Source organism: Schistocerca nitens, chromosome 2 (genome assembly GCF_023898315.1).
Source record: "Schistocerca nitens isolate TAMUIC-IGC-003100 chromosome 2, iqSchNite1.1, whole genome shotgun sequence".
Classification (NCBI taxonomy): Eukaryota; Metazoa; Arthropoda; class Insecta; order Orthoptera; family Acrididae; genus Schistocerca; species Schistocerca nitens.
This window is the reverse complement of record NC_064615.1, coordinates 942,426,594-942,498,682: the sequence shown is the minus strand read 5'-3', so window position 1 is coordinate 942,498,682 and position 72,089 is coordinate 942,426,594. Positions and strand designations below refer to the sequence as shown.

General features: G+C 41.9%; 1 protein-coding gene across 1 annotated transcript; it reads right to left on the bottom strand.

The window, feature by feature from the left end:
* Positions 1 to 26,625: 26,625 nt before the first annotated feature.
* On the bottom strand, positions 26,626 to 69,110 carry LOC126234722 (dehydrogenase/reductase SDR family member 11-like). Its single transcript, XM_049943469.1, has 6 exons — positions 68,868 to 69,110; positions 65,598 to 65,760; positions 51,318 to 51,447; positions 41,001 to 41,130; positions 39,432 to 39,575; positions 26,626 to 27,047 (listed from the first exon to the last, which is right to left on the bottom strand). The coding sequence occupies exons 1-6, from the start codon at positions 69,003 to 69,005 to the stop codon at positions 27,006 to 27,008; spliced, it is 747 nt and encodes a 248-aa protein (XP_049799426.1). The 5' UTR covers positions 69,006 to 69,110; the 3' UTR covers positions 26,626 to 27,005.
* Between the last annotated feature and the right edge of the window lie 2,979 nt (positions 69,111 to 72,089).

The window sequence follows — 72,089 nt, the reverse complement described above, 5'->3', positions numbered from 1 at the left end:
AATCACTGCGCCACCTCGCTCGATATGGTTCAAGGCGATTCTGTGGAAGATGGAGGGGAGAAGCTAGAGGATGATGTCACTGAGTCTCAGGTTATCAGTTTGATTTTAGGGGATTTTTTGGTGCTGTTTAAAGGAGTTAATAAGTATCAGGAGAAGTTGAGACATTGAAACAGATAAGTAACAGGCTAGCGTAGGGTGAAGAGTTAGGCTGTACAAGTTAACAGATGGTGTAAGGAATGGTCACGGCCCTAAGCTACTTGCTCTCACGAAGCTGGCCCCGTGCTTTTAGTGTATTATCAACTATGGGTGACACCCGGGGGTATACAAGGCTCATGTTAAGATTTGTGAGGACTTCATTTCGAGGGGAATGGACTCTGACATTAGGACTGTGGTATGAACACGTAAGAATTGCCCAATATTACCCCTGATTGCAATTACATAAGTTTCTGTGGGCTATGTGCATGGAGACAAGCTTCAACAATGTTTTTATAAAATTCTGTCAATAGTTGCAGTATTTATGTTAGGCGACTAGTTTCGAACCTTACAGGTTCATTTTCAGGCCTGGCCTACTGGGCCTGTACTGACAGTGCCTGATCGTAAATATTAAACATCAAAGGGATAACACTAGTTTTATAAATGTTTCCTGAATGAATATCACAATCCACATGTGCCTCTTATCAAGTCAAAATCAAACTGGAGGTCAACATAGCCCACAGCTCAAGGAACATTTCAATGGTGCTAGCGTCGCGCCTCACATACAAGCGCGCGTCCGCAGCCAGCATAAGTAATCTTAGAGGCCTTTTTTTTCTGCTGAAACTTTATAATACTTTTAGTCAACCAAGACAATTGTTTCAATAGAAAATGTTGTAAAATAGAGACTAAGACGTAGTTTTCATTGTTTTTAGATTGCTTTAGACTATATTACATTACACAGCTTACATTGAGTAAAATGCCTCGTTCGACCTGCAGACGTATAGGGCGCAGGTACTTGTGATCATGGAAAACCAAAATATGGAATACATCTTTTTTTATGAACTGATCAATTTTGATCTAATATTAATTCCACTGTCGTGAAGTGTGCCGGTCATAGTAGATGTGTTATTGGACAGTATTTCAGAAACTGCTTCATAACTGGATGCAGTTAACTGAAACAAACACTATGAATATAATCAGTACTTCTTCATTTCGTTTCTATATGGTGGTGAAAGATATGTGTAATTTTTCTGTGAGCTGATTCTGCTGGTTGACTGTGAGAATATTAAGGCGAAAGGCGTGGAATGGCGAAACTGTTCCTTCGCTAAAAGGCGGAGACAGTGGAAGGTATGCACCGGGTGACGGCCCCTCTTTGGGACAGGCGCGGATCCCTGATGTCGGCCACAGTAGGAGGGAGTAGGCCGAACTCGACAAGCTGTAATGGCATTGCGAAACGCGTTGAAAAGAAGGCTGTCTAAAAAGAAAGAAGTCTACAAGGGGATGGGAAAACATGAGAGGCACATGATTAAAACATCTAGTGGAATCAAAGGAGCTAAGTTTCGTGAGGGAGTCCAGGATTGGCTCATCAAAATTATTTTTGTAGTGGGGATGAAACATTACGAGTGCCTACTTGCAGCCCCTGTCATTGGCGGAAAAGTGAAACCAAATTCGTAGTGGGAGAAAATTTCTTATTTTGCTCCCACTCTAAGAGTGAAATGTGCATTAGTGCTTAATCACAGTAGACTCTCTGAGAAGAAGGAGACTGATAGGGTTTTTATGAATATTTCATTGGATGGAACTCGGAAGGTCCACAGCGACTATCTAACTAGTATCTGGTGCTGGTAATACCAGCAGAATTTTTAGAAGGAGAAGATTTAAATACTTGTTTTTAGAGCTCCGGGAATGAAGATTTCAACTTAGAGTTCCAGAGAGGGAACATTCGGTTTGTGTTGGCACTTCAGCAGACAACATTTTGGCTGATAGTTGTTTTGATACTCTGTCATAGATGCTGAGGTCAGACTTGGAACTTTCAGCTACCTCCGCAGTCATTTACTGCATCTCAGAGTTAGAACAATGGTAAGCATTGGCAGCATTTGCGCATCACATGTCGAGGGGGATACGATATTACTTGCTTCGAGTTAGGGTCTTGCTTTTCTGAATGAAGTCATGTACTCGTCTAGTTGAATTCAACATGGCCTTAGGCAAGGGTGCTGTGCTCATACGTCCTTCTCTTGCTCTTTCCTTTAATCTGTTAATTAATTCAGGAATCATTAGTGGTTTACGTTTCCGATTCCACCCTCCTCCTAGGCCAAGGTATTATCATGTATGTTCGGTAATCAATTTTACCGACTGCGTACTTAATAATTACTTGTATTATTCAGTCAATGTTTGAAATAAAGTCCTGGCGTTTTACAATAAACAGGACTTAATGGTGACCTATAGTTTCATTCGCTAGCTTTATGAAAACCTTTCTCATTATTTCTGGGCCGGAGTAGCCGTGCGGTTCTAGGCGCTACAGTCTGGAGCCGAGCGACCGCTCCTGTCGCAGGTTCGAATCCTGCCTCGGGCATGGATGTGTGTGATGTCCTTAGGTTAGTTAGGTTTAATTAGTTAAGTCGCATAGTGCTCAGAGCCATTTGAGCCATTATTTCTGTTCGAGTTATGGTACCCATTTGTCATGTTTAATTGGAACAGATGTTCAATAATATCCGTTGCGCGTTCTAGTCTTAATATTCCACAAGATCTTATGTAGAGCGGTCTGTTCACGGTAAAGGTCACTGGGTTCAGACCTTGATAGCATCACAGGGGCATCCTTAAAGCTCAGCCATAGTTTCACGTGAGAATTTGGAGACTCCTGGCAAGGTTTTTTGACCACTGGCAATCTTCAGATGTGTAGTCGTCTTACAGGTTGCCAAATTAAGAATTTGTTAACACATTTTTCAGGATTTTTCGTTGACTTCGACTTTATGATGTACAGTTTTCGACTGTTTAAAGATTGAACCCTTTTATTTTTACAGTTTAAGGCCAGAAAATAACATGAGAGAATCCTAATAATAATAAATTTCATGCAACTACGATAGTATTAAGTTACTGAGGCTGTGCTAATTTTACTTTCTTTCCGCAGGAACAAGGTGGTTAGTGTTGTGTCGATTCCCTAAGGTCTCGACACAATGAGTGGCTAGGTGCACGCGAAACTAACGCAGACGGGCGTAAATTCTGAAACAGGAGACTGGATGAAAAATATAAAGAAAAGAAGAGAGATTGTCATCTACTTAACTTTTAATGTAGTCTTGTTCTTGTTGAAATACATCTCTTGCATAGTAGTAAGCAATTAGCAATGATACACATGGCGCCTTGCTAGGTAGTAGCGATGGACTAGCTGAAGGCTATTTAATCTGTCTCTCGGCAAATGAGAGGAAGACGTGATACGTCTTGTCGCAAGCTATGTCGTCCGTACAACTGGGGCTAGGTCAAGTCCGTGTCTTGTGACCTGCCCTGTGGTGGCGCTACGTTTGCGAATACACAGTGGCGACACGCGGGTCCGACATGTACTACAGGACCGCGGCCGATTTAAGTTACCACCTAGCAAGTGTGGTGTCTAGCGGTGACACCACATTCCTCCCCCGCAAATCGGCGAACGGTCGTGAGATAAGGCTTCCGCCCGCCGTGGGGAGGACCCCATGTTGACGTATGCGATGAGGTGGGGAGCCTAACAACAGGCGAGGCTGTGCCACCCGCACCCGGCCATTCGGTCCGAGGGGAGCTAGGAAACGCCTGCAAACCTAGTCCAGGGTGCACGTCAACATGAGGTGTATGCGCACGTAATGAGACAGAAGGGTCGACCTCCATGTGGTCGGAGCACCCGACGGGCGAAGACGACATCTGGTCCGGAGCGGGCAAGAGGTCCATGGCGGAGGACGGCTGGTCACGGGAAGCAAGCGGCGGCGCGTGACCCAGGGAGGCGCGAGGCGGCTGCAGCGAAGCGTCCGCTGCTGGCGGCGCCGGCGGCGGCTGCGGCGGCGCGACGCCATGAGGCAAAATGGAAGGCATCGTCGGTAACACCTGGGGATGAGGCGAGCCAGTAGATGGGTCCCCAGGGCGCTGACCTGACGGCTCCGTCGCTGAAAGCAGACGGGGAGCGGCAGAACCCAGGCGACGACAGAGGCGCAGCTGATTGAGATGCCGACGCACCTCACCAGAGGCCCCCAAAACCAAATACATCGCGCGGCCGAGGCAGCGAAGAATGCGCCCTGCGAGCCAACGCTGTGAACCGCGATAGTTGCGATAATAGACAACGTCGCCAGGAGCAAAAGCAGGAGACTGCCGCTGCACAGGAACCTGATGTGGCGGATGCAGCAAAGACATCAAAGTTCTATGAGGACGACCATGGAGCAATTCAGCCGGCGAGCGACCATCGCGGGGCTGAGAGCGATATGAGGACAAAAAGAGCAACAAAGCGTCCTCCCGAGAATGCGACTCTTTCAACTTCAACATCTGCGACTTGAAAGTCCGGACCAATCGTTCAGCGGCACCGTTTGACTGAGGCGAAAACGGCGCGGACGTCAGATGTTGAATACCATTGGCCTGGCAGAATGACTGAAATTCTGCGGACATGAATTGTGGGCCATTGTCGGAAACAATAGTCTGCGGAAGACCTTCAATGCAAAAGATAGCGGATAAGGCTTGGATTGTGGCAGAAGACGTCGTGGAAGACATCCGGACAACAAAAGGAAATTTACTGAAAGCATCGACCACAACCAACCATCGAGCATTCCAGAATGGACCAGCAAAATCGATGTGCAAGCGTTGCCAAGGGGAAGTGGCTTTCGGCCATGCAAAGAATTTCCGCGGCGGTGCGGATTGTTGTTCGGCACACGCCACGCAAGAGGAGCACATATTCGTAATCGCAGCATCGATGCCGAACCAAGTACAGTGCTGTCGAGCAAGTTGTTTCGTTCGCACTATACCCCAATGTCCTTGGTGAAGAAGCTTTAAGACAGAGGACTGTAACGAACGTGGGACCACGACTCGGGATTGATCATTATCGGAACGCAACAACAAAACACCACGTCGGACAAAAAGTCTCTCCTTGTGAGCAAAAAAACGGCGAACCAAAGGATCCTCGATCCGTGACGTTGACAAGGGCCATTGCGTAGCAACAAAACGCAAAACGGAAGCAAGGACAGGGTCAGCAGCTGTGGCAGTAGCTACACGACGAAAATCAATCGGAAACGATGCGACCACGGCATCGGTTTCCGAATCAATGAACATGCAAGCAAGTTCGGAAGAATCGAATGCTTTATCCTCAGCAACAGGCAAACGGGACAACGCATCAGCGTTTCCGTGCTTAGCAGTGGACCGATACAAGATATCGTAGCGGTACTGCGAGAGAAAAAGTGACCAGCGAATGAATTTCGGCGCTGTACGTGGAGGTACAGGCTTGTTCGGATGAAAAAGCGATGTCAAAGGTTTGTGGTCCGTGATGATTGTAAAGTGACGACCATACAAGAAATCGTGAAACTTTGTTACACCAAACACAAGAGCCAAAGCTTCCTTCTCTATTTGGGAATAATTTCTTTGCGCAGATGAGAGCAATTTTGACGCAAAGGCAATAGGGCGATCATGCGAGCCATCCGTGTGCGCAAGCACAGCACCGATCCCGAAATCCGATGCATCGACCATCAACAAAAGGGGTTTTCGGGGATCGAATGGCGTAAGGCAAGTATTTGATAGTAACGCCGATTTCAACTGGCGAAAGGCGCGTTCGCATTCCGTCGTCCAGACGAACGGAACACCTTTACGGCGTAAGCGATGAAGCGGAGCTGAAATGGAAGAAGCATTGCGCACAAATCGATGATAATAATTTACCTTACCCAGCACACTCTGTAGCTGTTGTAAGTTCTGCGGTGACGGCAAGTCCTGAATGGCACGAAGGTGCTCTGGACTCGGATGTATACCTTGGGCATTTATGACATGCCCCAGGTACGGTAAGTCACGAGCAAAAAACACACATTTGTCCTTCCTCAAGCGAAGACCATTCTGACGCAATACCTGAAATAATGTCCGGAGATTCTGCAAATGTTCGGCTTCTGTCTTCCCTGAGATCACAATATCGTCCAGATAGTTCGCAGCAGTAGGGACCGACGCACAAATAGTTTGTAAATATTGCTGAAACAAAGCAGGGGCGGATGCACACCCGAATGGCAGTCTTTTGAAGCGATACAAGCCAAGATGCGTGTTAACCACTAAGACGCGCTGGGATTCTTCGTCCACAGGTATTTGCAAGTACGCATCTGCTAGGTCCAATTTTGAAAAATATTTTCCCGGGCACAGTTTGTCAAAAAAATCTTCCGGGCGGGGCAAAGGAAAAGTAGCAGTCACTAGTTGTGGATTCACAGTTGCCTTGAAGTCCACGCAAAGTCTCAGTTTTCCGGAAGGTTTTGGCAAAATGACTAAGGGTGAGGCCCAGAGAGAAGCCTGCACTCGTTCAATGACACCTTGAGATTCTAATTCGGCTAATGTTTTTGCGACCTCATCACGCAATGCGTGGGGAACATTGCGCGCTCTGAAAAATTTTGGTTGCGCGTTGTCTTTCAGTTCCAAATGCGCTTCATAGTTCTTAGCGCAACCAAGGCCCGGTGCAACAATGTCTGCAAATTCTTCACAAAGACTAGAAACACTGGCGGAAGGCACAGTCTGATTCACTGATAGGACCTGATTCACTATAGACAAATTAAACAATTGAAACAAATCTAAACCAAACAAGTTCACTGCACTAGAGGAACGAAGAACATAAAATGACACAAGTTTTGTCTGTCCCTTGTATGTGGCAAGAAGGCTGCACTGTCCTAACACAGGTATATGCTGTCCTGAGTAACTAGTTAACGTAACATTTGCGGCACGCAATGGCGGGGCGCCCAGTTGTTTGTACGTGTCGTGATTGAGCAATGAAACAGCAGCTCCGGTATCGAGCTGGAATGGTATCACTTTTCCTGCACAGTCTAAGTCCACAAAAAGTTTAGTGTCTTGTTGACGACAAGAGGGACTGTCTCGTGCAATGTGAACTGAGACAGGTACAGAAGCACTTGCGACTTTACGGGATTTCCGGCGACGTCGACGCACACTTTGGGTGGGACGAACACAGTCACTGTTAGCTAAAGTGTCACTGGACGGGTGGGCATGAACTACATGAATGTCCATGGGCGAAGGTCCACGAGCCTGATTGTCCTGGGTTCGATTCCGGCGCGAAGCAAAAGGCCTGGAATTATTGCGAGTGTCTGATCTAAGCTTTTTCAGGCAAACACTTTGTACATGTCCTTTCTTGTGACAGTAAAAGCAAATAGCTTGGCGTGACGGGCAATTTTCACGCGAATGTCTAGTTGCACACCGCGGGCAAGATTTCACTGCATTTGCTTGCTTACGCGGCGCACGTGGTTGCAAGCGAGGCGGCCGCTGCGAAGTCGGGCGCGAGGGCCGCTTAGCGTCCCGTGCAGCGGGCCCGGCGGGCCGATTAATGTGACACACTGCTGGCGAAGTTTCAAATGATTCCTGAGCAAAGTCAAGTGTGTCTTGCCTGTCCAATATGTCTATCACTTGTTGCAGGGAGGGATTAACGAGTTTCAAAATCTGTTCCCTTATGCGAACATCAGAAACGTTCTGTGCAATTGCATCACGCACCATAGTATCTGAATATGGGAGGCCACATTCACAGGCAAACGCGCAGTCTCTAGTAAGTCCTTGCAAAGTTGCTACCCACTCCCTATTAGTCTGACCGGCGGTACGTTTTGTACGAAAAAACGTATACCGTTTTGCAACAACATTAACTGTTTCTTTGAAATAGGCATCTAAAGCCGACAAAATTTCCTCGTAGGTCAGAGTTGCTACGTCGCGTCGGGGAAACAATTTCACTATCACCCGGTAGGTAGACACACCGACACAAGAAAGCAAAAACGGCTGCCGCTCTTTACCTTGAATTCCATAAGCAGTGAGGTGGAAGTTGAACTGATCGGCCCACTCAGTCCAGCTCTCGGTTGTGGCCTCAAAGGACCTAAATGGCGGTGCGACAGCGTTGTGTGGCTGCGGTAGCGAAGAAGCGGCTGCCGCCGCATCGGTTTGCAGCGCACGTTGACCCTGGACGAGCTGTCCAAGGGCTTCCAATAACGCCTGCGTCTGCTGATTCTGCAAGCGAAAAAATTCGGACAGTACATCTGGAGAATGCGGCGAAGCCATGACACAAGCAAATTAGAGCAAGTATAACACAAAGACTGCAACGTGGGCGCGGCATCCCATCCTCGTCGCCAAAATATTGTTGTGTCGATTCCCTAAGGTCTCGACACAATGAGTGGCTAGGTGCACGCGAAACTAACGCAGACGGGCGTAAATTCTGAAACAGGAGACTGGATGAAAAATATAAAGAAAAGAAGAGAGATTGTCATCTACTTAACTTTTAATGTAGTCTTGTTCTTGTTGAAATACATCTCTTGCATAGTAGTAAGCAATTAGCAATGATACACATGGCGCCTTGCTAGGTAGTAGCGATGGACTAGCTGAAGGCTATTTAATCTGTCTCTCGGCAAATGAGAGGAAGACGTGATACGTCTTGTCGCAAGCTATGTCGTCCGTACAACTGGGGCTAGGTCAAGTCCGTGTCTTGTGACCTGCCCTGTGGTGGCGCTACGTTTGCGAATACACAGTGGCGACACGCGGGTCCGACATGTACTACAGGACCGCGGCCGATTTAAGTTACCACCTAGCAAGTGTGGTGTCTAGCGGTGACACCACAGTTAGGATAGTCAGTTGTCCTGTGTCTCAGCATTGAACCTTCGGGGGTTTTATTTAACACGTTCGCACCGGCGCTGATTTTTGTGTTTCTCTGTGTGGGGCTGCGCGCGTATTCATGCTTTCTTTTATCTGGTGGTACTGCTTTTTCTGTTTCTCACCTCGGGTCGGTTGTCGTATTGAAACAACATAGGCTCCTATTTTAATATAGTGATCTTTTATTTTAAAGCAGGCAAAAGCCCATTCTTTTAAAACAATGAGTGATCACATAAAAGAATTATACGAACACTGAATAATTTTTCATCTGACAAGATTGCTAAAATCATTTATTGATATAGATGACCTGTTTCGACAATTCTGTTGTCACCTACGGATTTATTGTTACATCATTTTACGATCTTCTCTTCCAGCGCAATATGTGGTACTACACAACGTGTGCCCGTGCTGGTATGGTGAGCTATACTAGTAGTCGGTAGGTCAATTTTAAATTAACAGCTATATACACTCATGTTATTGAGCCGATTTCCAGTGCTCACGTTCATCACCACTTAGTAAAGTTGGTGATGAATGTAAGCACTTGTAATCGGCGTAATAACATGTGTGTTCATAGCCGTTATTTTTAAGTTACATGTCATGGTACCAACATGTGCATACATAGTATAGTACCATTTGTTGTGATGAAGAAGATCGTGTAATGATGTAAACAAAAAAACCATAGATGGCAACAGAGAATTGCCAAAACCGGTAATCTATATGAATAAGTGATTTTAGCGATCTTGGCGGCTGAAAAAATGTTCAGTGTTCGTAATACTACAGATCGCCCCCATGATGACGATGTCAGAAGTACAGAAAAGAATTATACACTAAATTAATCACAAATGATATCGTACCTCATTTGCTCAGAAGGGTCGCTCATTGAACGGTGACGCAAAATTGTACGAGGGTTATTCGGAAAGTAGGGAACGATCGGTCGTGAAATGGAAACCACAGCGAAAATCCGATGAAGTTCTACACAGTTGTGTTGGACAGTGTCTCTAGTATGCCCGTCGATCGCATTACGTCATTCTTCATAGTTCTGAGCACACAGGGAGCACAAAAGATACCTAGAACAATAGTATCTCCCGTCAAGTACGAGGGCCTGGTGAGAAATTTCGCATGAAGCTATGCAGCCAACATTACATAACTGTCTTGCGTTTTCTTCTTCAAGACAATTCTCAGCTGCATTCTGCAGGGGCAATGAAAATACTCCTGCATCGTTTTCAATTGGAAATGTTTGATTACCCACAATACAGCCCGTAATTGTATCCCTCTGATTTTCATCTCTGCTCACATGAACCGCTGGCTGTGAAGACAACATTTTGGCACAGACAACGAGTTCTAGGGCAGCGTAGAGAATTGGTGGAAAGCACTGGCGGCTGCCTTCTATAACGAGGGTATTGGAAAGTTGGTACAACGCCACGACAAACGTCTAAGTCGGATCGGCGACTATGGAGATAAGTAGCTGGAAGTTGTAGCTAACTGTTGCAAATAAAAGTTTTGATTTTCACTGTGGTTTCCATTTCGCGACCTGTCGTTCCTTACTTTCCGTTAGCCCTCGTATTCACAGCAATTCGTTGTGCCTGGCTGATAGGTAATACTTCATACGTTAGTGTATTGCAGGTAGCATAACTGATAGGTTCGACTATGAACTACCTGTGGTTCGCGCTGCCCGGGAAGAGGATCTAGCGTGAGCTATCAGTGGCGTAAGCAAGCGTGAATATGTTAAGTGTGTTCGTGCGACTGGAAAAATTTCACTGTATTTTCTTGTGTACGTGGGGCTTAGAGAATTTCGTAATAGGCAAGAAGTGTTTTAAATTCTTCTTCTGTGTGGCCACATTGTCCATATCTGCTTTACAATTATAATTCTGCAAATTAGAGTGGGATTAGGCCAGAATCAACAGTGGTAAACAAAGAAATAATCGAAAACGGCGCAGGCAGATGGCGTTTCGCGATGTAAGCCAAAATCCAGCCATGGTGATATTTTATTTCAATAAAATGCAACATGTTTGGTGACAACGTGCATTTTCTTGTAGTTACAAACACATAATTTAAACATCCTTGACAAGTGTTTTGGCTGTGTCTGCATCAGGGCGTATTGAAGTTAACCTGTACTTACGCATGCAGTTCATCTAGAACGTACGAAGCCCACAATTGTAGTATTACTGGATTTCAGATACATTACGTATGGGATATTTGTCACAAAAGAAAGGAACAGCCATCGGACTGTAGTTCGTAAAGATATTAAGCATCACAGCGCATGTGTAAAGAGACGAAATACTTTATAATGAGTGCCTACACCAAGAAGCGCGTCCAGCGTTAAAATATTTCAAATAAACACTATGACACACTGGCCGCAGATATTTAAATCATTGCCACAGCACTCGATAGCAGTAAGCTGCTAAACATTTGAAAGAACAATCCATCATTTGTTAAGAAATGTTCTAGAGACTTCATTATCTTTTTACGTTTGGTCGCCGACTTGTTAAGACGTATTGTGTAGCACCGCTACAATTTATATTTTATTTAGTGTCAAAAACCATGTAAATCACCAAGAAAAATGCTTCGGTAAAACCGTGTGACGCTAAAAAGTACTTATGCGCACACCAGAACATTTAATTTTTTAGAAATCTCGGACAGACAAAAGCAGCGATTGTTGAAGTGCTCCATGTATGAGAGAAACATAAAAATGTAAGTTTTGTATTCATTGTATATTTGTTAATGTCTATTAGTTTAATGCCTTTGTTCTTTAAGAATATATTGATGCTTTACTTTACAGAAATTCTCTGCTTATTCTTTTTTTAAAACTCGCCGTGATTTTTCAATGTACATAAGCTTTGTTACAGGTTCACTCTTCATCGCGGTATCTCGATTGTATTCGGGACGACATTAATGTGTTCAATTTCCAATCTGATAACTTTTTACAAAATTTCAGTGTTTTGCATTCATTTACATTTTTTCATTATTCAAACAGGTCTTTTAGGTATTTTCATCGAAGATTCTGATTGCGTGAAGGCAATTCGGGTCAAAGGTCAGTCACGAAACCATCTTCACGTAATCAAACCTTACGTCTCCTGAACACAATCGAGAACCGACGCATCGGCGATCATCCATCCATTAATTTTTCTCTCTTTCCAAGTCGTACCAAAAACGGCAAAGCAGAACTACCGTGAGTACGCTATCTAGTGTTATAGGTTGCATTCTTTATCTTGTCGTCAAACATTGCCAGACATTATCATCATTACTGTTGTATTTGATTAAATGTGTGTGAATGGCAATGTCTATAACACTAGAAAATGAACAATTTGATTATTCAGAAACTAGAGATAATGGCTTAACCATGGATTTCCAGCATGACAGTGTGCAACAGAGCAAGGGTAGTGAAATTCGGAATAATAATTTACAGGAAACAGTTGACTTAGGAATCGATCTGAGTATCATACGGAATAGTGGGGGTCAGTGAGAGAATGAATCTTTGAGTGAGAAAAATGTGAGTGTATCATAGACCGATGGTAATCTCAGAAACCTCTGGCTACAAGGAAGTAACACAGAGTGTCATGAAATCAACACCAACTACTCCAGTCCCGGCGCTATCAGATCTTCAATCTGGCAGCGGAAAATAAACAGCAATGCAAGAGGACAGAAGAAAATTTCGGAAAAAAAACGAAAGCCAGAAGAAAATTTGCGAAAGTAAGAAGACAGCAGAACATGTTAATGGGAGTGATGATATGAATATTAAGGAGGAGCTCAAACAGTCCAGGGTAACTTGAATAATCAATAAAAAGGCGTATAGTTGTGACAGTAAGAGACGTGCATTGTTACAAAAAATGAAAGACACAATGGATGAACTGCATAAAGATGTTAGCATGATCAAAGAATGGAAAGACGAAGTCACAGAATATGAAACTGAAGTCAAGGATGAAGTCAAACTGCTGTCATAGCCAAGTGACTCGAGATCAGACAGGACCATGCCGTGTAATTTAAAAGGTCAGTAATAAATTAAAATAGTATTCCAGTTTTAAGAGTTTCAGGTAGCGATAAACCGCGGAAGCTATGAAGCGTTGGTCGGGTTATTCATAGGAAACAAAAAAAAAAAAAAAAACAAAAAACAAAAAAAAAACGTAGCGTCAGCTCAGGAAGTAATTGAACGGGTAGCGATCAAACCATGGGTGAAGCAGAAAGAGAAAAGAAGAGTAGAGCTGCATTGGTTGACTGACAGATTCTGCTGAATATGTGACTAGCCAAATCACTCGGTTCCACCTATACAACCAGCAATACCAGTAGGCATTGGGTAGCAGGAAATGGATCAATACTAGAATCAGAAATGCTTTGTCTCTGTGCAAAAATACGCATTATTCCCCGACCATTTGAACAGTGTTCATCTGCAAATTTGGATGCAACGATTTCAAGACAGACTGCAGAGGTCATGGCCTGTGGCATGTAAAATAAATTTTATTTGTGAACACCTATGAGAAGAAGCAGCACTAAATATGCGAGTAATTGCAGCCGGATGCAAAGTACATGAGGAATTTAAGTGCGCATTTTTAAATGAGTACTGGGTGAGAAATAAGCAAAGACACCAAAAATTGAGGATCTTAATGGTGGAACCGTACACTGAATCACAATACCAAGATCCGATACAGTGTTTCAAAGACATGATGAGATTTAAACTGCTTCTGGACGCACCTTATGGGCAGAAGAAACTGGTTAAAATCTGTGGCCCACAGTGTGATTGATGTTAATGCAGTCCACTGCTTGTTGCAAGAACTTGGATTTTATCTCAAAGGCAGAGTAAGGCAGCCTGTATACTTCGTACAAACTCACTATGAGCTAGAACGCTACCGTCTGAATAACCTGAAATGAGGAGTGAGACACCAATTCCCTGAGAATGGGAATGGGTGAAACAGGAATAATAAGCATGGACCTAGGGGGCCGCAGTACTCGTTAGATGACAGACGACTTAATGGAGGCCGATATGATTTGCGCAGAGAAGACGGGGAAATTATTGTACGTCGAAGTCCTGACGCATTAAGAAAACAGTGTGGGAGGTTCCTACCCCATTCTGTGGCATCTAGTAGTCAGGCCTTCTAGATGAGTGGCCTGCCAAGCGAGTCCAATTATTATTCGTACATCACAAACATTTTCATGCTTTATCATACCCACTGCAACTATGCTTGAAATATGAGCCATAGTGCCTATCAGTTAAGTTATAACTTATTCTCGTCCTTACTTCTTAACGCAACGGAATGGATAATGCATCTGAATAATAGCTTGTGCACATTTCTGATGGACTCACTCCACCCTGGTATATATTTTAACCAAACCTCGGACATCCCAGCAAGAAAAATGGAGGTTGTGGTGAAATACCTCAGCAAAATGGCTACTCACAACTCAATAGTCAAGACCACTATTTGTTTCATATATCTCCTCTTTTATTACAATCAATTCTTTTACGTTAATGTTGCAAAATTTCTTACATTACACTTAAACAGGATAGTTAAACAGGGGATTCTCCACCCAGTGGGCATGACATAACATAAACATTTTATTATTCTATGGTCTCGTAATGTTTCTGTTTTTTGCTACTGTGCACTTTCTGGATTGGTAACGAATCTTTCGCTACTTCATCCTCTCCCACACTCTCGTAACCTCATTCATTATCAACATAACGAATTTACTGACTTTCGTGCTGTACTAGGAAAAAATCATGCTTGACCCACCGTATTTGAAACTAATTCGCTACTCTCCCATGCAAATCACACGGATTAAATACACAAAATAAATCACACTGGCACTATAAAACACATCTCAAAAACAAAATGTTTGGTTATCTACACGTTCTGCTTTCCCATTTCAAACAATAGTCATCCCAGATTCACACGTCACTGACCCACGCAATAGTTTTCCTACCACAAACTCTGTGAAATGCAACCCACATGGTGTTGCCAGGTACATGGCTGACTCAGTTTAATTCACTCTCAGAGTATCTGAATATCAAGCTGGCGTCACACGAATGTATCTCATAATGAAAGTTTTGGTATCTTATTTATCTCACACACGGATCCTCAACTGAATGCAAGGACAAGAACCTCTAATTTTTTTTATTGTCTCATAGTCAGGTTGAGACTCGCACTGTACTCACCACGTGGAAGTGCTTGTCTCTAATTCAAGTTCTGCACACGGGAATCTTAATTATTTTCAACTTAGATTTACACACACAAGTATTTCATCTTAATACTACCACACGCTAGCATTCGTCCTATAATTACAACACGTGGTTTCTTTGCCACTTCCGAAGAATCCTATGTTCCCCATGATTTTTTTTTACCTGCCTATCTTTTCTGAACAATTTACATGAGCCTCCCACCAAAAATTTCTGAAAAGAGAAATTATTAGTTTATCTACTCTTAAATATTCCACATGCATACCATTTTCATTTAAACTTGTTTTCCTGGAGACACATAAAGCAAGTCTTCACAACTCAGGAACCAGCGACAGAGTGCTGAAACATGACCATTCATCCTGTCATCCCGCGCTTCCGCAGAAGTGGGGGAGGACCCTGCCACCGTATTGGTCAGCCACATTCCAGGCTTTCTAGTGCTCTGGTATACTTCGTCTCTTTGGTTCGGCCAAAGGTGACTAGAGAACCGTCTCAAAGATGATTATTGAATCTACCTTTACTGTCTGTGGTCAGCAGATGACCAGCCATTCATTTAATTCATTATTACACAAAAAACGCTGTTCTGACAAGAACAACGAAGTATGTTGAACATCTTTTCTATGTCAGGCAGTACTGTACCGTTTCAAGTGAAACAATGACTGAGATAGGAATAATCAACGCGGCTGGGGTTCCTGCGTGACTGTTGGATGATATACTATTACCCGGAACCCTACTCTTCTATTGTGATGAGTTAAACAAAAAGCTATTGGAAAGTGCCACGGTGTTCGACAACGAGATGGGTATTGCCTATCCCTTTATCGACGTGAAGGTAAGTGGAGTGATATTACCATGCATTTTAAACTCATGCAATCAAGTTTCAATCCTAGATAAAGATGTTTACAGGATGAGTGACAAGAATAAGCAATGGCCAGTATTCAAAATGGACACGATCAAAGTACGCAGTATATTACTTCGAAAGAGTGCTGGAGTGAAAGAACAGATCAGGGACGATTTCGAATGCCACTTACACATACTCAGTGCAAACGTTTTGGTCATACAGAACCTTAAAATAAAGGTTATTCTATGTCTCACCTTCTTGACGTTCTACTGAGTAGTACTGCACTGGAACAAAGATTTTTATCGCTGTGCTTGAACGGAATGGAAATTCAGTTAATCCTTGACCGGTGTAGTCGGAAATGTCAACGAGTTCCGGAGTCCTGGGGACTCATTAAATAAAAATTGTTTTGTGTCCCTTTATGATTTTTGTTGTTGTTTTGGGACATATACGTAATCAAAGGCGTATAGGGAAACAAACTTTTTTATTTACAACCAATTTAGAAACAAACCGAAGCGAAAAAATCTGAAACTAAAGATATTACAAAAGTAAACATACTCTTTCTATTATATGTATTTTCCGAGTAAAAAGTGACAAATAAAAACGTTTTTTTATCGAATACACACCTGGTAAGATCTAAATTATAAGAAAAGCGAATACATTTACATCCACAGGAAATCTGTAAAAGCCGGTCGGTGTGGCCGAGCGGTTCTAGGCGCTTCAGTGTGGAACCGCGTGACCGCTACGGTCCCAGGTTCGAATCCTGCCTCGGGCATGGATGTGTGTGATGTCCTTAGGTTAGTTAGGTTTAATTAGTTCTAAGTTCTGGGCGACTGATGGCCTCAGATGTTAAGTCGCATAGTGCTCAGAGCCCTTTGATCCATCCAAATCTGTAAAATATTTATAACGATCCAAACAAGCGTATGAAAAGAAACAATATTTTGGAGTCTTGGAGATTTACAATCGACTGAACACACAGTTTCACAGAACAATGTAAACAAATAGGTTTCTGCATTGAACATATACTAAACAGTATTTGTTTGTAAGTTTGGATCACATAGAATAATATTTTGATTCCGAGGCAAAAGTCTTGATCGTCAGCTGGTGTCTCAGATACAGTCTTCAAACGCTTGCAGATACGTAGTTAACTGCCTTGTTTCAAAAAGTAGAAATTCTTTAGGTATCTTCCGTTTGTGTTTCCTCACGGTACCAACGTAAGTAAATTTATTTTGTTGAGGTGGGTTTTGAGTTCTGTTGAGGAGTACGAGTTGTCAGCAGTAATACTTCGGTTGATTTCAAACAGTGGTTTCGAAAGACGAAGAACAGCTAGCGTTGGAATAGTAAACCGTTTTCCTTCAGTTGTGAGATCATTAGAGTCAGTGCCCTTGTATTCTATATGCAGTGAGTTCGAGCATCAACAAGGCATTGGATTTTCAAACCTCTTTTTTCTCTGGATAAATGTATTTTAAATTTATATCTGTCTCTAAAGCCGACCAGCATTTCATCCTCAGTTGCATTGGTTCCTAAATATAAGACGATTACGAATTTTGATAAAATTTTTCATAACTATGTTAAATCGCCGCAGCTGATTCAGATTTTACTCTTATGATTCTCTATATCTCTTTTTTGCTGAAGTTACCAGGCGAGTTTGACGACATCCCATGTATTTAAAAAAATGATTCGTTTTCTTTATTGTCAGATTTGTAGGCAGCAGTCCCAACATTTATTTCAATGGAATTTGTTTCCTGTGCGATTCTGACTGCGTGACTTATTGCGAAATTCCTGCTTTTTCAAATTTGTATAACGCACAAACATACCTATTATATATTGTGAGAAAATCTTCTGTTTTGCATCCAAGGGCACAAGTTTTGGTAAAGCTTTCGTATTTCCCAGCAAATTCAGTAAGTTGCGGTCTGGTATTCTTACATTTAGGGTTGGTTCGGTGGCAGCCTATTTGCATCCGTTTTTCCCATAGAAATTTTTCTTACTTGGCTCACTTGTGCCTCTATCGTCTGCACTTTCAGTAACCATCATCTCATCTTCGTCATCAGATACAGCGCCAGAAAGTTCACTCGCCGTTTCGCGATCACATGGGATATCATTTTCGATGGTAATGTTGCTACCGGGATCGCCATCTTGATCTGAACAGTCAGCATCACATTCCTCAATTCATCTTAGTACACATTCCTCAAAGTTTGAATCTTTAGTGTTGACATTTTTGGGTCCGCAAACATATTCACTATACTGAAAATATTACACTAACTTGTGTCGCTTAGTCCCAGGGGCCCTCAATCGTTTACAGTGCTTGTTTTGGTGATAGACTGCAGTCGCCTGAGGATGTGACGTGTTTCCCCACCGTAGAAAGGTACTGTTCAGCCATGCTTCCTGACCAAGAAATACAAAAGTTACTACAACTTCATACTTCCCTGGGGTCCCAGAGACTCGGCAACGCCTGTTAAGGGTTGAAATCAAGGAAAAATTTAGACTGATCAGACAAATTTCGGGCTACCATATTTTAGTGAATGGATTGTTCAGAAGCACGATGCCAAGTTTTTCGGATATGCATGCATCTCCGAAGGGACAGGTACCGCTACGACTACACTCGTTACGAACTTGGCATCATCTTTCTCAACAACACAGGCGGGCAGGCAAATCAGGCAAGCAGCTTTCAATGAAAATGTCTCCCCTGAACGGGAACATACATAATGAATATACGAGTGCAGGTTGTAGATACATGGTTGACGACATTTGGAAGTTTGCGTCTGGCCGTTAGTCGTGCTCGGATAGCTTACTGGTAAGGCGACCTCTAGCGACAAAGGAAAAATTAGGGTTCGAGTCCCAATTCGGCACAAATTTTCACTGTCGTCATTCCATTATATAACTGATGGTTGTCTATATTCACAATTGCAAATGCATTTTATAAATTTTGGGCTTGCAGTCGGTCGTCGTTTAATTTGTCCCACGATATTTCGGCTGGACACCTAGTAGTCATCTTAAGGTCGGCCAACGAAGACTGGGTCTTGTTGTTCGGTCGAAACATCGTGGAATGAATTAAACAACGACCGGCTGCAAGCTCGAAACTTGTTTGAACATTCAGTTTGCCGGGAAATTTTTGAAATTCATGATTTAGACAGTTTGTCTGATAACAGCTTTGGTATGTTAGGGATTGTGCTCACCGGTGAAGGAAAAATGCCATCAGAAGAAGCGTAAGAGCAGTTAATGGATGTAGCCAAGGAATAGTTGAAATAAGAAGATGAATAGAGTAGTGAAGTTGATTACTCGGATATTCTGAGGACAGAAACAACCCCAGAGCTAGTGATAGTGAAAGAGGTGTCAGACATGGAAGATGATTGCAAAGATGATGACGAGTGGGAATATGTTTGGTTGAGTGACTCCGAAGAAAAGGACACTAATTGCTTAGTGTGTAATACTGTAGAAGAAGCTTGTAGGACGTTCGACGTTCTTCTTCGCTCAATAGAATGGACAGATGCGACGTTAAATCGACCTGATGACTCGAGTGGTGAATACAAATGTGTAAAAGGCGAATACGTAGTAAAAGCCTTATAAAAGCACAGGAAGTCCATCGGATTTTATAGCAGAAATGGAAAAGAAGAGCGGAGAAGGACTGAACAGTGATGATGAGGACAACCGGTGGGGCTATTTATTCGACGTGGAAAACGAGATAGGACAACGAATAGCGGAAGGATGGTAGTGCGTGTTTTACTAGTTAATAGGTTAGACAGCATAAATAATATGTGAATATCCGTACTACCGTATGTGTAAATTATATATGTTTTCCTGTGAGTCATTACGATAAGGCAGATAAGGTTCGGAATTGTGTGATAAAGTTTTATTCAATGCTAGAAAGGGATCACGGAATAGTAAGCTTTTAAGCCACAATTTTTTTAACTTCTACTGTGGACCTTACAATGTAAGGGGAGTTGTTCACGACAATGTTGTCGAGACAGAAAACATAAGGAGGCATAAATCAAACGGCCGGCAACATATTTCCATTCTCATACGATTTAAGGAGCAAAGTTAGTCTGAGATTGTACAGCAGGTCTCACACCTGGGGAGGGAGGTAGAATTAGAAGATGAAAAAAATCAATTCATATTTAAATAGGAGTTGAGATTATGGTGAGTAAATGTTTGGATGATTTCCTGTGAAAGTTGGAAACGTTGAAGCGTGTAGAAGTTGACAACAAAGAAAGCGTAGGACGAAATGTGGGGTGAATTCGTGCAGTGAGGAGTGTTTGCTTGGCGGAGTTTTACGGGTATTAGCAGCCATTTGTGGGACACTCTGAGCCACGATTTCCCGATCGTGACGTAGCACCGTCTAATAGAGACATATTTTATTAATTGAGTCGGTAGCAGTTGAGCACTGTGCCAAAATGTGCCAGGGGTGGGGAAGCACCGTGCCATTAGGGGTTCTTTTATTAATGTGTGCTTAAAGAGCCAGTACGGTATGCACTGAGTCATTGAGAGTAAGAGTAAGGATAGAGACGTGCCACGTTACATACAGGTACGTGTGTCCAATGAACTGAGGGTGCTGATTTTTCTTTTTTGTGTATATTCTGTGCTGTTCTCAGGGAGTACATCTGACATCTAGAAGAAGTCCATATGAGAGATAATTAATAAAAAAGCGACATGGATGTCATTAAAACAAGTACAAGGATGAAACAAACTAAGGCCCAATAAGTCCAAAGCGGGAAAAAGTAAAGCGAATACACACCAGGTATGTGACTAGGTTAGCAAGGAGTTAATCGTTAAATTTTCATTTTGTTTATTGCATGTTCCAGGAGGTTGTGTGCTGTTTTCCGCAACAGGTATTAAGAGGAAGGCAACGAACTAATTTCTAATGGACGGGAGAGCTACAAATGAAGAGAGAGAAGTATGCAGGCACGCAAATATTATGTGAATGATAGGTAGCCTGGCACCATAATTATTTTAATAACTTGTAGAATTGTGACGGAACAGTGCGTGGGAAGGGAACTGTTAGATGTCCGCAAGGTATCGACAGAAATCCCAGGTATTAGCAGATAAGAATGCGCAAGAACTAACAGCAAGTCAATTAACGAGTCGACATACCCATCCACTCCCAGTATCATAATAAGAAACCAGTAAAAATAAGTGATTTCAGTTTCTGAACCATTCTGTACAACCCAGCTTGTGGTTTACTAGTCACACTAGGCTATGTGGTTTGGTTCTAATGGCCACCGAACCATTTTTATTGTATTATAAATCCTTAACTCTTATCAATTTGATTGAAGGTCAAGAGGCTGATAGAGGAATACTGTATATTTATAGGTAATGTCCTACAAAATTTAATATGTATATCTAATATATGTTTCCATAACACAATTGCGATGGTGATGGCACGACATGGTGACGCAAAATATGATAAGGGAGGAAAGGCAGCTGAAGGTGGCTGCAAGGGCGTGGCTCACTGCAGGATAGTGATTCCCCACCATCGCCAACCCCTGGGCTCACCAGTGTCCACTGTTGTCTTCCGACAGCTGAGCGGTTGGTCAAGGGCACCCCATACCCGGCGCATGGGACTGCTGGGGTTTAACGCCTCGTACCGCGGACCTAATGCATTACGCCACAGCCGAACCCAGTGGGAGAAGCAGCGTGCACCACAAACCGTTCGTTGGTAGCTTGTCTACTACTTTATTCCATGCGGAAACAGCTTAACCGACGTCTTACAGCAATGTCAAGAGGCTATGCCTCAAGTGACAGCTCATCAGCTGTTTCGAGAAGGACCAGGCAGTTCGTTAGTCAATGTGGACCACCAGTTAAATTTTCTGTGGCGTCTGTACATGGATATAAAAGAATTAACTAACGTGCTGCCGATGCAAAACAACACAAATATGTAAATCATGAGTCTCTCATTTCCATAAACTATTTCAGAACTCCAACATCGATAAACACATCATATACAGTGACAATCTACGTGTAATGCAAGTGCGACTCTGTCCAATTAGATGTGAACATTGCAATTTCTACTTCATTTTCTACGCTGTGATAATGAAACTTTTAATGCACCTCGCTATAGCCTCATTTCTCTGATCAGTGAGAGGCATTTCTATGTTTCATTGCCAAATGATCCTAGTATCACGAATTTGAACAGGAAAAATACTGTGCTATATATTGAGTGAGATGAACCGTGGTTCTGAATGGTATGAGTGTTTACGTCAGACAGGCTATGGACATGCGCAACCGTAATGACTAACCCTTAATAGTTAGATACAGATGTGTGGAGATGCTACTTATAAAAACTTTAAATTCCTGCTCGCAAGTTGTATTGCACTTACACGAATCGATATTTCACATGTCAGCAATATGTAACTTTCGTACTACTTCGTTTCTCGTACCAGAACAGCAGTCGGGATTATTGATGTGATAAATAGTATTATCTGAACCTGTGAAGTGTATTTGTGATTCCCAAACACTGTGTTTTTGGAGAAATCATATATATTTTTAAAGTATTAAGTGTGCTTCCTCAACTTTTATTTTCAGGGGCAATATATATTAAGTTTACACATGTTACATCATATCGTTACAGACTGACTTGTATTTTAGTTTTGACGAATTATTTAACTGTTCTAGTACGAGCTGCCCCTTTAATGGCGAAACGTTTAAACATGCATCAGAAGTGTTGAATTTTGTTCTTGTCATAAACTTGTAATGTTTTCTCTCTCATCACATGTTATTCGTACTTGAAGATCATAGGACTCCTTGTGGAGCTATTTAACTATACGTTGTAGGTTAGTTTGGGCAACACTTGCATAAGATTTACCAACTTGTACATAACCTAATCATACAGAGACACAAGTCTAGGTACTCACAAATTTAACCATATTTCGATAATTGTTGTTCTGTATTCGTATGAACTTTCGTAGTGATGCATGAAATTTTTTATGATGTATCGATGTATTTAAGTGTATTCTGTTCTTAATTATGTTTGTCGTGAGGAAAAGTATAAGTGATTATTCATTGTGACACATTAAGAGTGAATGTCTATTCAATATTTGTTTATTAAATGACGAATGTGGCTGACTTTTGATTAATAAGAAAAGTTTCAAACGTGTGACTTGAATTTGAAGTATATGTGAATGGAATTGTGGGAGCTGATGCTCTCTTCTTTATATGTGTTCAAATAACAGCTTACCGTAACTCCAGTTAATGAGAATATTTGTGTGGAGGCTTATGTTTAAGTGTGAATGTGAAATTGTTGCGTTGGCAACAGGATATCCACCCCAGTCCCACAATCCATACCGTGAAGCACATCATCCCAGTGCCGACAAAACCAAAAATGTGACCGAAAAAGTAGAACCCAAAGAAAAAGTAAAATTTCTTTGACGTAGTTGTGCTAGAGACAAATTCCAGCACAAACACATCAGCATTATTTTTGAAACTGAGGAAGGGATGATGTTATGGGACAGTTCTTACAAAATTGCTCTGTAATCTGATTAATAACCCACTGCTCAAATTAGACTATCAACTTAATTAAAATCACAAGCGAATCGTGAAAGTATGCAAGTAGCTGGAACAAACACCAATGACTTTAAATATAGTCAGTACTTTTTCATTTCATTTCTATCTGGCGGTGAAAGATAATGCGTAATTTTTCTGTGAGCTGAGTCCTCCAGCTGACTGCGAGAAAGTGACGGCAGCAGGGATAGAATCGTAAACTGGATCGTAAAACTGTTCCTTCACTAAAAGCAGAGCCACTGGCAGGTATACACTGGGTGATGGCCGCTGTCGAGACGGCCACAGCACTATGGTTTCAACCACTGCAACCTGATAAGTTGTAAACTGGAATAGTGAGGTGCAGCAAAAAGAATGCTTTCTAAAAAGACAGTGTTCTGTAAGGGGATGGGAAAACATGAGACACAGAGCGTGAGAAAAATCTGCTGGATGCAAAGGAGGTCAAAAGTAATTGAGTCATAAGTTTTGTAAAGGATCGCGGAATTGGCTCATCAGAATTGAGGGGCTGAGAGTACAAATGATACATGTGCTTGCTGAAACAAACTAAGTAAATGACTACCAAAACTTAATGGCTATTTGTGAATTACGTAAGTTACTATCCAAATATTAGATATTTTTTCCTAGTGATCAGTTAAAATCGACATTAATATAATATGTTGAGAAACAATAATGAAGTAACGAATAAAATTAAAATATCAAAACGAAAATGTATTGATGTGGTTCCAACAAATACGAGAGATTATTCATAGTCATTTCTACAGTCCCCTCACAGTCAGTGTCTGTAGAATCTAAATTATGTGCTTCTGTGCTATTTCTTGAAGAATGTTCTTCCTGGGCAGCACTCGTGGTGTACGGTTGTGTTATTCATTTTTCAGTCTTTCTCATCCTCTTCTTTGACCATGTCCTCTCCTTTCTCCACTCCCACTTCTTACACCCTCGGTAACTGCTGTCTGTAATGGGATAAACTGTTATAGAACTCATGCTAAAGTGAAGGGTTGTGGTTCATCGTATCCTGAAGATTTTTGCATTTCTCAAATTTTGTTTCAAACCCTTCTTCTGCAAAAGGCAGCAGAAGAGGTAATGATGGGGGATCAGTATTGGACCTCCTGCAGTACACTTCTATAGACTCAAGGTCACACTTTAGTGAATATTTGACGTACGTTGTCAGAAATCTTTGCTGTTTCACAGCCACCTGGGATTCCTCCGCTGTATTTTGTTTCCTTCTGTGTCTTTAGTAACTTTATCCTTTGCTATTGCATCCCTGGCTGTAATTGAAAGTTTGTTTTCATTTCCACTACGAAAATTTTTCAGCTGACCTGCTTCACTATATCCATTCCGTCTTTGGGAACAAATACACGTTTGAAGTGCTTCTCTGACTTTTCAGAGAGACTAGAATCTTTATCATATACCATATATGCATGGACCTTATGATCCGTTGTGTCAATATGCTGATTTTGCCTCAAGATGTACAAGCGATATTTCAAAATGTGATCTGTTGAAACATGCATTAAATATTACTATAAGTTTTCTTAAAAGCATGCACATTAGGCTAATGTCGTACTTTTGAAAAATACATACCTGAATATTCATTGTAGGCAGCAGTAATTTTCTTTCTGTCTCCCATTTCAATCACACTTGTTGCATTCTAAATGCAATCCAGGCATTGGCTTAGAGCTTAAATTTTATCATCACAGGGGTGAAACTATGTAGGACATCACTTATAATTCTTTTACTCAGAAGAGAGCTTTATCTCTCCAAATGTGCATTTAGATCATTTTCTTGTGAAATTTCACTTGCACCACTTGTACTCTCTGCCTCTCAGTTGTTTTTGTAGTGGGGTCGGGACATTGTGAATACCTATATGCACCCACTATCATTGTTAGAAAAAAAGTGAAACCAAAATCATTGTGGGAGAGAAGTTCTGCTTTCTGCTACCACTTTAAGAGCGAAATGTGTATTATTGGTTAATCACAGCAGATTCTTTAAGAAGAGTGAGATTGCTAGGATTTTTACGATTGTTTCCTTACACAGATCTCGGAAGTTCACAGCTGTTGCCTAACAAAAACCCAGTGCTGTCAGTACCAGCAGAAAATTTTTGGAGGGAGAGGATTTGCACACTTGCCTTTAGAGCTGTGGGGAATAAATACTTTACACTAGAACTCTAGAGAGGGAGCACTCAGTCTACGTCCCTGTTTCCAGCAGACAACATTTTGGTTGGTAGTTTCTATACTCTGTCACAGATGCCGAGGCCACTGCAGCCGTTCACTGCATCTGAGTTTTAGAGCAGTGGTAAACGTGGGCGGCATTTGCGAGGCAGACGCCAAGTTATTTGTTCAACGTTTATTTTTCTGAATTAAATCACACACTCACCTAGTTGCTCTCAACATGCGCTTCCTTTAATCTGTTAACTAATTCAGCAGCCATCAGTGGTTTACTTCACGTAGCAAATTTTGTTACGATCCATCCATTTTAACCATTATGCATTTAATAAATGCTCGTATTACCTATTCAATCCTTGGAATCAAGTCCATGTGTTCTACCAATAAACATTACTTTATTTTGACTACAGTTTGATTCGATAGTTTGATGAAACGATTTCTCATTATTCCTATGTGAGCTATGATACCTATATTTACTGAGTCACCCCTTTTTCAGATGTTCAAAAATATCCATTGCGCGCCCTTGTCTTAACATTTCACATGATCTTGTAGGAAGCAGTCTAATTCACTGTATAAGTCAACAGATTCAGACATTTATAGTATCACAGAGGTGTCGTTAAAGTACAACCATAGTCTCACAGATGCAGAACGCATCAAACATATCCATAAACATTTTCATTTCAAAATTGATACTACAGTCTGAAAGATTCATAACAAATGAATAACAAATATTTTAACCAAATACAACAAAAAGAAGAGTTCACACAATTAATTGACACTGACCCTCTTAGCATGTGGGAAGGATGAATACGTCACTCATAAAATATATGTCTGCTAAAAAATTCGTTGGCTCAGTAGAAGGAATATTATGCCCAGATACATTCCTTCAACTGAATTTTATTAGCGATTAAATATTTTATGACTGCTCGCAAGTGATGGAAAATGTATCTTCCTGAATATTAGGCACTCTTATAGACAAGAGCGATTCCGAGTCTCCATGAATATTGCATTGATTACTTGTATAGATATTGTGAACTTGACTATCGATTCGGTAAATGGACAAGGTACATAATTTATGGCAAAAACTTAGAAGCAAAGTTCAAGGGCTAAATATTTAGTAGAGGTTTTTGAAGGATATTCTTGAAATCGCTGCACAAATAATATTCTTATTACTGCATCATACTGTCGAATAAAAGTACATAAAACAGAAAAGCTTTTGTTTTATTGTTACGTCACCTGTGCCAGATAACGTCTAAGTTTTACATAAAAATGTTAGAACTATTTTCCAGTGCCACATGTGCCTATGTGCTACATTTAACGTTTTGAGATACTGGAATTATTAACATACTCATAAGGGCGGCGTTGAACTTATTTCGAAGCTAACAAAAATTTCGAGTTTATCACAGAACGCAGTCTAATAATACTTCTCCGCGGAGAAATTAGAAGCTTTTCTACATATTCGATTGTATTGTTTAATTTCTTCAGTTGTGATGATAACTGCTATCATGTTTGGGCACAACTGGGAGCAACTGAGTAATAAATATGTATATGTTTCTCATCGATGTAGAGGCCTTCAGTAATCAAAACCAGTTGGACGGATGATTATGTCATGGATCTGAAACAAAAATAAATTTTTTTGATTAAAACTAATTGAAATAACAGAGAGCGTATAAATTTGAAGGAAGATGAAGACAATTTGGTCCAAGTTAATTCCTGTCACGTCAGTTTACACAGAAGAACTGTGCTACAATTGAAAACCTCTAAAGGAGCATGTGTCCTCAAGAAACAAAAACGTCCCCCAATCAGTATCAAACATTACCACTAAAGTGTCTTGTCTATTACGTTTAAAAACAGCTGTGTTAGACATGTTTGGATTCGAAAATATTAATCAACTGAGCGTTTAAAGTGATAATGATACTTGGATAATGCAAGGAACTCTAAGAGCAAAGAATCATCGTCTTAGACAGCAGAATTACATCGGTGAAAATTTATCATGTTTGTGTTGAACGTGCCTTAAACGTAAAAATTTTACACGATACAACAATATACTTTCATGACATACATTGGTAAGTTGATTATCTGAAGAAAGTAACAGTATTGGCACGTGGGACACGAGATTTTTGTTCTGTATACTAACGGCAAACAAGCTGTGGTGTAGTGGAAAAAGAGATGGAACGGGTTTGGACCAACCAGACACAAGAACTAGGGTCATACGTAATTAATAAACCAATACACCTACCTCTAATAACCGAGCAAGTGTCTAATTAAAAAATTATATTACGCTTGTTAATAATAACGGATTTTCTGAGGAAATATCACGGTACATTAGCGATTCTCTCTCACAACAAGTGCTCACAACACTCTCGTAACTGCACTCTCTCGTGAGCAGCGCGTGGCGGTAAATTATGCTACAACTAAGTGTAACAATAATCAGTTCCAGTTTAAGGCCCTAGCGATATGAGCTACAGCTTGTGTTGTCAGAGGTGCCACAACTATGAGATTTCTGTTCGAGTCTTATAACAATTGATAGCTACCGCTTGAAGCGGGAATCTGAGTTGGGCACCAAGGGGTGCCCAAGTACAAGGTTTGTATTTATTGCTTGTCACACTTAGTAGCAGAAACTGCTGACATGGATGAAAGTGAACGAGTGAAACGGGGGCGGAGGGGGCGTAAATGATAAGCCGCTTGTGTCGAAAATGTTCTCGAACCGGCTCTGCCATTAATCTATGGAAAGCAAACCGACGCTTGCAACACTCTGTATTAAGGATCCGGCAGACAAAAAAATTGAAGAGCTGGTAAATTTCATTCAAAGGCAATGAATAATGCAATCACAGCAATAATTAAGAATGCGTGAAAGCTAAAACATAAATACGTTCCAAAGAATAAACGGGCTTAACAGATGGTCAAAGAGGCAGACGTATAAAAAAATGATAAAAAATATTTGTTCGTTTTGTATGATTACAAATTAACAATTTTTGGATTTTTTTCCCTTTACCTTTACTTTGAAATGTTGGATCTTTCCATATTACTTCATTCAAGGTTAACGGGAAGTATCCTACAGGTGATGAGTGGGTTTTTGGGTGTCACAATATGTGACGTAATTCTTTTGATGGTTTTAAAGTAGACCCTTAAAATGTTTACGCTGCCGGCGGACTATGGACCTTAACATGTGACATAAATCTGAACGTGATACGTCTACCCTTTCCAGAGGAAAAGGGTTCTTAACAGTCGGACAGACAGACAGACAGACGGACAACAAAGAGATCGTATAGGGCCTAAAGATTCCGCTTTTACAGATTGAGGCTCGGAACCCTAAAAACAGTAGCAATTTTCAATCAAAGGAGAAGACAGACACAAAATAAACAAAGCGTTGCAGTCCAATATGTTTATTAAACACATTAGACAAACTATAAAAAGAACTACTATGCAGTAAACTGCAATAACATACAAAACTTTGTCCATGTGAAGGAAACACAATCTAGATTCAAAAAGGCAAATCCGCAGAATACGTTATGAATCAAGTGACCAACACATCAGACGAGAAGTACGTTGTTGTTGTTGTGGTCTTCAGTCCTGAGACTGGTTTGATGCAGCTCTCCATGCTACTCTATCCTGTGCAAGCTTCTTCATCTCCCAGTACTTACTGCAACCTACATCCTTCTGAATCTGCTTAGTGTATTCATCTCTTGGTCTCCCTCTACGATTTTTACCCTCCACGCTGCCCTCCAATGCTAAATTTGTGATTCCTTGATGCCTCAAAACATGTCCTACCAACCGATCCCTTCTTCTAGTCAAGTTGTGCCACAAACTTCTCTTCTCCCCAATCCTATTCAATACCTCCTCATTAGTTACGTGATCTACCCACCTTATCTTCAGCATTCTTCTGTAGCACCACATTTCGAAAGCTTCTATTCTCTTCTTGTCCAAACTAGTTATCGTCCATGTTTCACTTCCATACATGGCTACACTCCATACAAATACTTTCAGAAACGACTTCCTGACACTTAAATCTATACTCGATGTTAACAAATTTTTCTTCTTCAGAAACGGTTTCCTTGCCATTGCCAGTCTACATTTTATATCCTCTCTACTTCGACCATCATCAGTTATTTTACTCCCTAAATAGCAAAACTCATTTACTACTTTAAGTGTCTCATTTCCTAATCTAATTCCCTCAGCATCACCCGATTTAATTTGACTACATTCCATTATCCTCGTTTTGCTTTTGTTGATGTTCATCTTATATCCTCCTTTCAAGACACTGTCCATTCCGTTCAACAGTTCTTCCAAGTCCTTTGCTGTCTCTGACAGAATTACAATGTCATCGGCGAACCTCAAAGTTTTTACTTCGAGAAGTACGTAATCAGAACAAAGCCAGACATAGTCAGGGCTTATGATAACCTCTTGTGCCTTACCTTGTTGTCTACAATGGGACACATAAAAAGACCAAGAAACCCCCACATCACTTCCCGGTCCTTCAGTAATATTCTGCAGAAAAGGTAGCTAAATCGGTTTGTCCGTAGAGGATGACATAAAACAACTAAGTACAGGAGAGTGGTCGAAAAACATTTAACTAAAGAACATTCATAGGGCTCTGTATTAGGAGCAGAGTTCTGAGACATTATCCTGGAAAGTCAGTTACAGATGGTAAGTGAACTACTGTAAACAGGACGATGCATCACACACTCTGACGAGCTAATGATAGTAATAACTCGCAGCTGTAGACCAGAGTTAGAAGAAAATATTCTGTTTGTAGTGACACCACTTCTGGCTTTGCATTCAGGAAACGAATTAGAAACAGCAGCAATTATATTAGTATGTATTGTTCTCAAACTGTCATGGACAGGAAATCCAACTATAAGGAAAGAAAGTAACAGTTGGATTAAGAGACGCATTGTGACAAAAGATTTGGAATCGCAGACTGATGAGAAGCTACTTTTTTATGAATATACGGGGTGCGTCAAAAAATGTATACACACTTTGAACTGTCATAGACAATTTATTTCTCGTTCTACAAGGTTAAATATCAGTGAGAAAGTAATGTTATGTTTTTTCAACAGGTGGCAGCAGTGGCAAGGAAGTAACTGCAACATGGCGGACGTGCGTTTGAGCTTTGAAGCGAGGAAGCAGATAATTAAGTGGTACTGGAAGTTTGAGAATGTAGCTGCGGTTCGAAGACAGTGGAGCAGTGAGTATGGTACAGAACCACCTTCAAGGTTAACAATTACACGTCTACGAGACAAATTCGAAATTCATGGAACAGTGTGTGATGTGCATAAAGGTCGATCAGGGCGACCTCGTACAGCTACAAGTGATGATTCCACAACTGTGGTCTCGGAACTGTTTCATCGTTCGCCTCAAAAATCTTCAAGGCAAGCGGCACGTGAGAGTAATGTAAGTGCTAGTAGTGTGTTACGCATTCTGAAGAAAGGCAAGTTTCGTGTGTACATTCCAAGGCTGGTGCAACAGCTAAGTGACGACGATCCAGATCGAAGGTTAGAATTTTGTGAATGGGTTCAGGAGATGGTGAGAAGTGAACTGGGATTTATGGGTAGCATAATTTGGTTGGACGAAGCGCAATTCAAACTCAATGGAACTGTCAATAGGCACAATTGTGTACACTGGGCTGAAGATAGTCCTCACATTACTGTTGAAAAGGCTGTGAATTTGCCTGGTGTAAATGTGTGGTGTGGTTTGTCTGCAAGGGGATTCATTGGGCCTTTCCGCTTTGAAGGTACTGTTACTGGAGAAACAGTGCTTGTTGACTCCATATTCCCTGCCATTCGTGCATTATACGGTAATGATGAGTTTTATTTCCAACAAGATGGCGCCGCGCCGCACTATCATAGGGATGTACGAGCATACCTGGATCACAATGTGCCAGGCCAGTGGTTAGGATGCAGGGGACCATTCGAGTTTCCTGCACGCTCTCCAGACCTCACGCCGCTGGATTTCTTCTTATGGGACATAGTAAAAGATGAGGTGTAAAATGTAAACCACGTAACCTGGACACACTTCGGAATGAGATTCAGGCGGTGTGCGCAGAAATCTCATTGGACACTTTGGTACGATGTACGGAATCAGTGGTGACTCGTACTCAAAAATGTATTGATGCTGAAGCCCACCTGTTTGAACATTAATCACATTTGAAAAGTACATTTATTTTTCCAATTGGACTTTAAGCTTTCCATTTCCAGAAATTTAACACTGTAGAACGGGAATTAAATTTTCTATGACGCTCCAAAGTGTGTATACATTTTTTTGACGCACCCTGTATTGAGACATCGAGCCTGGAATCAAGTAGGAATTACGAGAGTACGGTCGTCAAAAAGATCTAACGCTTCTGACTGAATCACGTTTATTGGTTACAGACGAAAGCACACACAGAGCTGAACTGTCTGCCTCAGCAGAGAGTGCTCCAGTTTGTACACACACAGAAAGCGACGGTCGCGCGAAACTTAGCTTGTCCTTTTCTCGCAAGATATCCTGCGAACCATGCATAAAGGGCATCAGGAAGATTTCCGGAAAGCGTTTAGCACAATGCCTCACAGCAGGCTGTTGGCGAAGGTCCGAGCATACAGAATAGCTTCTCGAAGGGTTTTTAAACAATATAGCCCAGTACGACGAGTATAAGCTAGAGACAAGGGTATCGTCAGGATAAGATCTTTCTTGTCCTTCATATACAAAAACTTTCCGACGGATAGGGTAAGCACTAATCTGCGACTGTTTGCTGATGACACTGTAGTGTTCGGGACTGTGTGGTTGTTGGGTGACTGTAGGAGCAGTTTCTATTTGGTGTGATGAATGGCAAGTTTCTCTAAATGTAGAAAAATATAAGTTGATGGAGATAAGTAAAAAAAAATAATCCCGTAATGCTGAATACAGCATTAGTTCAAAATGGTTCAAATGGCTCTGAGCACTATGGGACTCAACTGCTGTGGTCATAAGTCCCCTAGAACTTAGAACTACTTAAACCTAACTAACCTAAGGACAGCACACAACACCCAGCCATCACGAGGCAGAGAAAATCCCTGATCCCGCCGGGAATCGAACCCGGGCGTGGGAAGCGAACAGCATTAGTACTATGCTGCTTGACACAGGCACGTCGATTAAATACCCAGGTGTAACGCTGCAAAGCGATATGAAATGGACGTGTAGGTAAGCCGGGTTGTAGGAAGCCGTATAGTGGACATCGGTTTATTGGGAGAATTCTAGGAAAGTGTAAGTCATCTGCAAAGGAGACCGTGTACAGAACACATGTATGACTCAATCTTGAGCACTCCCCGAGTGCTTGAGGTCCCCTCCATACTGTATTAAAGGAAGATACCGAACTAATTCAGAGGCGGGCTGCTAGATTTGTTACCGGTAGGTTCGAACAACACGCTATTATTATGCAGATGTTTCGGGAACTGAAATGAGGATCCCTGGAGGGAAGGCGACTTACTTTTCGAAGAACACTAGTGAGAACATTTAGAGAACGGGTATTTCAAGCTGACTGCAGAACGATTTTACTGTCGCCAACGTACATTTCACTGAAGGACCAGGATGATAACGTAATATAAATTAGGGCTCGTACAGGGCATATAGCAAGTCATTTTTCGCTCGCTCTGTTTGCCAGTGGAACTGGAAATGATATGACTGGTTGTGGTGTAGGGTGCCCTCCGCCACGGACCGTACGGTGCCTTGCAGAGATGTAGAACATGAGTTCAGCCTTCCTCTGATCTTATAGGTTGGGTGGTTGGTTGTTTTGGGGAAGGAGACCAGACAGCGAGGTCATCGGTCTCATCGGGTTAGAGAAGGACGGGGAAGGAAGTCTGCCGTGTCCTTTGAAAGGAACCATCCCGGCATTTGCCTGGAGCGATTTAGAGAAATCACGGAAAACCTAAATCAGGATGGCCGGACGCGGGATTGAACCGTCGTCCTCCCGAATGCGAGTCCAGTGTCTAACCACTGCACCACCTCGCTCGGTCTGATCTTATTCAATCTGCACATTACGCAGGCAGTGAAGGAAATCAAGCAGAAATTCGGAAAGGGAACCAGAAATTCAGAGAGAAGAAATAAAAACTTTGAGTTCTGGCGATGACATTGTAATTTTATCAGAGACGGCAAAGGACTTGCAGGAATAGTTGAACGAATTTGGTTAGCATCTTGAAAACAGTAAAACAAGGATAATGGGAACGCAGTCGAATTAAATCAGGAGATGTTGATAGAATTAGATTAGGAAACGAGACACTAAAAGTAGTCAGTGAGTTATGCTATTTGGGCAATAAAATAACTGTAAACTATCGAAGTAGACAGCATAGAAAAAGCAGATTGTAAATAGGAAGGAAAGCGTTTCCGGGAAAGAGAAATCTGTTGACATGGAACACAAATTTATGTGTTAAGAAGTTTTTTCTGGAAATATTTCTCTGGAGAGTTCCCTTGTACGAAAGTGAAACGTGGACGATGAGCAGTTCATACAAGAAGGGAACAGAATCTTTTGAAATAAACTGACGGAAAAAATATCACGACATGAAGATGAGTTGTGCGACACAAACAGAAGTTGGTAGGCGTGTTTCTACATCTGAAAGATGATGTCTGTTCAAATTTCGTGCCACTCGCTAGTAACGCCAATACGAGGCCGCCAGTCCGGTTTTCTTTAAATACGCTCTCTAACGGTCGTGAGCGTTTGTTACCTTTGGGATTTGACGTGATGAGTTGATGTTAGTGAAGAACGCCTTTTAAGGCCATAAAGACGCCATTAACAGCGCCTCACTGAGTTTGAACGAGGTCGTGTAATAGGGCTTCGAGAAGTTGGATGTTCCTTACACGATGCTGCAGAGAGACTTGGCAGGAATAACGCCACTGTATACGATTGCTATCAGCGGAGGACACGAAAATGTAAGGTCGCAAGAAGACTAGACTCCGGACGGCCACGTGGCACTACCGAGAGGGAAGACAATGCATCATGTTCGGCGTATGGCTCTGGTGTATCGTACTCCATCTGCAACAGCAATCTGAGCAGTTGTTGGCAACACAGTGCCACAACGAACTGTTACTAATCGGATACTTCAATGACAGCTCAAAGCCTGATGCCCTGTAGCATGCATTCTACTGACCCCAACCAAACGCAGTTTGCGACTTCACTTGTGTCAAGAGGGAGCTCACTGGAGGGCAGGGTGGAGGGCTGTAGTGTTTTCGTATTTAAGTTGGTTCTGCCTCGGTGCCTGTGATGGCCATGTGTTGATTAGATGGAGACAAGTTGAAGCTCTGCAATAAACCTGTCTGAGTGCTAGACACGCTGGAACTATACCTGGAGGTATGGTATGGGGTGTGGCTTCGTATGGCAGAAGGAGCACTCTCGTGGTTATCCCACGCGCCCTGACTGCAAAATTGTTCGTCGCCTGGTGATTCGACCTGTTGCATTGCCATTCACGGACAGCGTTTCAGGGAGTATTTTCCAACAGGATAACGCTCGTCTGCATAGCGCTGTTGTAGCCCAACATGCTCTATAGGGTGTCGACATGTTGCCTTGGCGTGCATGGTCACCAGATCTGTCTCCAGTCGAGAACGTATGGGACATTATCGGACGACAACTTAAGCGTCATCCACAAACACCATTAACCGACCCTGTACTGACCGACCAAGTGCAGAACCTGACATCCGGCACCTGTACAACACAATGGATGCACGTTTGCATGCTTCCATTCAACATTCTGGCAGTTACACCGGTTATGTAACAGCATTTCACATTTGCAATGCCTTATCTCACGCTTACATTAATCTGTAATCTTCCAATGCTAATCACTTACATGGTTACCTAGACAAAGGTATCCCCGACATTTGGTTACTCGGTATTAATTATTTCTTGGTGATGCAATTTTTTCCGTTAGTGAATGTGATACAAAAGACGGTGATAATTTGAAGAGTGGATCGAATAACGAAATTAAAGTCGTATGAACGACTGGCTGGGAGACACTGAAGGGCAGGCTCATCCGCTTAATTGGAAAGATTTTTCCCATCCTTCGCGCCCACAGACGCATTGGGTTCGCGAAGTGTGATCTGTGTGCAGAAGTGTAGCTGTTAAGTGTAGATGACTCTTCTGTGTGTGTGTGTGTGTGTGTAGTGTGTAGTGTGGTGTAGTGTTATGTGTGTTGGAGAGAAGGGAGAGTGTGGCTCCCAGCGCCGGCACTTAGCTTACTACTGTCGGAACACCAAGGGGACCCAAGCATAATGTCACCATCTGACAGACGTTCCACCATCAAGCATGTCGAATGCCCTCACTTCATGAGACACTGCGGAGGGGTATAGATTTTAAACCAGGGCATTGGGGCAGAAACTTTATGCCACCACCTCTCCACCCCGTGCTGGCCGAATACTTGCAGTGAAAATTTCATCCACCGCTAGGATTCGAACTGGCCAACCTCCGAGTCGAGCGCTACCGCAAAAGCGTACGTTAGTGACTTTTTTCGTCATTGTTCTCGTCATTCGGTCTGGGCGGACGTCACATGACACATCTTCAAGTTCATCGTTGAACACTTCACTCACTTTTTTTTATTACAGAAGGCAGCCAGCCCTCTGAGCGAAGACGCTGAGCTACCGTGCCGGTGACCATGGCTATGGAGGTGGGCTATCGACTAACTAATTAGTAAGTACAGAATCGAATCGGGGAAGAAAGAAATTTACTTCACTAAAAGAAGGAATCAGTTGATGGGATATATCCTTAGGCATCTAGGAATCGTCACTGTGGTAAAGGAAGGAAGTGTGAGAGGAGGGGAGGGGGTAAAAATTATAGAGGGACCGTTTGAATACATAAGCAAATTGAAATGGATGTAGGTTGCAGTAGCAATGCAGAGATGAAGTGTGCGGGCTTTAAAAAAAAAAAATTTTTTTAAATGTGGGGTGGCCTTCAACTACGTACCCTCGGACTCAGAGTTGAAATATTAAAAGTTTTGCCTGGTTTCGTTGTCTATGGGCTGGGATACGTAGTTGCCGTATTACAAGCCAAATACTGCTGAATCTACAGTGTACAATGCGAATATACACATTGCGAATTTTGAGTGTAACATATAAATTTATAAATTAAATTTGCAATTAAATAAAATCTGCAGGTACTATTTCAACGACTTTAAATAATGAGTACGATAACAGAACTACCTTGAAGAAGGCCATTTATTACTGCAAAACACTTATTGGTGTCGATGGTCCAGCAATTAAATAAAATATAAGTTGAATAACAGGGAAACAATAGATTGCTACTTGCCGGCTGCGGTGGTCGGGCGGTTCTAGGCGCTTCAGTCCGGAACAGCGAGAGTGCTACGGTCGCAGGTTCAAATCCTGCCTCGGGCATGGATGTGTGTGATGTCCTTAGGTTAGTTAGGTTTAAGTAGTTCTAAGTTCTAGGGGACTGATGACCTCAGATGTTAAGTCCCATGCTCAGAGGCATTAGAACCATTTTTTTAGATTCCTACTTCACGTCATTAGTTATGAACAACAACATAGCTTGCAAGATATTCACTTCTAAACGCATACTACGTCTTCACTGCAGAATCCACGGAATTCTTACAAGTGCACAAGTCGGCACTACGAAATATTTATATCTCCCGTGACCACGCGCAAACCGATCAACACTTTCCAAGTCTTTCCTCCGACCGCCCATAGCGCCTTCCTGTCCAGCACTCACCGTGTACTATGCGACCGCCCGTCGCGCCTTCCTGTTCAGAACTGTCCCTCCACTGACTTCGGTAGTCGCCTACCGTAGTAACAAGCGCTGTGATTGGCTAGAGCGTTCCCGCTATGTCTCCAAGCCAATGCACACTCACAAACATATTGAAACGTATACGAAATACTGGATTTACACTTAAATAACTTGAAATTAAATAAATATTCCTATGGCTGGACCATAAATACGCTCTAACACACATTATTAAACACATAAACCAATTAAATAAACATATCAAAGGAATAGAAGCCAAGTATGCCAGTTGCCTAATGTCTGTGCTGTCTATAACACAGTAAATATTTGACTAATTTCTTCATGAATAGTATCTATCGGATACAAACAGAGACATAGACGAATAAATATATTTACAAGCATACTGCTACCGTTTTTTCGTGTAACTGTGGACTTCATATGTTCTGATGCGATCAATAGTAATCGGCTACTTTGACCTCCAATAACTCATGCACTATTCAAGTTAAATGCACATAATTAATACCAATTTAGGTTTACACTAATAGCTTCTAAAGACATGTCCCTCGACAAAATCAGATGAACCGTTTAGATCTTGGAAATTCGTTGCTGGGTGTTACTTGTACAATTTACAGTCAGATACTAAACTTTAAACTAATAAAGATATTGAAAATCTGATTGCACCATAAGAATCACCATGCAAATAACGGTAATGTACATGTTTCTTTTTGAGCTATCATGATTCCTCTGGCTACTATTAATTTCGAGATGAACTGTGAAATGTCTGCCATTATGGTTTCACAAAGTCCGCCATCTTTGGCACTCCTGGCACACAAATCTCCTTCATCGACACAAAGCACAGTCCTTGACACAGCGTCAACATGGAATTTCCAGCCACGCGGTCGGCCTGGACCACACGCTGGGGCTACTACCTCTCTTGCTCTGGCTAACGTTCGGCACCACGTGGTTGCTGACGAGCCCCGCCTAGCCGAGCGGCCAGTGCGACCACGCCAACTCCTAACTTAGAATATTTTCAGGGCGCCACAAGTCGCCCGTTACCTCACAAGTAGTTTGTACAGGATAGACTAACTTGAAGAGCTACATCGAACCAGTCTCCATACCAAAGGTTACAACAGCAATACTGCGAGTTTCTGATTTGAGTTGTAAAACTACTGTAGGCTACTATAGACTGTCATAAGTAAGCATAGGCTAAGCCCGCCTGGCTAGCCGCGCGGTCTTCTGCACTGCTTCCCCAGCGGAAATGCGTGCCAGACCCTGGCACGAGTCCACCCGGCGGTTTAGTGTCGACATCCGGTGTGCTGGCTAGCCTGTGGATAGTTTTTTAAGCCGGTTTTCCATCTACCTCGGCGAATCCGGGGTAGTTCCCCTTATTCCGTCTCAGTTACACTACGTCGGCGATTGCTGCGCAAACACTGTCTCCACGAACGCCTACACCACCATTACTCTACCATGCAAACATTTGGGGTTACACTCGTCCGCTATGAGACGTTCCCAGGGGAGGTCCACAATAACCCTAGCTTCGGTGAGGGGCGACGGTGGGGTGGGTGGCCTGCTGTAGGGTTGTGAACCACTGAGGGCTACGACGGGACGACGCCTCTCCGTCGTTTGTAGGTCCCCGGTTTAATACACAAGCATAGGCTACGGTAGCCTTCCTAGTAGCGTTTGTCAATTAAGGTCGTATCCGCTTTAACTGAACGTTAGGAGTGTTGCATACCTATCGGGCGTTACCACATAATGTTCGCTTTCTTTACGTTTGTAATCGGTGTCTTACTACATTCCCCCGACAACCGGAAACTGTGCGATCTAGAAACTGAGTGTGGTTATATAAAGGACCGGGTAACCTACGGAACATTTTTGTTTTACATACTTATCCTCCTGTCTGCTACTTAAAAGTAAACAGTATCAGATTTCAAACTGTCAATGAGTAATTCTGGTTTTATTCGAACATAGTTGATTTTTAACGTGAAACATAGGTATGTTGTAGTAAAAATAAAGAAAATAATACAGATTTATCATACAGCGGTATAAAACGCAATGTCCTCAACACAAAGGTAAAAAATTAGTATCAAATATCGCTTCAATACTTCGTCGAACTTTAAAACATATTTCTGTGACAACTTTCCCGTTTATCAATAGTAACAGGAAGCTCCTGCCTTTGATCATGATTAAGAATATTCTTTTGAGTACAAAATTGTGCAAACTGAACTTATGGCACATTACCTGCTTCGATAGTCTGTATAGATACGAGTTCTATTCCTGCCACTCGATTGAGCCTATTGTAAATCTCGTTATAAAAGATGTACTTACCTGTACGCGAGGGTGCTGGGACAACATGTAAACAACAGCACCTGCAACGTCTTCGGGTTCCATGCAGGGGAACATCTCGTATACCGCCTCTGATGCGCCTGCTTTCTTCGCGAGCCCCGTTCTGGTAAGTCCTGGAGAAACCTCCTGTGAGGACAAAAATTCAAGTAAAAAATTATGTTTCTAGTACTCAAAGTTCCAGACTTAGAAACTCAGTTCTAAATACTGAACGCAGGTCGATTGCCGGTCATAGTCCTAGAAAGCGATAGCACAGTTAAGCGTCATAAAAATATCCAACTACGTAACTAGAAAATTGAAAATGCTGACAGAAAAATGAACAGTTGTAAAAACATCGAATTGTTGTAAAAATGTCGAATTGTAAGTTATTAAAATTTCCTCTTAACACTGGTAAAAACTATATATATATATATATATATATATATATATATATATATATATATATATATATATATATATATATATATGAAACTTCCTGGCAGATTAAAACTGTGTGCCAGACCGAGACTCGAACTCGGGACCTTTATCTTTCGCGCGCAAGTGTTCTACCATCTGAGCTACCCACGCACGACTCACCCCCGGTCCTCACAGCTTTACTTCCGCAGGTACCTCGTCTCCTACTTTCCAAACTTCACAGAAGCTCTCCTGCGAACCTTGCAGAACTAGCACTCCTGGAAAAAAGGATATTGCGGAGACATGGCTTAGCCACAGCCTGGGGGATGCTTCCAGAATGAGAATTCAGATATATATATGTTCAGCATAAAGAGAAAAGTGTATTATTCGCAAACTACATATGATCCACTTTATACCAAGTAAGCACACAAGTAGCAAACATGATTATCGACACATATTTTTAAATTTGATGGACTCTATAAAACTGCCACAGAAAGAAATGAGAAAGATTTTTTTTCCCCCTTTTGGGGTGTGACGGGCTTGAGACATACAACAATGTGACGAGCTTATCGTCCTGTGATTAGCACGTTCTGAAGTTCAGATTGTCATCAAAACTGTTGCATGTGGTTGACAGAGAACGTCTGTTGTAAACACAAGGCAACATTGATCCCTTATATTTTGAACGTTGAGTTGTGAAAACTTTTTAAGAAAGGAACTTGAGAAAGGAAGAAATAATCGCCGGAAAGCTACAATATCCCTTTACTTTATTCATTCACCAGTTTCTATAGAATTTTCGTCATCTTGTCTTTGTTACATTCGGAATGCAATTTGCAAGTTGTGTCTTAGAACGCTCATCTGTATTTCTTAAAATAATGCTCATTGCCCTTTGGAAACTAAGACTCAGTTGTGGTGAGTGGAGGGATTCGGGACGCGTGTGTGATGTATCTTTTTGAGTTCGGATTTCACACCATCTTCGTAATACAATTACAACAATTCAGTGCACTTACATCACATGGGCGAAACGGATTTTCGATTCGAATTTAAGAACCCACATCATCTCACACACTTTTTTCTACAAACAGACATGTAAATAGTTTAGTATTTGAAGGAATGAATTTTACAGTTAATTAGGATGTAAGGTATGAATAATTAGGAACTCACACCGACTCGAATCTTGCTTTTTCTGGCGACGAGATCTTTCCGGAGGCCCTCCAGTAGCGTCTTGACAGCCTGCTTGCTGGCGCAGTACATTGCGATGCCGCTCTGATTTGGTGTAATGTGTCCCCATATGCTGTGAACATGAAAAATATAATTTTATGTCACAAATACAACCAGTATCATCGACTGAAAAATGTCTATAATATTTGTGTCCGAAGTACTGGAAGTAATTGAACTTTTTCGAACATTATCTTGCAACGCATGTGGACATCTCAACCTGGGTGCCATTATCGCTTCGTCAGAGACAAAAAAGCCAGCTACGAAAAAGCACTTGATCGTTTTGACATTGACGCCCCTTTCCCAGATAGTTTCTGTGGTGTGCATACTGTAAGACCTTCGGTACACACACCATCAGATTATTTGACTTGTCGCTCTAACGAAGTAGGCAAGTGTCAGCAATATGTCTCATGGTCTTATCGTGGCGTGTTTATCTTCTGCCGTTAGGTCAGATGATAGAAATGCCACTTGCACGCTTAGAGTAGCAGATTGACGGTGACCAACTTTAAACAGAACTTGATTAATTTTCACACACATTTATTAAAACAATAACAAGCATAAAAATTACTTAACTTGGTTCTGGATGCTATTTACAATTGACAATCATAAGTATCTTTGGTCTTGGTACATTAATTATATTCTCACGTATATCTCTCATACTTGACAAAAGTTTCTATACATTTATCTTCATGGCTATGTACAGGAATATGGTAGTCTTATTGGGCGCAGACTGAAACTTGACTATAGACTGGTACAGACAAATGTAGAACTCGTACAGACTGGTGCAGACAAATGCAGACTGACTAATCGGAGGTCTGTACACTCCTTATAATACCTCGCGCGTTCATGTATAACTGCGCGAGTGTGATCCGCGAGGAGAAAATTTTCTGTGTTAGCAGCAATCTCATTGGCTGCGTTACATATTAATACGCGGATCGTCGGAAGCAGAATTTGGGCCCTCTCTATGGCAGCGCCATCTCGTAGTGCGGAGACGGACGAGCGCTGCGCCTGCGCTGTTGTGCTTAGCGGGGCGCGCTCTAGTGGGAAAGTTGTGTACGCGCTGACTACGCGGAACTATGTAAACAACAGTTTCAGTTGTTCCAGTTGTTCTTCAGCTGCCCTATACGCGGCAACTCATCAACTGGTTGTATGAATACGTATGATTACTTGAGGTCAGCTCTATCAATGAAAGATTAGACTGGCCGTAATGACAACAGTTAGCGTCCTTTGCCTAGGGGAAGCGTCCCTGACTAGCAATCAAGGAGGCTCCAGGATTCTAAGCCTCCCACTGCTTAATTGTTGAATAAAAGCCATTAGCAATAACGGCCGAATACTTCTGGTGTAAGGACACTCATTCTGCTAACAGCAATGACATATAGGGCGGAGGAGCAGACGAAATTTCAGAGCAATATCTTGCCCTTGGAGACGAAAGAAACTTCAACGATCAACGGCATCAGGACACAGAAGGCAATGGAAACCACTACATTAAATATGCTTAATATGATTCCATTGGACATGCGGACTGTAATTGGAAAATGTGTAATGATTTAGCCAAGAGATTCCGGATCAGGCATCCATTTGGATATCCGGAAGGGGACTGCCAAGGGGACGGTAACCATGACAAAAACACTCGATAACCATCGAAAAGAAATCATTCTATAAGTCTGAGAGGGGAATGTTAGAAGTTTTAATTTGGAAGGAAAGCTAGAAAATCTGAAAAGGGAAACAGAAAGGCTCAGGCTTGATATAGCACAAATCACTGAAGTAAAATGGAAAGAAGACCATGATTTCAGACCAAGCGAATATAGAAGCACTGGAAAATGGCATAATAGAAGTAGTATTCTTTATGGGTAGGATGGTAAGGCAGAGAGTTTTTTACTGTGAACAGTTCAGTGATTAGCGCTGTTCTCATCAGAATCAATAGCAAACGAACGCCAACAACAATAGTTCAAGTTCACATGCCGAAGTATCCAGCAGAGGACGAAGCGACAGACAAACTACACCTGCCTAATGTCGTGTAGCGCAGTAGTGCAGCAACACGATGTGGCATGGACTTCACTAATGTCTGAAGTAGTGCTGGTGGGAGCTGACACCATGAATCCTGCATGGCTGTCCATAAATCCGTACGAGTACGAGGGGGTGGAGATCTCTTCTGAACAGCACGTTGCAAGGCAGCCCAGATATGCTCAATCTTGTTCATGTCTGGGGAGTTTGGTGGCCAGCGGAAGTGTTTAATCTCAGAATGTTTCTGGAGCCACCCTGTAGCAATTCTGGACGTGTGGGGTGTCGCATTGTCGTGCTGGAATTGCCTAAGTCCGTCGGAATGCACAATGGACATGAATGGATGTAGGTGATCAGACAGGATGCTTACGTACGTTTCACATGCCAGAGTCGTATCTACACGTATGAGGGGTCCCATATCACTCCAACTGCACACGTCCCATACCATTACAGAGCCTCCACCATCCTGAACAGTCCCCTGCTGACATGCAGGGTTCATGGATTCATGAGGTTGTCTTCATACCCGTACATGTCCATCCGCTCGATACAATTTGAAACGAGACTCATCCGACCGGGCAACATGTTTCCCGTCATAAACAGTCCATTGTCGATGTTTACAGGCCCAGGTGAGGCGTAAAACTTTGTGTCGTGCGGTCATCAAGGTTACACGAGTGGACCTTCGGCTCCGAAAGCCCAAAGCTGCGATGTTTCGTTGAATGGTTCGCACGATGAGATTTGTTGATGGCCCAGCACTGAAAGCTGCAGCAGTTTGCGGAAGGGTTGCACTTCTGTCAAGTTGAACGATTCTATTCAGTCGTCGTTGGTGCCGTTCTTGCAGTATCTTTTTTCGGCCGCAGCGATGTCGGTGATTTGATATTTTACTGGATTCCTGATATTCACGGTACACTCGTGAAATGGTCGTACGGGAAAATCCCCACTTCATCGCTACCTTGGAGATGCTGTATCCCATCGCTCGTGCGCCGACTATAACACCAAGTTGATACACTTAAATCTTGATAACCTGCCATTCTAGGAGCAATAACCGATCTCACAACTGCGCCAGACACTTGTTGTCTTATATAGGCGATGCCGACGAGAGCGCCGTGTTCTGCCTGTTTACATATCTCTGTATTTGGTTATGCATGCCTATACCAGTTTTTTCGCGTTTAAGTGTATTTGAGGACACTGGATGGGTAATACAGTATGTGTTCGGAGATGAACTTCTAATAATTTTGCGAAACCGGAAAGCTATAGTTGGGATGGAGTAGCCGACAGAGTTAAGCGAAAATATGGGCTTGGTTGTAGGAATGAGAGAGGAAAAAGAATAGCCGAGTCCTGTAATAAATATCAGTTAGTAACAGCAAATACGATAGTCAGATATTACAAGAGCAGGAAGTATAATTGGAACAGGCAAGGAGACAATGGATGATTCCAGCGGGATTACATCAGGCTCAGACAGAGATTCCGAAATAAGAGACTGTATTGGAACGCATATCTACGAACAGTCATAGACTCAGATCACAATTTAGTATCAAGGGTAAGCTGAAGTTTACGAGAGCCGTCCTTAAGAAGCAATGTGGAAAGAAGAGCGATACTGATGTACGGAGGAGTGGAGAGATGTATTTGAAGTTCCCTAAGATTGCAGAGAGTATGATTATGAATACCACAGTAAACAGTTCAACTGAAGAGGAATGGACACCTCTAAACAGGGTAACCTCTGAAGTTGGACAGACAAACATAGACGCAAGGAAGGTAACTGCGAAGAAATACTGCAGTTGATCGACGAAAGGAGGAAATACAAAAATGTAAAGGAAAGACAGCAATTCAGCAATATAAGTCACTTAGGAATGAAATAAAAAGGAAGCGTAGGACGAAAAGGTGCAGAAAAAGTCTCAATAAATTGGAAAAAAAATGGTCGTCTGCAGGACTGATACGGCATATACTCTAACAAGCCAAAACATTACGACCACTGCACACCGCGACGTTGGACGCCGCCTGGGTGGCGTTCACATGTTGACCTAACGACATCGTCAATTATGATTGCAGTGGGCACGGGACCCTCGGGATTCAACCGTCTATCAATAGAAACGTATCGGCTCTTCCGGTGAATCACATTTTTGCTACATTAAGTCGTTGGTCATCTCCACACACGCCCTCACCGACGTAAACTGCGGCTCTAAACGTGCAGCGTGCCACGGACGTAGGCTGGTGGGGGCAGAGTTATGCTCTGTGCGCTTGCCTAGGACCTGTGGTAGTAATCAAAGACACGCTGACAACTGCGAGCCACTTGTATCCCTTCACTCTTGATTCTTCTCCAACGGCAATGTCATCCTTCAGCAGTATAAGCATCCGTGTCTCGGAACCAGAACCGTGCTACAGTGGTTTGAGGAGCATTATAGTGTTCTCAAGTTGGTGCCTCCGTGACGAAATTCGCCTCATGTAAATTCTTTGGAACCCATCTGGGTCGCTGTCGCGCGCCATCAAAGCGTACACAGATCAGCAGCCCGTTATTTACGCGAACTACTTGAACTGTGCGTAGACATCTAATGCCACATACTTCCACAAACCTACCAACAAACTGGCCGATCCCTGATAAGCAGAATCAGTGATGTATTTTGTTCCAATGAAGGACAAACAAGATATTAAACAGCTGGTCGTAATGTTTCGGTTCATCAGTGTAGAACAACCAAAGCAGTTTTTTGGTGAAATAAAGGCCAGGCCGTCAACATGAAGAGTGCAACGGGTACTCCACTGCCAAAGAAAGAGGAGGGAGCGTATGGGTGAAATGAGTATATTGAACGATTCTACGAAGGGGAGGACTTATCCGATGACGTGATAGAAGAAGAAATGGGAGTTGAGAGGGACGACAAAGAGGATCCAACAAAAGAGTTGAGCTTAACAGGCCTTGGAAGACTTGCCATCAAATAAGATAAAATTTTTAATATCAGTAGGGTGACGTGGGGGGAAGGGGGTCATCCAAATGAGTACTGAAGTTGGTTTGTATAATCTATGAGACTGGAGACATATCATCAGAAGTAGAAGTAATGAAATTCTGTGTCGATCAGCACTTTGAAGTTTGTTCATGTGAACTACAGCTAGATAACGTAGTGCTTATATTAGCAGTAGTGTACAGGTCCATTAGGAGATTGGGAGCTATTCATAAAAACGTTTTACTCCCTATTATGCTGTCTGTCACATAAAAAGAAGAAGTTATTAATCTGTGGTGATTTCAATATAAACTTTCTAAGCAATTCTGATAGGAAAAGTGAACTAGAAGTGTTATTAATGACATATAACTTAGAATCAGTTATTAATTTCCCTATATGTATACCTAAAGACAGTAGCACTCTAGTTGATGACGTATTTGTACAGCAAGACGATGTAAAAGTAATACATGCTTTCCCTGTGGTAAATGGATTGTCGGCCATGATGCACAATTGATTAACTTAAAAAACCTAGCAAGGTGTACAGTTCACAAACCATCAAGTAAAAGTGTAAGGTTGCTCAACCTGGTATCTATAGAGCAATTCAAAGAAAGTTTAAGAAATGTTAATTGTGGAGATGTATATAATGAGCCAAATGCGAGTGATAAATGCAACATATTTCTTGAAAAATTCATATCTGTCTTTGAACATTGTTGCCTCAAAAGAATTACTAAATCTAATACCAAACAGCTTTCAAAGAAACCTTGGATTACTACAGGTATTAAAGTGTCTGCCGAAAGAAAAAGAAAATTGTATGAGACAGCAAGAATTAGTAAAGACCCAGAAGTAATTTTACACTATAAATATTATTGTAACATACTGAGAAAAGTTGTCAGAGAATCAAGAAATATGTATATTAGAGATGAAATTAAAAACTCGGGCAATAAAATTAAATCAGTATGGAATGTTGTTAGAAGGGAGCCAGGAAAAGTAGCCACTGTGATAGGTAGTATTACTGTTCAAGAGAATGAGACCATCTTAACCAACAGTACAAATGTATATAACAACCAGTTCTTAAGTGTAGGAGAAAAAATTGGTAAGAACAGTTCAAAAGAAAAAGCCAAGCAGTACACGGAAGATTCAGTTTTGAGAAAACCTAGTCAGATTAATTTTCACCTAACAACCTCTCGCAAAATAAGGAAAATCATTAAATCTTTGAAAAATAAATGTTCTGTTGGAGTAGGTGATATCTCTAACGAGATATTAAAACAATGTGGGGCAATTACAGCTGATGTTCTGAGTCATATATGTAATGCATCACTAACTCAAGGCATTTTCCCAGACAGGTCAAAATATGCCATTGTCAAGCCTCTCTACAAAAAGGGGACGCCACAGGTGTCAATAACTGCTGGCCAGTATCCTTGCTTACAACTGAGAAAGTAATTTACTCAACAGTGGTTAGCCATCTCAACAGTAATGGGGTACTTAGTAAATCACAGTTGGGGTTTCAAAAATGATGTTCCACTGGGACAATATACAGTTTCACTCCTCACATAATAGAGTCTTTCAATAGTAAAATGTTAGCAATAGGAATTTTCTGTGACTTATCCAGAGCATATGATTTTGTGAAGCATGATATTATGTTACAGAAATTACAATTTTATTGTATAAATAGAACAACGTATGAGTGGTTTAAGTCATATCTACAAAACAGGAAGCAAAAAGTTTCCACCTCATCTAACTGGGGTGAAATTACATCAGGTGTTCCACAGGGTTCGATCATGGGTCCCCTTCTATTCTTGATGTTTGTGAAAGACCTCCGTTCTTATCTGAAGGAAGAAGCTAAGCTGACACTGTTTGCTGATGATACAAGCATCATTATTAATCCAGTATAAGAAACTCCAATAGAAAATGATACAAATAATGTCTTTGGAGAAGTTGGTTTCCTGTGAATGGGCTTGCTCTGAACTTTGATAAAACACAATGCATCCAATTTTCTGCTGCAAGGAGTACAGTTCCTTCAATAAATATAACATATCAACAGAGGTCAGTAGCCAGGTAAAGAATACTAAGTTTTTGGGTGTATATATAGCCGAGAATCTTAATTGGAAAATTCATGTTTTGGAACTCCTAAAGCAACTAGATTCAGCGACTTTTGCAGTCAGAATAATTGCCTTTTTGAGGATATAGAAATTAGTAAGCTAACATACTTAGCATACTTTCATTCTCTGACGCCATACGGAATAATATTTTGAAGTAACTCAACACTTAGGCAAAAAGAATTCACTGTTCAAAAGCAAGTGGTTAGAATAATGTGTGGGGCTCATAGTCGCGCCTTGTAGGCATCTGTTAAAAAGGTTAGGAATTCTTACAGCAGCCTCACAGTACAGTTACTCACTAATGAAATTTTTTCTCAACAACATGGATCAGTTTAAAAACATCAATGACATTCATGATTATAATGTCAGAAGAAACGAAGACCTACACTATCCTCTACTTAACCTGTCTGTGGCACAGAAAGGGGCAAAATATGCTGCTGTAAAACTTTTAGATAAATTACCAGATAAAATAAAATCCATGACAGACAGCGGTAATAGTTTCAAAAATAAACTGTAATCATATCTCCTTGACAACTCCTTCTACACCATAGATGAATTCTTGAATAGGAATAAATAAATCTATAGCTATAATACACTCCTGGAAATGGAAAAAAGAACACATTCACACCGGTGTGTCAGACCCACCATACTTGCTCCGGACACTGCGAGAGGGCTGTACAAGCAATGATCACACGCACGGCACAGCTGACACACCAGGAACCGCGGTGTTGGCCGTCGAATGGCGCTAGCTGCGCAGCATTTGTGCACCGCCGCCGTCAGTGTCAGCCAGTTTGCCGTGGCATACGGAGCTCCATCGCAGTCTTTAACACTGGTAGCATGCCGCGACAGCGTGGACGTGAACCGTATGTGCAGTTGACGGACTTTGAGCGAGGGCGTATAGTGGGCATGCGGGAGGCCGGGTGGACGTACCGCCGAATTGCTCAACACGTGGGGCGTGAGGTCTCCACAGTATATCGATGTTGTCGCCAGTGGTCGGCGGAAGGTGCACGTGCCCGTCGACCTGGGACCGGACCGCAGCGACGCACGGATGCACGCCAAGACCGTAGGATCCTACGCAGTGCCGTAGGGGACTGCACCGCCACTTCCCAGCAAATTAGGGACACTGTTGCTCCTGGGGTATCGGCGAGGACCATTCGCAACCGTCTCCATGAAGCTGGGCTACGGTCCCGCACACCGTTAGGCCGTCTTCCGCTGACGCCCCAACATCGTGCAGCCCGCCTCCAGTGGTGTCGCGACAGGCGTGAATGGAGGGACGAATGGAGACGTGTCGTCTTCAGCGATGAGAGTCGCTTCTGCCTTGGTGCCAATGATGGTCGTATGCGTGTTTGGCGCCGTGCAGGTGAGCGCCACAATCAGGACTGCATACGACCGAGGCACACAGGGCCAACACCCGGCATCATGGTGTGGGGAGCGATCTCCTACACTGGCCGTACACCACTGGTGATGGTCGAGGGGACACTGAATAGTGCACGGTACATCCAAACCGTCATCGAACCCATCGTTCTACCATTCCTAGACCGGCAAGGGAACTTGCTGTTCCAACAGGACAATGCACGTCCGCATGTATCCCGTGCCACCCAACGTGCTCCAGAAGGTGTAAGTCAACTACCCTGGCCAGCAAGATCTCCGGATCTGTCCCCCATTGAGCATGTTTGGGACTGGATGAAGCGTCGTCTCACGCGGTCTGCACGTCCAGCACGAACGCTGGTCCAACTGAGGCGCCAGGTGGAAATGGCATGGCAAGCCGTTCCACAGGACTACATCCAGCATCTCTACGATCGTCTCCATGGGAGAATAGCAGCCTGCATTGCTGCGAAAGGTGGGTATACACTGTACTAGTGCCGACATTGTGCATGCTCTGTTGCCTGTGTCTATGTGCCTGTGGTTCTGTCGGTGTGATCATGTGATGTATCTGACCCCAGGAATGTGTCAATAAAGTTTCCCCTTCCTGGGACAATGAATTCACGGTGTTCTTATTTCAATTTCCAGGAGTGTATATGCATTTTGTGCCATTTAAGGGAATGGGGTAGATAAAAAGATTGCTCAGATTAAAAGGGGTATGAGACATCGATGCCGTCTTTCGCCGCTACTGTTCAGTCTACAACTCGACGAAGAAATGGCGGAAATAAAAGGTACAGCAGAGGCATTAGAGTTCAGGATGAAAGTATATCAAGATTCGCAGATGACACAGCTATCCTCAGTGAAGGACCTGTTGAACAGAATTAACAGTCATTAGTAGAGAATATGGATTGGGAGTAAACGGAAGAAAGACGAAAGTAAGGAGTAGCAGTAATGAGATTATCGAAAAAGTTAACATCAGTACGATGTAGACCAAGTGAAAGAATTCTGCTACCTTGGAAGCAAAATAACGCAAGATGGACGATGCAATGATGACATAAAAAGCAGGTCAGCACAGGCAAAGAGGGTATTTCTGACCAAAAGAAGTTTATTGGTAACGAACATCGCCCTTATCTTGAGGAAGAAATTTCTCAGAAAGTACATTTGGAACAAAGAATTGCATCGTAAGAAAACTAAAAAAGGAGAAACTCGAAGCGTTTCACACGTAGTGTTATAGAAGCATGTTGATTAGGTGCCTTAATAACGTGTGGAATGAGGAAATAAACAGTAGTATCGGCGAAGAAAGGAGGGTATGGAAATTACTGATAAGAAGAAGGGACAGAACGATAGGACATGTGTCAAGACGTCAGCGAATAACTTCCATGTTGCAAGACAGAGCTTAGAGAGTAAAACTGCAGGGGAAGACTGGGACTGGCATATTTCCAAAAAACAATTGAGAAAGTATGGTGCAAATGCTACTCTGAGAGAGACTCAGACTGAAACCTTACAGAGAGACGGTTGCGAATCAGCTGAAACCAATATGCCATCTGCCACATAATCTCAGTAACAAGCCGTTCCATCACGCTGTGATCGATGCTTGCCTAGGGGAGGTACTGGTTTTCTTCGCAATGTCGAAAACAGCGCTTGTGAGACCATGTATTTTATTTGCATAGTGAGACGGGGATTGGTAGAAGTAGAAAAGCTGGAGAGAATTACCAGGTCACGAGGGCAAACACTTGAAAATACCAATTTTTATTACATTATTTTGGTGCGTGTATCTGTAACAGACTGCGCAAGTCTGTCTTCAGTTTAAGCTGAGTAGCTTCACCGTTTTTCTACCAGCTGACCAAACAGAGTGTTTACTGTGGATGTCACAGTACCTGCACGTATGGATGATGAAGCCGTCGTCGACGCCCCTGCTCAGCATGTCCTGTACGGCCTCCCTGGTGCAGATGCTTAGGCCCAGGACGTTGATATACAGGAGTTCCCGCCACTTGTCTGTTGGTCCAGCTGGTCACAATAGAAACACTTATTATATCCTATGTGAGTACGACGTTGGTCTGATAGTGGTTGCCCTGCAGCGTTAACACACAATTAAAATCGAATAATATTACTATATGTTAGTGGACTATTTAACGGTATTGTAGTATGTTATAAAACAAAGAAAAATAACTGTTTAGGTACTCGTGAGCAGTTGAAAAAAGACACCTCTGCCCTGTAGAGGGGGCTCTCATGCTGACTGCGAAAGAAATTCGATGTGCCACGGGAGTGGGGTGTCATCATGCCTTAGAGCCACTGCCACCGTGAGAGTCGAGATCAGGGTGCAAGCTGCCAGCATATTTAACGACGCCCATGTTGTGGGTGCAAGAAGCTTACGACACACCATTTCAGGGGTTGTGACATTTCCGGGATTTTTAAGTGCCAATGTGCCAATTTATTGCTGTCAGGGCTCGCTTTGACTATTGTAGATTGTAACAATGGACAGATGAGTTACAGTGTAATCACTCGCTACTGGCAAACAAAATCTCTGAGCAACTTTACGTACCATACAAAGCTACCGCTTCGCTTTGAGGTATTGACACATGCGTGTAGCTTTGTTCACACAGCACAGAGGCCAAGAACTCCGGCATTTGTGGAAGCGTCTTAGTTGGTTTTCAGGACTGTGCAGTCACTTTACAGGTGCACGCACTAATGGCACTGCTTGCGTAGGCGTAGAACGTTGTGTGCACTCATTCTCTCTGTCATCTCTCTCACATGATTTTACAAAATCTGTTCATCCAAAAAAAATTATTTTTATGTTATGTATAGCTTTATATGCTACATTCATTGTGAAGTGCCTATCACCTCGCTAATGGTTATACCTATTGTGAAGTTCGCTTTAAAGTGAGACACTTCGCGAAATTCGAAAAAGTTTGCAATGAAAAATGTTGGTCGCTATGATTTTGCGTATGGTGCATATTACCCCATATGTTGCTACGAACAAAATTTACCTAAGACAGTGAATTTTTCTTTAGACTTGTGAGGAGGTCCCTGTCTCCACTCTCAAGAAAATGGAATAATTTATGTAGCATGTTCAATTCTGACGGAAAGCACACGAGACTGAAATATTCATATCTGCTTAACTAACTGAGATATCTAAACGAGATTTTGGAAAATTGATAGCTTACAACAAGGAGAGTTCTTTGCCTCATGGTTAACGTGCGGAACTTATGGAATCTATATCGATATGTCCAACACTATAGATATTTTATTTAATATTTTTGAATCCAGTTCTGTAATTTTTAAAAAGTGAAAGCGTTGCATAATTCCGTTTTCTCGAGATTGGCGATGGATAGAGATTTACTCCCAAGTTTAAAGAAAAATTAAGTATCTTAGCTAAACTTCATTCACAGCGCCAAACGCAAAGTCACAGCGACATTTTCCATTGCAGACTTCTCGAATTTTGTCTCGTGTCATACTAAAACGCGAATATCACGTTAAATATGATCAATACTGAAATTTAAGGCAATTCATCAAGAAGCTGATATGTTACTGATTAGTTCCTGTAAAATCGTTTGAGAGAGATTGCAGGTCGCTGGGTCAAACCTCCTTACACAGGTTCCCCTGCCCAGGTAGTCCGCTTTCTTCCCGTGCGCACCCTATTTAGCCATAGAAGCCGATGCATCCCGTACGCCGACAGGACAGCATCCTGTCTCATGACCTGCATCCATTCATGTCCGTTGTGCATTCCGACGGACTTGGGCAACTCCACAAAGTCAATGCGACACCCCACACGTCCAGATTTGCTACAGAGTGGCTCCAGGAACACTCTTGTGAGTTTAAACATTTCTGCTGGCCACCAAAATGGTTCAAATGGCTCTAAGCACTATGGGACTTAACACCTGAGGTCATCAATCCCCTAGAACTTAGAACTACTTAAACCTAACTAACCTAAGGACACCACACACATCCATGCCCGAGGCAGGGTTCGAACCAGCGACCGTAGCGGTCGCGCGGTTCCAGACTGAAGCGCCTAGGACCGCTCAGTCACAGCGGCCTGCTGGCCACCAAACCCCCCCATACATGAACGTTATTGACCATATTTGGGATGCCTTGCAACGTGTTGTTCGGAAGATCTCCACCCCCCTCGTACTCTTACGGATTTATGGACAGCCCTGCAGGACTCATGGTGTCAATTCGCTCCAGCACTACTTCAGACATTAGTCGAGTCCGTGCCACATCGTGTTGCGACACTTCTGCGTGCTCGCGGGGGCCCTGAACGATGTTATGTAGGTGTACCAGTCTTTGGTTCTTCAGAGTAAGACTACATAACAATTAAATTTTAAACAATGTACCTCGCATTCATGTATATATTGGTCTATCGGTTTGGTAGAGTTCGCAGTGGCGTAACACTTTAAATTTTTTTAAATGTATTTGTAAGTATTAAGACCAATAAGGCCATAAGTATCTCTCCTGTCAGTACTGCGATGTGATATTACCTCTAGTGCTGTGAGCAGTTTCTTCACTTTAATTAACAGTCAGTAAAGTAATATTCCTTTTAAATAGTCACAATAAACAGCAATACAGGATTTAGTGTGTTCCTGGTGGAACATTCTATATTGTATGAACTAAACGAAATATAATAGGTGATCAACAGTTTCCGTTTGAGAGCGTCGCTGCAGCATACATGCAACGTAGTGCGACTCAGGTGCAGGTATATAAGCACCAACTTTTACGGAAGGGATTAGTGTGATATTTGTGTACTTCCGTCGTGTGTGCGGAAAATGCGGAATCATGAACTGCGGCGACGTTATTGCCAAATGCGCCCAAACAGCACCTGTCTCTTGTTATTTTCTTCTTGGCTGTTGAAAGTCAAATAGCGGTAGACATCCATTGTAAAATGAAGAACATGTATGGGGCAGTATGTCTGTCGAAAAACACCGTTGTGGAATAGTGCTGGTCGCGATTCGATACAAGACGCCGTTCGATTTTGGAGACCATATTCGTCCATTAAGCCATGCAATTATCACACCTTCAGTCCCTTGAAAAATGCCTTGAATGGCCGACGATTCCTGTCGCACGAGGATGTGTAGCACGCAGTTAAGGACTTCTTCACGCAGCAGGACACGGTGTCTTATTAAAAGGCTATCTTGATTGCTCGCGGTGATTTTCCCTGATTTGCGTACCGGTCCTGCATTGCACGGCTTCGAACGGAAACTTTTGGATCGCCCCTTAGACTTTTTTGCCTTGTTCCACAAACTTTATTATTATTATTATATGAATGAGATTACGGGTCACAAGCCCATTTTCTAGCACACAACTGATCCAAAAAGATGGCTACCAAGCAAAGATAATCACGTCAATTACTTCATCTACCCATTCTTGTCTTAAACTAAAAAAGTTATCTCCGTTCACAATTTTTACATTCTTACAATTGTATTCTGCAACATTCGTTAAGACAGCATTTACAGTAATATGAATAAAGAGTAGAACTAAGTTCACAGGAACGGGAATTTGTGTTATTATCTATTTATAAATGAAGGCGCCACCAAAGGTTGTAACATTGTTTAAAAGGGGAGAATAATGGAACTGAGATGTGAGGATGCACACATCTGTTCTTTTATAATTTCTAATGTTTCTGACTGAGTGAGTTTTGAACGGTTTCCCTGTAGTTCTAGGGCATCTACATCTATTGTGTATTTGTGGGTCTGGTTTAAGCAATGTTCGGTAAAGGATGAATCTGGCTTCTTTAATCCACAACTTCTGTGTGTCCTCTGAGTCTAATACAGATTTACCTCCTTGTCTGCACTGTACAGCAGGACTGATACTCTTGGCAGATGATCTTATTAACCTCTTATTTAATGATGGCCGTTTGTTTATCTTTTGAATTGAAGAAACATCTACCTAATGTCTATGGGACTAAGGAAAACACAGAGCAATCTGATGCGGTGTCCTACGTGAGCGATAGCGAGCGACTTCTGGTTACGCGACACTCCAGCGACAAGCAGCAATACTGGGCGAAAACCTTGGGTGTCCTGCGTGTGAGCGACCATGTCGCGCTGCAAGATGGCTGCTGAGAGCCAACCAGCTGTTTCTATACAACGGCGTCCTTAACCTGTAGAATACTGTAGCTGGTGAGTAAGGCTACAGAATTAGATTTACTTAAGAAAATAAAGCGAAAAGGAATGTGCATGAAATTTACAAAGGGAGGAATCTCCATGGAGAATTTCATAAGTATCGTCAACTACGAATATCACCAGACAAGTTCTTTGAATACACGTGAATGAGCAGAGGAGCATTCGACTGTCTCATGAATAAATTAAATACGAATGTTTTTTACATAATCAAAACTTTTAACAGCCAATAAATGTGGAGGAATGATTATTACATGACTAATTACGCTAAATACAAACATAAGGATACACATTGATCACAATGAGCAATAGCTAGCTGTGGCGCAATAGTACCGTTTGCAGTTCATAACTACATGTGAGGGGAGAGTACTGGATTCCATTCCCGCCTGCTCTTAGATTTTTACTACGATCCTGTATATTAAGTTTTATGTATACTGTTTACACTTCATCGCCAAGTATATTTTTAAGGTCTTGCCAAAGAACTTGATCTTCACACCTATCCCAGTATATCACACACATTTAATTGGCTCAAAATGGCTCAAATGGCTCTGAGCACTATGGGACTCAACTTCTGAGGTCATTAGTCCCCTAGAACTTAGAACTAGTTAAACCTAACTAACCTAAGGACATCACAAACATCCATGCCCGAGGCAGGATTCGAACCTGCGACCGTAGCGGTCTTGCGGTTCCAGACTGCAGCGCCTTTAACCGAACGGCCACTTCGGCCGGCACACATTTAATTCCTAATAAATTACAATGAACCATGAAATTTTACAGATATTTGATGTTGCGAACATAATTCATCAGCAGTCAGTGTTAAGGAGAAGCGTTTCAATTACTCTAAACAGTCTGTAAAAATAAAGCTTACAAATTTTTTGAAAAGAAAGTCAAACGTTTTGTGTAATAATTTGTCTAAAAGTATGAAATAAAAAATATTACGGAAACGTTTGGTGCACCTCTTTTTCTGTTCATGATTTCGAGCATGATTCAGAGGCACGTAGAACGTTTCTCTGATCTACTTATTTCTTTTACACAAATCATTTCATAAAATATTTGACTAATTTCTACCATTTTTGAATTTCAAGTTTTATCTTACTAACTCTTCGTTTGCCTTCCTAATGTACTTGATTCGAAGGAAACCTTTTTGAAATTTAAATACTGCTCCAGTGTATCTTTTTATGTGCAAAATAGCTAGGTCTCGAACAGATGACATTTTTGACACTTCATTTGCAACAGCTTTTCGTGAAATATTTCAATTTTTCCTCACCTTATTAATTAAGTTTTCGTTCATTGCCCTGATTACTTTCAAGCAGTTAAAGATTTGCATGCCAAACTAGACCTCATGCTGGTCACTTTGATACCCCGTTTACCTGTTTCTATCCCTTTGTTTGGATATGAAAATTTGGACAAAACCTCATGGTGTAAGTTACAGGGAATCTTGTTTTCACTCTGCTCACGCGTTTACAAAAACGTATCGATGGTTAATCACATGATCAAATAGTCGTTTCTGTGTGCTGTCATTTCCAAAATTCGTCTTTTCGATATATTGAAACTTTTATGAGATACGACGATTTTTACGACCACTTGATTCCCGAAGTGCAGCCCGCATCTCGTGGTCGTGCGGTAGCGTTCTCGCTTCCCACGCCCGGGTTCCCGGGTTCGATTCCCGGCGGGGTCAGGGATTTTCTCTGCCTCGTGATGGCTGGGTGTTGTGTGCTGTCCTTAGGTTAGTTAGGTTTAAGTAGTTCTAAGTTCTAGGGGACTGATGACCATAGATGTTAAGTCCCATAGTGCTCAGAGCCATTTGCACCATTTGCACCCGAAGTGCAGGAAAGGTTCCGACGCGCCGCGAGCTACCCGTCCGCGGATATAACAACCAATATCTCAAGAATGAAATATCATTCCGGTCTCAACTTTAAATACAGTTTAGATATATTGGTTACATTTCATACGCAATAATGTATGGCATTAAATGAACTATACGTAAAGTTTACACAATGTGATTTTACCTATGCAAATTCTTAAAAATTTCGTGCAGCCATGTACTCAATTTCGAGCAGCACAGTAACTATGACGAATAACGAAAATAAATTCTGACCTTTATCATTTAAGGATATTAAGCTATAGCTTGCGGATGAATCAAATTTTTTCACCAAATAGTTTTCTTAAAATCGGATGTAAAGTAATTCGTAGCTGCCGTCGCATCCGCTCCACTGCTTTGCCAAGAAGACACGTGGCTGTCGCTCTGTGTCGCGCGTGCTGCAGCGACAAGATTCAATCACGTTTGAATTCAAACGTCGCCAGTTGCCGCGGGAGACAGGCAGCGACACAAATGTCGCTCACGTAGGACACTTCCGTAACTATACCTGCGGTTGTGTTTTGTCGCCTGAAGCTGTCGCACGCTGTCGCTGACGTAGGACACGGCCTTACCTCTAAAATAGAAATGTCACACATAAAACGTAAGCTACACACCATTTCTTTTTCGGTCTATCTACGTTGTTCAGTAGATACAGTATGTATCTGGCTTTCTTCTTCAGTTTTTTGTTAAGAATTTCGTTAATAATGTTGTATACTAGTTAATTATTTGTAACTATTGTTTTTATTCTATGAAGTTTCTGGCCATAATCTTCTTGGGACATGGACATAAAAAGGAGACAGTGGATCATGTGGCGAAAAGATGGTAAGTTTATGAAATAAGAGGAAAAAGTATTTCGTTTAGTTAATATAACAACAAACACTACAAATTTAGTACAGTTCACATCAGACAGGCAAGTATAGGCAAGGTGCAAATTTGTTCATGTACATCTACTCTCCAATTCTCTCCTCGTGTCATTTTCTCCAACGGCGACCTTTCTCTTCTCCTGTAGAATTTTTTTCACCAGATTAGATATGATAAAAGAAGTAATGTGCTTCTTCTCTGTATCGTGAACTCCTGTCAGTGTGGGTACCCTTAGCCTTGCAAAAGCAATTTAACATCACATTACCACTTTCAACAACTTCTATCATATGCTGTTGTTGTGGCCTTCAGACCTGAGACTGGTTTGATGCAGCTCTCCATGCTACCCTATCCTGTGCAAGTTTCTTCATCTCCCAGTACCTACTGCACCCTACATCCTTCTGAATCTGCTTAATGTATTCATCTCTAGGTCTCCCTCTGCGATTTTTACCCTCCACGCTGCCCTCCAATGCTAAATTTGTGATCCCTTGATGCCTAAGAACATGTCCTACCAACCAGTCCCTTCTTCTCGTCAAGTTATGCCACAAACTCCTCTTCTCCCCAATTCTATTCAATACCTCCTCAGTTATGTCATCTACCCATCTAATCTTCAACATTCTTCTGTGCACCACATTTCGAAAGCTTCGATTCTCTTCTTGTCCAAACTAGTTATCGTCCATGTTTCACTTCCATACATGGCTACACTCCATACAAATACTTTCAGAAACGACTTCCTGACACTTAAATCTATACTCGATGTTAACAAATTTCTCTTCTTCAGAAACGCTTTCCTTGCCATACTCAGTCTACATTTTATATCTTCTCTACTTCGACCATCATCAGTTATTTTGCTCCCCAAATAGCAAAACTCCTTTACTACTTTAAGTGTCTCATTTCCTAATCTAATTCCCTCAGCATCACCCGACTTAATTCGACTACATTCCATTATCCTCGTTTTGCTTTTGTTGATGTTCATCTTATATCCTCCTTTCAAGACACTGTTCATTCCATTCAACTGCTCTTCCAAGTCCTTTGCTGTCTCTGACAGAATTACAATGTCATCGGCGAACCTCAAAGTTTTTATTTCTTCTCCATGGATTTTAATTCCTACTCCGAATTTTTATTTTGTTTCCTTTACTGCTTGCTCAATATGCAGATTGAATAACATTGGGGAGAGGCTACAACCCTGTCTCACTACCTTCCCAACCGCTGCTTCCCTTTCATGCCCCTCGACTCCTATAACTGCCATCTGGTTTCTGTACAAATTGTAAATAGCCTTTCGCTCCCTGTATTTTACCCCTGACACCTTCAGAATTTGGAAGAGAGTATTCCAGTCAACATTGTCAAAAGCTTTCTCTAAGTCTACAAATGCTAGAAACGTAGGTTAGCCTTTCCTTAATCTTTCTTCTAAGATAAGTCGTAAGGTCAGTATTGCCTCACGTGTTCCAATATTTCTACGGAATCCAAACTGATCTTCCCCGATGTCGGCTTCTACCAGTATTTCCATTCGTCTGTAAAGAATTTGTGTTAGTATTTTGCAGCTGTGACTTATTAAACTGATAGTTCGGTAATTTTCACATCTGCCAACACCTGCTTTCTTGAGGATTGGAATTATTATATTCTTCTTGAAGTCTGAGGGTACTTCGCCTGTCTCATACATCTTCCTCACCAGATGGTAGAGTTTTGTCAGGACTGGCTCTCCCAAGGCTGTCAGTAGTTCTAATGGAATGTTGTCTACTCCGGGGGCCTTGTTTCGGCTCTGGTCTCTCAGTGCTCTGTCAAACTCTTCGCGCAGTATCGTATATCCCATTTCATCTTCATCTACATTCTCTTCCATTTCTATAATATTGTCCTCAAGTACATCGCCCTTGTATAGACCCTCTATATACTCCTTCCGTCTTCCTGCTTTCCCTTCTTTGGTTAGAACTGGGTTTCCATCTGAGCTTTTGATATTCATACAAGTGGTTCTCTTTTCTCCAAAGGTCTCTTTAATTTTCCTGTAGGCAGTATCTATCTTACCCCTAGTGAGATAAGCCTCTACATCCTTACATTTGTCCTCTAGCCATCCCTGCTTAACCATTTTGCACTTCCTGTCGATCTCATTTTTGACACGTTTGTATTCCTTTTTGCCTGCTTCATTTACTGCATTTTTATATTTTCTCCTTTCAGCAATTAAATTCAATATTTCTTCTGTTACCCAAGGATTTCTACTAGCCCTCGTCTTTTTACCTACTTGATCCTCTCCTGCCTTCACTACTTTATCTCTCAAAGCTACCCATTCTTCTTCTTCTGTATTTCTTTCCCCCATTCCTGTCAATTGTTCCCTTATGCTCTCCCTGAAACTCTGTACAACCTCTGGTTTAGTCAGTTGATCCAGGTCCCATCTCCTTAAATTCCCACGTTTTTGCAGTTTCTTCAGTTTTAATCTACAGTTCATAACCAATAGATTGTGGTCAGAGTCCACATCTGCCCCTGGAAATGTCTTACAATTTAATACCTTTTAGTATCTCCGGGATTCTTCCATGTATACAACCTTCTTTTATGATTCTTGAACCAAGCTATGATTAAGTTATGCTCTGTGCAAAATTCTACCAGACGGCTTCCTGTTTCATTTCTTATCAGCAATCCATATTCACCTACTACGTTTCCTTCTCTCCCTTTTCCTACACTCGAATTCTAGTCACCATTGACTATTAAATTTTCGTTTCCCTTCACTATCTGAATAATATCTTTTATCTCATCATACAATTCATCAATTTCTTCATCATCTGCATAGTTGGCATATAAACTTGTACTACTGTAGTAGGCATGGGCTTCGTGTCTATCTTGGCTATAATAATGTGTTCACTACGCTCTTCGTAGTAGCCTATCCGCGTTCATGTTTTTTTTTATTCATTATTAAACCTACTCCTGCATTACCCCTATTTGATTTAGAATTTATGACCCTGTATTCACCTGACCAGAAGTCTTGTTCCTCCCGCTGCCGAACTTCACTGATTCCCACTATATCTAACTTTAACCTATCCATTTCCCTTTTTAAATTTTCTAATCTGCCTTCTCGATTAAGGGATCTGACATTCCACGCTCCGATCCGTAGAACGCCAGTTCTCTTTCTCCTGATAACGACGTCCTCTTGAGTAGTTCTCGCCCGGAGATTCGAATGGGAGACTATTTTACCTCCGGAATATTTTACCCAAGAGGACGCCATCATCAGTTAACCATACAGTAAAGCTGCATGCTCTCGGGAAAAATTACGGCTGTAGTTTCCCCTTGCTTTCAGCCGTTCGCAGTACCAGCACAGCAAGGCCGTTTAGGTTATTGTTACAGTAGTACAGTGAAACTGTCAGAAAAAAAGCCTGTACCTTGCAAAAAGTGGGGTAGAAGATTTTATTTTTTTAACTCGTTCATATTGTTGGAAAGGTTAGAAAACCAAGTTTTGCCAACAAAATTTCTCTTGGGAAAACTTTCTGCAGTCAAAAAACTTGAGAAATTTCGAACTTTTTTCTGTTTTTTCAAAATATCTCCGTTTCATTTGTTCCTATCCCTTTGACGTCTATTTTCTTTTTTAAAGAGCACAAAATTCTCTACAAATTTGATTCTTACCATTTTTTTCTACTCCCAGTATCTAAGGCGCTACAGCGCGTCAAAAAATACCAATTTTTCAAATTTCGAGCAAAGAATAGCTGGTGACAATTTCCACGATGTAAAGTTCCGTAGAAAATTTTAAAGTTGTGACTCACCTTTCTGCGTTCAATTATGTAAAAGCTGGGAGCACTAAAATTACTCCTGTTGATCCTTTAACTCTTTTCCAAAGGATTTGTTTAATGAAACAAAGTGAAGAAGAGTTAAAAGCCTTTCTGAAATATGAACTTGATCCTTACCCAATGACCCTATTCTCAGAAAAAGGCATGCGAAAAGGAACAAAATCTTCATTTACAATGCCTTCGTTCCAGTGAAAGATGTGAAGTAAGGTGGACCGAGTAAATTTTTTGTCATTGATGGAGGGTACCTTATCCACAGAGTGACTTGGACTCGAAATGTTTGCTTCAAGTCAATATCCCAAAGCTATGTTTCTTACCTGCAACGTCATTTTGGATCTCAATTTGCTATTGTATTTGATGGGTATTCATGTGAGGGAGACAAATGTAGCACAAAGAGTGCTGAGAGGATTCGTAGGTCCAAACAACATTCTTCGCTTGACGTTGTGGTTGAATCAGAGATAGTGAACCACGTCCCTCAGGACAAGTTCTTGTACAACGAACGAAACAAGATGCGTTTGATCACACTTCTTAAAATGGAATTTCTGGAGTGTAGCATTGAAGTGCACCAGGCACAAGAAGATGCTGACGTTATAATTGTAACATCTGCCATTTCAAGAACCAAAGATTTTGGAAGTGTTGTCATTGTAGGAGAAGCTGTTGACCTGCTTGTGCTCATGGCCGGTTTGGGGCAAGGCATTGAAAACTTATTTTTCTTAAAGCCAGGAAGAGCAAATGCAGAAGACAAGTGGTTTTCCACTGCATCTTACAAGTCTTGTAGTGAATATATTCTGTTCACTCACGGCTTTAGCGGATGTGATACAACATCTGCTTTTTTTGTCAAGGAAAAATTAAGTGCAGCAATATTGTTGCAAAAAATGAACACCTAACCTCAGCGCTTTGCACGTTCAATAAACGACATGCTACCCGTGAAGAAATAATAACTGCAGGAGAACAGGTTACTATCGCATTGTATAGTGGGGGTGTCTGCAGTTCCCACACACTAGACCATTTGCGGTACCAGCTATTCGCCAAGTCTGCCACAAAAAGCAAACTGAATTTTGCACGGTTGCCACCTACACAAGATGCTGCACAACATCATTCGTTGCGGACTTACCAACAAGTCCAAAGTTGGATGGAAAACTGGGAACCTCCTGAGAAATGGGGCTGGAATCACAGTGGCCACGGTCCAATACCCGTTATAATGACCCAAGATCCAGCACCTGAAGCACTTCTTCACATTGTTTCATGCTCTTGCAAGCTGAACTGTGGCGGAGCGTGCTCCTGCAGAAAAGTGGGTTTGAAATGTTCTTCAATTTGCAAGAAATGTATTGGGGCCAACTGTGAAAACTTGCCAAAATTTTTATATGGAGACAGTGAAGAAGATGTTATGGAGGATGTTGAGGAAACCGCTGACGAAACCAACGAACTCGCTGAGGCTGACTCGCTATTTAAAGAAGAGGTCAATCTGGCATCAACTCTATATACAGACCCTGAATCCGTAGCTCAAGGTATTTCTGGTGACAATGAGGAACCTGGCCCATCAAAACGTTGGAAGTGATGCTCATATCTGTCTCAAGTGCGCTTAAGTGCAATATTACAAGTATTACACACCCAGAACTGTCAACATTTTTTAGTAACTGACAATGCATTTTAATTGTAATAAAGCTACTTATTTTTAATGTCAACTGTGTGGCTTGTATACACAAGATAATTACCTACCTAATTAGGTCGCTTATTGCAGCTAATAATAGTTCAGTTTCCTGAGACAACTTATTTTGTGTGTGTGTGTGTGTGTTTATGTCTCTTAATGATGTATTTTTATATTTATAGTTTTACAAATACCAGGGCTGAGGTGGCCCATAGTGAACTTCAGACAGTGATGTAAGAATCACAATGGTTGGGTGCCCAGCAATCCTCATGTTGCATACAGAGAAATTGAATACCTGAAAGTGAGGTGGTAAATTCCAACTTATAACATGATGTATAATGTATTTATACTACACCAACAGAAACTGAAAAATAGTGTTCAAATATAAGGTATCTTGCCACTATGCTCAAAATTTGAAAAATTGTTATTTTTTGAGGCGCCGTAGCGCCTTAGATATTGGGAGTAGAAAAAAATGGCAAGAATCAAATTTGTAGAGAATTTTGTGCTCTTTAAAAAAGAAAATAGACGTTAAAGCGATGGGAGCAAATGAAACTGAGATATTTTGAAAAAACTGAAAAAAGTCCGAAATTTTCGAAGTTTTTTGACTGCGAAAGTTTTCTCAAGCGAAATTTTGTTGGCAAAACTCGGTTTTCTAATCTTTCCAACCATATGAACGAGTTGAAAACATAAACTCTTGTACCCCACCTTTTGAAAGGTATATCTACTATTTGACTGGACTACAAGGCCAGATCAGTCAATCATCCAGACTGTTGCCCCTGCAACTACTGAAAAGGGTGCTGCCCCTCTTCAGGAACCACACGTTTGTCTGGCCTCTCAACAGATACCCCTCCGTTGTGGTTGCACCTACGGTACGGCCATCTGTATCGCTGAGGCACGTAAACCTCCCCACCAACGGCAAGGTCCATGGTTCATGGGTGGGGGGGGGCGGGGGGGGGGGGGCTATCCCACATTAATTTTTCGCATTCCTTATCATTGTAATCTCTTACAGTTCTTTTTTTCAGTTATTTAAATCGAAATGCCTCGTTAGTGACGTGTAAAATGTTCAATTGTAGACTTGTTGACCAAGCCTGAATTACGAGAAACTCTTTTTTCTACATAAACGATGTCGAGTGCCAGAGTAGCGCTAGAAAAAGTTTTCTTACCAATATTTGTTTCCTACCGAATAACAATTGCCGCTGCGATTTTGAAACAGACCATGAATTGCAACGTCATGGTAGCTCCAAACTCGCATTACTCTGTAGTAAGTCTCCACGATGGCAATGATTTTATCTGATTTTTACGAAGAAGTTTTTAACAAAAATTTGCTAATTACATGAACTGATCGAATGCTATTACTGGCATTTTAAAATCGCTACAGCTCCTCAAATATCACCAAGAACTTTCGAAAGTTAGTGAAAGTGAACTGCCGACTTGCATCACGGCAACATGGCTAGCGACAACATAAAACCACTCCTGTAGTGATCTGTCGTGTTTTCATTTGTATTGTTGTTGTCTCACACCAGATTTTTTGTATTGGTTCATTGGAGTGTAATCAGGAAGAGAAAGAAAACTATTGAATGTTACAGTTATGTTCAACGAGTTACGCAAGTGTTCGTTACTGATCTTTCAAACTATCAGTACTAGAAATTATTATCTAACACAAGGTAGTTTGAACGTGCTTGTACATATCTTACACTACTAGAAATTATTATCTAACACAAGGTAGTTTGAACGTGCTTGTACATAACGTAACACTTGTCGTCTTGCTAAGGAATGCCTTAAACTTCACTGGAATGTAACCGTTTACGTACGTTTTTGAATCCAAGTGTAACACAGAGTATGAACAGCCGTTTCGGTGGCCTTCCAAATATGCAGCTACTTTTCTGGTCTACTGACTTAAAAATTTTTCTACTAGTACTTACATGACAGATCGAAGTTGCTGCAGATGCCAGCGTTGTTGATCATGATGTCGACGCCAGGCAGGTGGTCACGTATCCATTTGAAAGCTGCCAGAATGCTGTCCTCATCCATCAAGTCTCCCTCCACAACGTGCAAATTGCTGGCGGTGTCTTTCAGTATGAGTGACTGTTGAACAATAGATTTACATGATTCTTCTGTTTTCAACACACTTGTTAAGGAGCAAGCAATTGTTAAGAAAGCATTCAAATGGAGAAATGAAAAAAAGTATTTTCAAGTCATATTACTTTTAGTTTTCTGTAAAATGCCTTAATGGATATAAGTTTATTGTAGCAACTTCGAGTATTCACACCTGTCGATGTAAATAAAAAAGGAAACTGATACTTCATCAACATGCACGTAGCAACAAGAAAATCTATGGTAGATCCTTTAACACCCACATAATAAAAAACGTAGTGCAATAAGTACAATGAAGAAACTTTTTTTCGTTTAAATTTTATATTTTGCTTCCGTACGTCATCCATCTGAACAGTTTCTGAAAGATAAAATCGAAAATAGTGTATAATACCGTGCGGTTCTAGGCGCTGCAGTCTGGAACCGCGAGGCCACTACGGTCGCAGGTTCGAATCCTGCCTCGGGCATGGATGTGTGTGATGTCCTTAGGTTAGTTAGGTTTAACTAGTTCTAAGTTGTAGGGGACTAATGACCTGAGAAGTTGAGTCCCATAGTGCTCAGAGACATTTGAACCATCATTTTTTTAGTGTATAATACAATTTCAATTCTAGTTCAAGCTCTGTATTTGTTCGCACGTGCGCTCGATTCCCCCCCCCCCCCCTCATCGCCACCCACTCCTCTACCCGCCCCCCTTTCCACCCAACACACACACACAGACACACACACACACACACACACACACACACATGACTAATGGTAAACCGAAGAAAGACGAAAGTAAAGAGAAGTAGCAGAAATGAGAACAGCGACAAACATATTTTTTGAGTAATCAGTCTTCTGAGTGATATCATGAGACCCGCTACGAATTCCTCTCCTGTAGCAACCTCTTCATCTCAGATTACAAACGACGACCTCAGTTACTTGCTAGATGTACTGTATTCCAGTCTCTGTCCTACTCTACAGTTTTTATCCTCTACAGCTCTCTCAAGTAGCATGGAAGCGATTGCTGATGTCTTAACAGATGTCCTATCATCCTGACCCTCCATCTTGTCACTGTTTCCCTTTCCTCGCATATTTCACGCAGAACCTCTTCATTCCTTACCTCATCAGTTCACCTAATTTTCAACGTTCTTCTGTAGCACCACATCTCAAATGCATCGACTGTCTTCTGTTTCGGTTTTCCAACAGTCTATGTTTCACTACCGTACAATGATGTGCTCCAAACGTACATTCTCAGAAAGTTTTTCTTGATATTAAGGTCTATGTTTGATATCAGTAGAAAATGGTTCAAATGGCTCTGAGCACTATGGGACTTATCTGCTATGCTCATCAGTCCCCTGGAACTTAGAACTACTTAAACCTAACTAACCGAAGGACATCACACACATCCATGCGCGAGGCAGGATTCGAACCTGCGACCGGAGCGGTCGCGCGGTTCCAGACTGTAGCGTCTAGAACCGCTCGGCCACTCCGGCCGGCGATATCAGTAGACTTATCTGGACCAGGGGGGGCCCTTTCTGCCATTGCAACTCTGCTATTTATGCCCTTCTTGCTCCGTCCGTCATGGGATATTTCGCTGCCCAGGTAGCAGAATTCTTAATCTTCATCTACTTCGTAATCACCAATTATGACGTTATGTTTGTCGTTGTTCTCATATTTGCTACTTCTCTTTACTTTCGTCTTTCTTCGGTTTACCATTAGTCCACAATCTGTACTTATTACCTTCTCCATTCCATTGAATTATTACATTCTCCATTCCATTGAAAAGATCTGTAATTCTTCTTCACTTTCACTGAGGATAGCAATAATCGGCTAATATTATCGTTGATATCCTTTCTTCTTGAATTTTAATTCCGCTATTGAACCTTTCTTTTATTCCTGTCATTGCTTCTTCGATGTGTGGATTGAACAGTAGGAGCAAAAGACTAATCACTGTCTTGCAGCCTTTTTAACATATAGAATATCAAATCTAGCTTAAAAAAAGCCTAAAAATTGTATTGCCATTTGCCCAATTGCTAAAATGTTCAGTATGTTTTCGTATGTCACTAAGTCATAAGTTGGTACTAAACTGTACGTATTTGTGGGTAAGTGATGTCTACATTTCACTACACTCTGTAGTAAATGAGTTGATTGTCGTAATAGTAGAGACAGGACCTGTTCGAGAACATTTTTCCACACACAAACTGCTTATCATTTGGCGCACCCACCCCCTCTACCTTTTACAAAGTACACTTTCACCCTGTCGGTTTTCGCTACTAATTGTGATATTCACCGTAAACAAATCTTGCACTTGGGCGCCCCTCTCATCCCAAACGGCGGCTACTAATCATTGTGATACGTCATGTACAATCTTGTTGTGCCTCTGCTCAGGTGGCGCCGAAAGCGGCAGCTTGCGTTGTTTAGGCCTTAAACCTGCCCTGAGTAGAAATCAAATGGCTCTAAGCAGTATGGGACTTAACATCTGAGGTCATCAGTCCCCTAGACTTAGAACTACTTAAACCTAACTAACCTAAGGACATCACACACATCCATGCCCTGAGTAGAGATCAGTCGGTGTTGCTGCTACTGGTGTCTTCCTTCATACCGCACTAACACTGAGTATCATTAATACGTTTTACGTTTGCCGTTAAAAATAGTGGCTGTGTGGTTTCAATGACGTTAATGAAAATAAAATAAATGTAAACAACAGCAAACGTTCTGTAGTTTTGGACGGGGCAGATTCACTAATTTCGCCTTCATTCGCAGGCAATGAAGTATTGGCACTATACTTGTTGTCTAAGATATCAAATCAGGCACTATGCGCAGCTGATACGGTGCGCATCAGTCCGTGAAGTTGCTTGAGCTATTAAACGCCAGATCCTTTTACATGTAAACAATCACTGTAGACATATTACAGCATAAGCGAGAAAAAGGGACAAGTTCCTATACTCTGCCAGAAGACTGACTGACATGGTTTCATGTCAAAAAGAAAAAAATATATATTAGGATTGGCTACCATGCTAAAGACTAAGCTGAGTTAAAATGAGGCTCATGACAGTCTCAAGAGATTGGAGCAATATCCGGGAGTGCCGATCAGTATACATAGTGTGGTCTGTGTTTACCTGGAGTTTATCGACAGCCTTGTCGAAGCCGACGACTATGATTCCATGGCCGAGCAGCGCCTGCGTGATCGCGTAGCCGATGCCTGAGTTTGCACCCGTCACCATGGCAACACGACCGGCGTATTTTTCGATCCCCATAATCGCCGATTTCACACTGGCGTCCGCTACATCAACGGAGTTCTGTGGTCCGCAAACAACACTCACGCCTTTTTAAGCGTCCGTGTTCTCGCTATCGCTGCTGCCAGTGCGACGCGGCTTGCTATTGCGCAACAGCTGCTGCTACAGGAACACTGCTGAGTCATCCTTAGCAGACAACTTTGCCGCCCACTTCACTTGCGTTCCGTTTACGGCTTTTGTCGTGGCCTGCTTATTCCTTCTTTGCCCTTGTTCCCTCTTATTTGAGACTGGCACATCATTGAAGAGCACCCATAAAAAAATTAATTACTTCCATGCCAAATGCTGTGCCTATCACTATATTTTCATTTTACTGTGCGACGAGAAGCATAGTCTAAGACACTGGACCAGGAAAAAATGAGATTCATTTCGTCTTTCCCCGCATTCTGCCTTCTGCTTTTCGTGACTTCCATAAGTCAGTACAAGAACATGAGGACTTTTTCCTGAGTCTGATACCACTGCGGTGTGTATGCTGCTAAATCCGTCTCTAATGACCTCGATGTCGACGAGACATTAATCTTTCTTCTTTTCCCTCCTTCCAGCTAGATCATAAACTCCATCCTATTCCCTGTTCTTTACAAAGATACTTTAATCTAAGATGGCAAAGGAAGTAGTAAAAGTGAAGCTGCCGTCAACTGTAAGGCTGTTTGAACTCCGTAGTACTTTATTAGACATGGTTCTATTGGATCCAACTTTTGATCTTATAACCAGCCGGTTATAGGGTGTCTAAAGTATTAGTGTAGCCTCGGAACACTGTCCTACTTGCTATTCCCAGCATTGTCTGAAGTTACAGAAGGTGTACCTTATCTGATACCCACTATGCTTTCAGTACGCTCTTGTAACGGTAAGAATGTTTAAACTTCGTTCTTTGTGTCTTCGTGTTCAGCTGTTTGACAGTTGTGCATGTGAGATTTGAGGGGTAACCTGTCATTTATTTCCTTCGCCTGGAAATCTGATTCTATACGTTTCGATGTAAGACACAGTAAAGGTCCAGATTTACATTTCAAATCTCCCAACTGCATCCGTTTCTTATCAGTGCCATTGCCAGGTACAACATCCGCTTCTTATCAGTGCCAGTACGGGGTACATCAGTGATAATACTCAAAGCCTGACTTGCAACACTTGTTAAAATAACCTTGTTGCCGGAGGAAGCGTGAGTCATTTATCCAGCGATCTTCACCACAGAATAGGAAAATCATACCCTCACTGTAGCTGTTATGAGGTGATACGAACTTTTTGAAGCGTTACATACATAGGCGTATATAAGGCGTGTATAAGGCAACACTACCCATTTATAGATGCAGTTTTAATACTGGCTGCGACGTGAGTTAGAGACATATAATAACAGTAGAATTAAATGGTACACGTTTGACGACATGGCTCTTGGTTGCGTGTTGGGACGGTTTTCTATAATGACTGCATTTTGGGCTAGGATGTGAAGGCGAAAGACAAAGATTGTACTAGTCACATGCCTCATTCAAAAATCTATTTTACCAGAAAATCTAAGGGAGACAAGTTTTTCTACTGTAAGAGTTGTGGGGGGACGAGCCTATACACAACAACTGGCTTGTCAACACGGAAGTATGCAACTGAAGGAGACTTTCAGAAGCGAACCGCTGAGAAACGGCCAACGGTTTTAGTGGTCGAAGAAGAGGCACTACTACACGGCCAATGTTAGGGAACAGGCGCGTCATTAACTACTTTTCCGAGAATGACGAGCCTTTGCTTGAGAAGCTATTCAAATTGATCATAACTTCAAATACGTAGTAGATACCGTTCAGCAGTCTTCCCGTAATGATTTGTGAAACTGCCATAAACACTTTCCGGAATTCCTATAACGACCGTCCACATCCGCCTCTAAAGATCCCACACCAATGAGGTTCATCTCGTTTCTGCAGTCCATGTCGCAGTGTGCCTGTGAACTCTCTATCAGTAGCAAAACCCTGAAGAATTTGTGCCTCTGATTTCTCCCACATTCTAAAGAACTTTGATTGCTATTTATCACAACTTGTACACATGAAATTCAAATTTTTAGCAGACTTTCTCTGATTACAAATTAGTTCCCGTGACCAGCCCACAGTGGATCGTTTGTTGCAGTTTCCATCCTCCAGCTCTAGAATCGATTAGTTGTCGAAATACTGCTGTTCAACCCCTCAAGCACGATCGAACCGACACCCTTGATTCAGATGTGTCTCTTAAGTAATATTCTCATTAGTGTGAGCGGCTACTCTTGCAGAGGAGGCGTAGAGTCGCGACCGTCTATCATCCGCTTATTTCAAAGAGTCTCAAAAGTGCAGTCGATCGAAATATTAATGAGCAACAGGTTATTAATTACTCTCACGTGAAATCCGGCGGGAGCGTGCTAGAACAGATATCTGAAAGCAAGAAGAATCTCATATTACAGCGCATTGGAAGTTCGGTTTCCCAGTCACGTTCTTTATACGGTAGAATTGTTATTACGCATAGTTTGTTTTCAGAAATGATTCATCAAGCTCAAACTGCAATACAATGAAAACGCGCATTTTAATTATTCAGTGATGATAACAATAAAAGAACAACAAATTATTGAGTACATTTACGGGTCTCACACTTGGCAAGCGATAGAAAAGATAATATAAGTCAAATTTGCAAAACGGTTTACACAACGTCTGCTGAGAAAGACGAGAGTCCACAAACTGGAACAATGCTGTAAAATATTCTCCGTGACTCGAAAGGAGACGGACCACCTAGCAGACATATCAGCCGCCTCTCCGTAAGATGTTGTTGTTGCTCTGGTCTTCAGTCCCGAGACTGGTTTGATGCAGCTCTCCAACTTACTCTAGCCTGTGCACGACTCTTCACTCCAAGTAACTACTGCAACCTACATCCCCCTGCATTTGCTTACTGTATTCATCTCTTGGTCTCCCTCTACGATTTTTACCCTCCACACTTCCTTCCCGTACTAAATTCGTGATCCGTTGATGTTTCAGAATGTGTCCTACCAACCGATCCCTTCTTTTGGTTAGACTGTTCCACAAATATCTCTTCTCCTCAATTCTGTTCAGTACA

What these genes read in the sequence shown, in the direction of transcription:
- LOC126234722 (XM_049943469.1), bottom strand. Translation starts at nt 69,005, where the DNA reads ATGGGGATCGAAAAATACGCCGGTCGTGTTGCCATGGTGACGGGTGCA. An exon ending in AGGCTGTCGATAAACTCCAG is followed by an intron (nt 65,761 to 68,867) that starts GTAAACACAGAC and finishes ATTGTTCAACAG; the next exon opens with TCACTCATACTGAAAGACAC. An exon ending in CAGCAACTTCGATCTGTCAT is followed by an intron (nt 51,448 to 65,597) that starts GTAAGTACTAGT and finishes TATTGTGACCAG; the next exon opens with CTGGACCAACAGACAAGTGG.